The sequence below is a fragment of the Cervus elaphus genome, chromosome 24 (assembly GCF_910594005.1).
Source record: "Cervus elaphus chromosome 24, mCerEla1.1, whole genome shotgun sequence".
NCBI lineage: Eukaryota > Metazoa > Chordata > Mammalia > Artiodactyla > Cervidae > Cervus > Cervus elaphus.
This window is the reverse complement of record NC_057838.1, coordinates 19,666,284-19,738,128: the sequence shown is the minus strand read 5'-3', so window position 1 is coordinate 19,738,128 and position 71,845 is coordinate 19,666,284. Positions and strand designations below refer to the sequence as shown.

Here is a 71,845-nt window from a genome sequence, read left to right as displayed (position 1 = left end):
GTGGAGTGTGGGCAGAGCCGTATACCATCAATTGTGTGTGTGTGTGTGTGTGTGTGTGTGTGTGAGCTCTGCCTCCAGGCCTCTGGAAGCTTCTGACCTCCACCAGGAGAAGAACATGAACTGAGTAGCTACTTACCCTCAGCCTGTACCACAAAATGAGCCCTGTGGAGCAGACCCACAGTCGGGAACCAATTCCAGCTGACCTGCAGACCTACAAATGCATACTTGGTGTCGTTTGCGCTGAGTAACTGGGTGCCTTTTCATGCAGCATTATTGCAACCAAAGCTGATCTCTCTGGAGGGTACAGATGGCGAGAAACTTTTATTCCCCAAATGCCAGGACCAGGCATCTAGACATTGTTCTATGGGAAACTTCAAAAGAGAAACCATTTCTACCTGGTCCCACATCTTCTTTTAAAATTTTGGCCACATTGTGTGGCATGCGGGATCATATTCCTCAACCCTCAGCCCCCCGTCTTGGGAGCTAGAAATCTTAACCATTGGACCATCAGGGAGTCCTGAGTCCCTCTTCTTTAAAGCCTCCATTCACTCTCAATGTCCCTGCTCTCCGTTGCTCCCGATTGTTCGTTTTCAATCTGTGGGTAGATTTTCCCATCTTTTTATCTCCTCAAAAGGAGCTGCTCTTTGGGCTATTCCCCCAAAAAGCAGAGTTTTGCTTCCTCTCTAATGATGCTAGTAATCAAAGCTAATAATAAACAGTGCTTTCTTTTTTAGATAATTTTCATTTATTTATACATTTTGGCGGTTCTGAGTCTTCATTGCTGTGTGTGGGCTTTCTCTAGTTGCAGTGAGCAGAGGCTGCTCTCTCATTTCAGTGCGTGGGGTTTTCACTGCAGTGCCTTCTCTTGTTGTGGAGCACAGGCGCTAGGCTCATGGGCCTCAGTAGTTGTGGCCAGCGGGCTTAGCTGGTCTGCAGCATGTGGGATCTTCCTGGATCAGGGATAGAACCCATATCCCCTGCATTGCCGGGCGGATTCCTATCTGCTGTACCACCAGGAAAGTCCTAAATAGTGCTTTGTATGAGGTAGACAGTGTTTTAAGTGCTTGACGAAGTTGAACTCACTTAATTTTCATAGCCATCCTATGTGGTAAGCACTATTTATTCATTTCCATTTTATAGATAAGGAAACCGAGGCAACAAATCTAAGTGATGGCCCCAAACAGCACAGGATTAATCATTAAACAGTGAGGATTCAACCCTGGTAGTTTGACCCAACATTCCAAGCTTTTCCTATTGTCTTTTCCTTTTCACTGGTGGGTTAAATGAATCAACAAATCTACATTAACATTAGTCATGCAGAATTGGTTTATTACCTCCTCAGATACCGTAAGGCCATAACTCATTATGTGTGTAGATGGCCTTGAAGAAATGAATCTAAGGATGGAATTTTGCCCTGTAACAAGTCACTAAGGAGATAATGTAAAGGTGATATTTTTTTTCTCATGCCCCGTAGATCACACTTTAATTTTAAGGAGGTCAAAGAATTAGCAAAGTCAGACTTTAAAAGAAGAAATTTTGGCAAAAAAGGTAAGTGAATCTTATTTTTGGACCGTGTGTCGCTCTCATGGAGGACGTGCAAACCTGATGACCGTGAACTGCACACGCGAGTGTTGGATTGGGGGCTGTCCTGCCAGTGCCTCCCAGGACCATGGGCTCCACCCCTCCTGCTTATGTGGATGCTGGCAGCTTCGGTTCCGTGTCCCTGCATCGTATCCAGAGACAAAATTCCACCTTCTCGGTGGTTCCTGCAAAAATATCAGTGAGATGAAGGATGTGATTTTTTCTTTTTTCTTTTTTTTTTTTTTACTGAAGACGTGTTAAGACACAGAGGAGGGGATCACATCACTAAAAATGCAACCTCCACTATCTCGTGAGGTCCCCGAGCAGTGCCTCGGGTCACCCCCCTTTTCAAACCCATGACACCCTCTGTACATGAAGCCTTGGGTGGGCCGTCCTCAGCTCTGGCTGCTTCTTGCAAGAGGACCAGCCCACCAAGCCATCTGCTTCTCCAGCTTTCAGTCACCTCTCCCCTAAAATTCTGATAAATCCAATTTCTCTATCTTATTACAGTTGTTGTTTAGTTGCTCAGTCGTGTCCGACTCTATGACTTCATGAACTCTAGTCTATCAGGCTCCTCTGTCCATGGAATTCTCCAAGCAAGAATACTGGAGTGGGTTACCACTTTCTTCTCTAGGGGATCTTCCCGACCCAGGGATCGAACTTGCGTCTTCTGCATTGACAGGCGGATTCTTTACCATGTAGACACTAGGGAAGCCCATCTTGTTACAGTAAGAAGTACTAAAGAAAGTGGTGGGCTACGATACCATCCTCCCACAAGAAGATCTCAAAATGAATAAAATAGTCAGCGAAATTGGTGGATATGGGATTAATATACAAACAGCAATAGCATGCTGATTTACCTGCAACCAACAAGGACATAACCTTTATTATTATTCCATTAATAAATAATAAACAATAACAAATGAATCAATGACATCAAGCATGTTTACCACAACTATAGGGTGTAGTGTGCTAAGATGCTCAGTCATGTCCAGCTCTTTGCTACCTGTGGACTGTAGCCTGCCAGGCTCCTCTGTCCATGGGATACTCCAGGCAAGAATACTGGAATGGGTTGCCATGTCCTCCTCCAAGGGATAGGGTACCTCGTGATAAGTCTAATAAAAGATACCTAGCAGATCAATTTAGCTCTTCTTTTGAGGGAGAATGGATTAAATAAACTGGATTATTCGTACAGTTGAATTCTATGATATAGCAATTAAAATGAATGATCCAAGACCCTCCTATATATCTACATGACTCAATCTTGAAAGAATAATGTTGAGTAAAAAAAGCAATTTGTAAAATGTACACAGAGAATATAGCCTTCATGTAAAAATTTAAAACATACAGTTGAATATATAAATGTGTGTCTGCATGAGAATGAAATTCACTTGTTTTTAAGATGAGACTACTTCTAAAGAAAGAATTTGAAAAGAATGAGAGTGGACCTTCTTTAAAAAATTCTAAGGTTATAGACCTTAAATTTGCAGTCTTGTATGTCAAATATATTCAATAAAAAATTCTAAGCAGGAAGGATATCTATGGTGATATGTTACTTTTACATAATATGCATATTATTAATGCATATTAATATAACAATATATATATTGATTTTTGTATTTATATGTTTGAAATGTTTTATAATTAGAAATTGAAATAGAAATTTTATATGGGTTCAAAAAGAACCCATGGGTTTTCAGACAATGCTGAAAAACCTTTCATCTTCTTTAATGACATGTTTTTGCTCTAATCATATATATATTTCTTAATGTCCAAGACAAAAAATGTGTTATAAAATAAGAGATCAAACTCCTTGATAGAAATTTTATCATCATGGAAAGATCAGATCAGATATGCAGTGATTTGCCCTTATTTTGAGAGCTTTTGAGATAATCCTGAAACAGGGCAAGTTGACTTATCACTCCCGCACCTCAGGTTTCAGGTCTAGTGGCTGAACTAAGAGGTCTAACATTTACGAGCTCCTAGAACCCTAAGCTCTTTGTGTGAGCTTAGAACTCAGATCAGCTTGCGCAGTGGGGCGTGCTCCTGGCAAAGGTTAAAAGCAGTCTCTTTCTGTCAGATGGAGAGAATGAAGCAGGGACTGCTCAGAGTACAGAGGACAATGTGCAGAGGAAATCCACACCTAGACTTGGCAGAGCTATTCAAACTGGCCATGAGGAGAGGGATGCCGAGGATGTCAGCCCTGCAGGTAAGATGATGACTGCCCTGTCCTCTTTGGCAAGGGCAGCATTTAGGAAACAAGCATATTTCCTTTGTTCTTAAGTGTGGGGCTGTTTTGAATTCTACTTTAACATGCATATGAATCTCATGAACTATAGTAAAAATTGGATGGTGATTTACATATTCTATAAATTCAATGGGCTTCCCAGATGGTTCAGTGGTAAAGTATCTGCCTGCCAATGCAGGAGATGCAGGTTCGATCCCTGGGTCAGGAAGATCCCCTGGAGAAGATCCCACTTCAGTATACTTGCCTGGAGAATCCCATGGACAGAAGAGCCTGCTGGGCTACATACAGTCCATGTGGTCACAGAGAGTCAGACATGACTTAGTGACTGAGCATGCACATATGCATAAATTCAATAGTTGCAATTATGTTTGAAATGATTCTTTTTTTTTTTTTTAATTTTATTCATTTATTTGGCTGCACCAGGTCTTAGTTGCAGCATGTGGGATCTAGTTCCCTGACCAGGGATCGAACCTGGGCCCCCTGCATTGGGAGCTCAGAATCTTAACCACTGGGCCAGCAGGGAAGTCCCTGAAATGATTCTTATAATGGTATCATGGTCATGTCTTTAAAGGAAAAAACCCTTAGTTTTTAAAGATAGGTATTGACATATTTATGGGTGAAATAATATTATGTCTTGGATTTGATTTAACATGATTCAGAGACGGAAGAAGAGGGTGAGAGTCAAACTAAAATAAGACTGGCCACGTGTTGGTAACTAGTGAAGCTGGCCACCACTTGCCTGGGGCATTTTCCTGATGTGTTACCACAATATCTGGTCTGAACGGATCTGCTTGCCATGCAATGACAAACTTTTAAATCAGCATTGAAGTTGATTTTATAATCATCAAATTCTAAGATGTTTTCAAAGAAGATTGGAATTTTCAGCTTTGCCAGGAAGGAAGGCTACCATAGCCTTTCACATTGGATGAACCAGTAGAGCGTGTCTTACGGAAAAAAATGAACTCAGATTTGTTAAGTACCTATAAGGTGGCAGATATTGCTTGAGTTTCACTATTCTTAAAACATGCTTATCTGGTTGCAGTGTGTCTTTGTTGCAGCACACGGGATTTTCAGTCTTTGTTGCGGCATGCTGGACACATATATATTTTTTCAGTTGTATCATGCAGGGTCTTTTGCTGTGGCATGTGGGATCTTTTTAGTTGCAGCATGCAAACTCTTAGTTGTGGCATTTATGGGATCTAGCTCCCTGACCAGGGATCAGACCTGGGCCCCCTGCATTGGGAGTTCAGAGTCTTAGCCACTGGACCACCAGGGAAGTCCCTGAATTCACTGTTTTTTATTTTCAAAAAATTGATTTAAATAGAAATACATGTTATCATCTCCATGGTAGAAATGAGAAATCTTGACCTTGCCCAGGTCATATTGCTGACATGTTTGGAGTCAGGATTCTAGTCTGCAGATGAATAAATCCAAAGTATGTGTTCTTCTTGCCACATATCCTTGATTTGTGGTCCAATGGTAGAGATACCCATCTGGAAGCTTGTTAGGGATGTAGATGCTCAGGCCCCATCCCAGTCCTACTAAATCAGAATCTGCTTTTTAACAAGGTTCTCAAGGAATTCATGTGCACATTTAAACCATTTCAACATTGAGAAACCCTGCTGTACAAAATACCTGATAAATTTATTTGAAATAACAGTAAATATTTCTAATGTTTATTGAATCCTCATTGTATGTCAGATTTCGTTTACCACTCGTAACTCTATTAGAGGCTTTAGATTTGAAACAATTCCAAGGTCACACAATTAGTAAGTGGTGGAGTCTAGATCTGAAGTGAAATTGGTCTGACTCTGGAGCCTGAACTGTGTAACCCATGACCCCACCCACGTCACTCTGAACACTGAATCCAAACACTTTATTTCATCTAAATGATGCAGATTTGCTATCTAGATCACTCTATTTTTCATTAACATTGTTGAGTGGAATACTTAGGTTGGATCATGTGGACAATGATCTAAAATGTCAGGCTCATTATACTATTGTTGCTGTTTAAAGCAAAATTTTAAACCATGAGATCATATGGTCAATAGACCTCTTAGACTAAAGCCAGTATATTAAAAAATATATATGTGTGTACCAGAGTAAAAATTCTAGTAGGTTATCTGGCTATTCATCATTTACCAATGAAATGAAATATAAGTTTGATTCTTTGAAGCAATCCTGATATTTACAGAGGAAGAATCAGATAGGACACTCTGCTTCCTGATGTCACCTTTATAGTACTCAGGAACGCTAATTTTCGGTTTCCTTTATTTCTTTCCATTGTGCAGCATGCAGGATCTTAGTTCCCTGACCATGGATCAGAGCCGCACCCCCAGCAATGAGTCCTAACCTCTGGACCTCCAGGGAAGTCACTCTGTTTTCTAATAGTAAAAATTTCAAGATCATTAGAATCTCCTTAAGGGCTTCCCAGGTGGTGCTAGTGGTAAAGAACCCACCTGCCAATGCAGGAGATGTGAGTTTGATCCCTGAGTTGGGAAGATCCCCTGGAGGAGGGCATGGCAATCCACTCCAGTATTCTTGCCTGGAGAATCCCATGGACAGAGGAGCCTGATGGGCTACAGTCTATAGGGCTGCAAAGAGTAGGACATGACTGAATCGATTTAGCATGCACTGAATCGATTAAGAATCTCAAACACCTCCAAATAAACAACTTTTTAATTTTACATGGTGTAAAATAACTGATTCATTTTGCTTATTAGAAACTTCCCACTGGGCACCTCTTTCATCCTCTTTCCCATGTGGGGAAAAAAGAAATGAACATAATGTTTTTGTTGGTGCAGAATATAATAGGTTATACTCCTAGGCTTACTTTTAGTCAAAGCAATAAGAAACCATAATTAGCTCTAGACTAAAGTAGACTAAATTGTTATGAATATGAAATCACCTGCAGCCCCAAAAGACAACACATTTCTAAAAGCACCGTGGAATAAAAAGGCGAGGGGGGGGGGGAAATGCCATGGAATTTCCTATTTTTTTGCCTCAGGTAGAGCCCCCAGAGTAGAAAAATGGAATGACCTTGATGATCTAATGTTGGCAGATCTCAATCTATAAAGTCAGTTATTAAATATATTCTCCTTTAAGGAGTTAGGGTGGCAGAGTCTAATTCTGGAAATCTAAGAAGCCAGCCTCATTGAAATCACTATTCCTTTAAAAAGGTAATGGACTTGAACTTGAGAGCATCTGATTACAAGGAAATGAGATCCTCCCAAAACATATGTAATAAGTATCCAGCTAGCAATACATCAATCAGTGGACCTTTCTCTTTCTTCTTTTTGGTGGTAAAGAACAGATTAAAACAACAATGACAACTAAGCATTCTAAAAATCCTATTTATTCGGTATTAAAAATGTATAAGTAGATAATTAAAATGCTTAGATAAACATTCCTCTAGCCTAAAAGATAAGTCCCTTTGTTTTCCCTGTGTGTCACCGAGCATCTACTCCCTGTGAATATGGATTGATTTCCAGGTTTTTACGCTTTCATTCATCACCCATTTTTCCAGGAATGAACATGGGAATTGTTCTGAGGAGCTCACCCTGAAATGAAAAGACAATTCTAATTATTGCTTTATTCTGGAATTTTTAAAAATATTCAGAGCATAGTATTTTTCAATGATATATTTCAAAGCAAATGAAGCATTTTTTTCTTTGTAAACTGTGATCCTCAGGTATGCTTATATACAAACACACACATATGCATACACAAGCACTTTTTTTTTTTTTAAAGAAAGAAGGGCATGGATTTCAGTTTCGACCAGAAATAGAAGAGGTTCTCTTTCAGGTGTTTTCCATGAAGGGGGAAAAACACCTAAGAAAGTCTGTCCCTGTTTTCTCCTCTCAGGTGTCTCCCTCTCTCTTTCTTTGTCTAAGACATGAAGTTCTTTCAGGGCTCACCTGATAAAAATCCAAGTGAGTGTTAGGAGAGAGATTAGGTGTGTAATTTAGAGGGACTGGTGACTGAAATGTGAATTAAATACCCATCATTGCATTCATTCTAAGGAGGTACTTAGAGAAACACAACTCAAAGGAAAGCAAAAAAAGCAAGATTAGGCATATTTTCCCTCTAATTGGGTCCCTGATCTCCTGCTGGGAAAGTTTGTAAGCAGAGACTCTGCCAATTCTAGAATTACTGCTTTTCCTCAAACATCAGGGTATTACCAAAAAAAAAAAAAAAAAAAAAATCATATATTATGTAGGGGACTCTTGAACCTCTTTTATTGTTTGAATTGTTCATAGAGTCAGCCTCAAAGGGGTCACTTATGGCCTTGCTTATTTCCTTTTTCTTTTGGCTTTTCGGCTGGCATTTGTGTCCACCGTGATTGCCAGCATTTGGCGCAGTGGGTGAAACAAGTCTTATCTGAAAATCTGCCGGAGACAGCCGGTGGGAGCTGGTGCAAGGGGAAGCAGCACGAGGGGTGGCTGCTTTGTCCCAGTTCTCAAACACAGGGGGAGCCGTCCCTGGCAGAAAGAGGAAGTGGCCTGCACCAGCCCCACCCCCCACCTCAGCGCTCCATCCCTCAGCCCTCCAGAAGGTTCTCCTCCCTAACCAGTTTTCTGCAGAGCTCTTGTGCCTGACAAATGATCACTTTTCTTGAGAAAAATAAAACCTAACTATATGGCCTTGAGGAAGCTGATGAGTAAGCAGGAGATGATGGTTGACAGAGAGGAGACATAGCTCCTCAGTGATGGAAAGCCGGAGAGAGGAGCTGTCTCCTCTCTAACTAGTGTGTTCCATTTTCCACTTCCAGGCTCCGTGGCTCAGCTGAATTAGAAACCAAACTAAAAAGGATATCTGGGGTACACCCCGGGGTATCACAGCAGGATCTAAGACTTCTTCATACGACAGCAGGATACTATTATTGAGAAACCTAGAGAGGCCCAGAGCCTCTTAAGAAAAGGTAAATCAGTATTCAGGCAGCATCTTAAAGTAGCAAGAGAATGTGGAATACATTTTAGAAGGATTTGGGTTCAGTGGTAAAGAATCCGCCTGCCAATGCAGAAGACTCAAGAGCTGCAGGTTCCATCCATGGGTCAGGAATATCCCCTGGAGGAGGAAGTGGCAACCCACTCCAGTATTCTTGCCTGGAAAATCCCATGGACAGAGGAGCCTGGTGGACTACAGTCCATGAGGTCACAAAAAGTCAGACAACTGAACGCTCATGTGCACACACACACACACATCAAAAACCGGCTAGCATATTGTAAAAGAGAGCTCCTGCTTTCAAGTGTTGAAGAATTTTTTTGTATTCCTTTTTCCTCTTGAAATGCACAAACACCATCATCATCATCCCCATCATTATCCTGAAATTTTAGAAACCTGGTGACAGAGTAAATCTGTTCCTTAGTCATTCCTTCAACAAATCTTGTGCTACGTTCTAGGCACAAAGTGCTCTGGGGTACATTAGTGAAGCCCACACAGAGCTTAAGTTGTAATAAATAAGTAAATTCTATACAGTCCACCCTTGGTATCTGTGGGTTCCATATCCACATATTTAACCAACCTCGGATTAAAAGTATTTGGAAAGGGAATTCCCTAGTGGTCCAGTGGTTAGGACGCCACACTTCTACTATAGGACTGCCAAGGGTATGGCTCAGTTCAGTCGCTCAGTCCTGTCCAACTCTTTGCAATCCCATGGACTGCAGCACACCAGGCTTTCCTATCACCAACTCCCGGGGCTCGCTCAAACTCATGTCCATTGAGTTGGTGATACCATCCAACCATCTCATTCTCTGTCGTCCCCTTCTCCTCCTGCCTTCAGTCTTTCCCAGCATCAAGGTCTTTCCCAGTGAGTCAATTCTTCACATGAGGTGGCCAAAGTATTGGAGCTTCAGTCTCAGTATCAGTCCTTCCAATGAATATTCAGGACTGATTTACTTTAGAATTGGCTGGTTTGATCTCCTTGCTGTCCAAGGGACTCTCAAGAGTCTTCTCCAACACCACAGTTCAAAAGCATCAATCCTTTGGCGCTCAGCTTTCTTTATAGTCCAACTCTCACATCCATACATCACTCTGGAAAAACCGTAGCTCTGACTAGATGGACCTTTGTCGGCAAAGTAATATCTCTGCTTTTTAATATGCTGTCTAGGTTAGTCGCAACTTTTCTTCCAAGAATCAAGCATCTTTTAATTTCATGGCTACAGTCACCATCTGCAATGATTTTGGAGCCCAAGAAAATAAAGTTTGTCACTGTTGCCACTGTTTGCTCATCTATTTGTCATGAAGTGATGAGACCAGATGCCATGATCTTTGTTTTTTGAATGTTGAGTTTTAAATGAGCTTTTTCATTTTCCTCTTTCACTTTCATCAAGAGGCTTTTTAGTTCTTCGCTTTCTGCCATAAAGGGTGGTGTTATCTGCATATCTGAGGTTATTGATATTTCTTCCAGCAATCTTGATTCCAGCTTGTGCTTCATCCAGCCCAGCATTTTGCATGATGTACTCTGCATATAAGTTAAATAAGCAGGTTTACAATATACAGCCTTGGCGTACTCCTTTCCCTATTTGGAACCAGTCTGTTGTTCCATGTCCGGTTCCAACTGTTGCTTCTTGACCTGCATATAGGTTTCTCAGGAAGCAGGTCAGGTGGCCTGGTATTCCCATCTCTTTAAGATTTTTCCACAGTTTGTTGTGATCCACACAGTCAAAGGCTTTGTCATAGTCAATAAAGCAGAAATAGATGTTTTTCTAGAACTCTCTTGCTTTTTTGATGATCCAGTGGATGTTGGCAATTTGATCTCTGGTTCCTCTGCCTTTTCTAAATCGAGCTTGAAGATCTGGAAGTTCACAGTTCACACACTATTGAAGACTGGCGTGGAGAATTTTGAGCATTACTTTACTAGCATGTGAGATGAATGCAATTGTGCAGTAGTTTGAACATTCTTTGGCATTGCCTTTCTTTGGGATTGGAATGAAAACTGACCTTTCCCAGTCGTGTGTCCACTGCTGAGTTTTCCAAATTTGCTGACATATTGAGTGCAGCACCTTCACAGCATCATCTTTTAGGATTTGAAATAGCTCAACTGGAGTTCCATCACCCATACTAGCTTTGTTCGTAGTGACGCTTCCTAAGGCCCACTTGACTTCGCAGTCCAGGATGTCTGGCTCAAGGTGAGTGATCATACCATCGTGGTTATCTGGGTCGTGAAGATCTTTTTTGTATGGTTTTTCTGTGTATTCTTGCTACCTCTTCTTAACATCTTCTGTTTCTCTTAAGTCCATACTGTTTCTGTCCTTTATTGTGCCCATCTTTGTATGAAATGTTCCTTTGGTATCTCTAATTTTCTTGAAGAGACCTCTAGTCTTTCCCATTCTATTTCTTCCCTCTATTTCTTTGCTTTGGTTGCTGTGGAATGCTTTCTTCTCTCTCCTTGCTGTTCTTTGAATTCTGCATTCAGATGGGTATATCTTTCCTTTTCTTCTTTGCCTGTTTGATGCCTAGTCTGGGTACTAGGATCCCATATGCCAACTGGTGTGGCCAAGAGAAAAAACGTTTGGGAAAAATCTCCAGAAAGTTCCAAAAAGCAAAACCTGAATTTGCCTTGGTCAGGCAACTATTTACATAGCATTTACATTGTATTTACAACTAGTTACATAGTATTTACAATATATTAGGTATTATAAGAAATCGAGAGATGATTAAGGGCTTCCTTGGTGGCTCAGCAGTAAAGAATCTGCCTGCCAATGCAGGAGACAGATTTGATCCCTGGGTCAGGAAGATCTCCTGGATAATGAAATGGCAACCCATTCCAGGATTCTTGCCTCGGGAATCTTATGGATAGAGGAGTCTAGTGGGCTACAGTCCATGGGGTTGCAAAAGGGTCAGACCAACTTAGTGACTAAACAACAACAAAGAGATGATTAAAGTATATGTTGTGTGAAGGTTTAGTGCAAATACTACCCCATTTCATATACTTGAGGATCCATGGATTTTGGTATCTGTTGGGGGGTCCTGGAACCAATCCCCTGAAGATATTGAGGATGACAGTACTAGGTTAGGAAGTAATAATCTGTACATCTTATACTATGTCAGAAGGTAGTGTTATGGAAAACACAAATGCAGGCAAGGTAAGAAGAACCTGGAATTGCAGAGGTGAAGATTTAAATTTCAGCACTGAATGGGAAGCTGAGAACTGAGAAGCTGAGAACTGAGCAAAGACATTGGGGGTGGAGAGGGAGGTAGCCAGGTGGCTATTTGGAGGAAGATATTGGTTTGGCAGCTCCTTATCTCCTTCATGGGCTTCCCTGGTGGTTCAGAGGTAAAGAATCTGCCTGCAGTGTGGGAGACCAGAGTTTGAGCCCTGTGTTGGAAAAGATACCATGGATGAGGAAATGGCAACCCATTTCAGTATTCTTGCCTGGAAAATCCCATGGACAGAGGAGCCTGGTGGGCTACTGTCCATGGGGTCGCAAAGAGTTGGGAATGACTGAGCAACTGTGAAAATGACATTTTCACTTTCACTATCTCCTTCATGGCAGAAGGGAACAGCTAAATCAAAGGGATACACAATATGTTTAAAGAATAGCAGTGGCAGCAGTGTGGCTGAGTGGGGAAACTGAGGGACCAATTAGAGCAGAAACGTCCAGAGAGGCAATGGGGGCCAGATTCTGTAGACTTTGTGGGTCATTGTAAGGACTTTGGAGTTTACTCTGATTGAAATGAGAAACCACTATAGGATTTTGAGTAAAAGAGTAAAATGATATGCTTTTTTTTTTTTTTTTTTGCCAGCTTGTGAGGTCTTAGTTCCCTGACCAGGGATTGAACCCAGGCCACAGCAGTGAATGCCCTGAGCCCTAACCACTGGACTACCAGGGTACTCCTGGCTCATATTTTTAAAGGATCCCTCCAGCTGCTGTATTGAAGAGCCTTTTATAGCAATTCAGGCAAGAGATGATAGCTCACAGTCGTATCAGAGGGTGAGTGATAAGAAGTTGGACTGTGGGTATATTTTAGAGGTGAAGACTTTTGGATTCCTGATGTATTCAATTGTGCGGTGTGAAGGGAAGGGAGGAGTCAAGAATAACTTAGGCAATAAGGAACTGCTACCTAGTGGGTTAGGTCAGGGGTCCCCAACCCCCAGTCCTGGTCTGTAGCCTGTTAGGAACCAGGCCACACAGCAGGAGGTGAAGTGGAAGGCAAGCAAGTGAAGCTTCATCTGTATATACAACTGCTCCTCATCACTCAAATCCGCCCCCCCGCCACCCATGGAAAAATTGTCTTCTATGAAACTGGTCCCTGATGCCAAAAAGGTTGGGGATCACTAGGTTAGGTGATGGGTGAAATAGAATTTGGGGGGAGAGGTCAGATACTCAGTTTAAAGCATGCTGAATTTGTGACTGCTGTTAGATATCTAAGTGAAGATGTGGAAGAAACAGTTGGATGCATTAATCTGGAGTTCTAGATGGAGCTCTAGGCTGGAGAGAAAAATCTGGGAGATTTATCATACAGATAGAATTTAATGAGACTGTATGAGATCACCAAAGAATTGGGTATAGGTGGAGAAGAGGAACAAAGACTGAACCCTGAGCCATTAAGTGGTCAAGAAAATGAGGAAATGGTGGAGGAGACTGAGAAGGAACAGCTAGTGACACAGAAAAAAACTGCAAGAGAACATGGTGACCAGGAAGTCATGTAAAGAAGAATATCTAGAAAGGATGATCAAGTATAGTATATGTTGCTGAAAAGCTAAGAAAGACAAGGAAGTAGAAGTTACCATTGGATTTAGCAATAAGGAGATCATTGACTACAAGGATAAGAGCAGTTTCTGTGGAGTCATGGGGTTAAAAATCTTATTGAAGTAAGTTCTAAGGCCAAAGGGGAAGAGGAATTGAAGATAGCATGTAAAGACAACTAAGAGTTTTGCTATAAAAGGGAGAAAAAAAATGTAGTGGTAGCTGGTGACGGAGTAGGGAGGGCCAAGAAAAAAATGATCAAGTTGAAATCAATAAATGATTATCTAGGGAAAGGGTGGGGAGAATTGTTGGAGCAATGCCGTTGAGTGGTGGAAAGGAGATGGAATCCAGTGCAGAAGTGGAGCTGTTGGTTTAGTGTAAGAGTATGAATTATTTGCCTATGATAATTGGCAGGATAATTAGTATGACAGTGCAGAAACTGGAAGGGGTATGTGTGTTAGTGGAAATCTGTGGAAGTTCTAAAGGCCTCCAAGTAGAGAAAAGGAAAAAAGACCACATAACAAAGGAGCAGGAATCAGAATGGCTTTGGATTTCTCAATGACAGCACTAAAATCTAGCAGACAAGGGGTAAAGGCCTTAAAAAAACATAAGGGAAGATAATTTGCATCCTAAGAATTCTATACCCAGCCAAACTATCACTGAGTATAGACTACCTGCATTTTCAAACAGACAAGGTGAGCTGGCTATCTTCTGTTTGCTCCTCCTAACCCTTTCTGTGCTCAGATAGGTAAACCTGCATGGATTCCTTTGCTCGAGTTCTCTTGCCTTTTGGCTTCTGGTGGCTTTGGCAAATGTGAGACACTGGTGGGATACCTCAGGGCAGAAGAGAGGTCAGTGCTCTGTTCATTTACTCAAAGTCACAGATCTTGCTCATCAACACTTTTCTTATAGCTACAGTTCTCTGGATTCTAGTGAACATGCCTTCCTTTCTCCCTTCAGCCCTAAATCTTCCTGCTCTTGCTAACCCCATCTCTTAAGATCATTCACACCTTTATCAATTATTCCTTCATTAAGCTTTCACCTGGACCTTGATTGAATACAGGTCTCCCAAAACGTAGCCATACCCTATTTTTTTTCTCTCATAAAACCAACGGAGGAAGTTCTCCACTAAAATACGAAAGAAGACACAGGAATGAGGCAAACAGAATCCGCACAACAATGGGTGAAAAGAGATTGCAGGATGACAGCTTTGTCTTAGGTAAACAGAACAACCAATTCTAATTGCAGCAGGCGGGATAGCAGTGACAGTGCAGGAATTTCACACCCGCTACGAGGTTTGTGGACCTGACCGAAGGAGGGAGAGAGAGAGCGAGCGCGTGCGAGCGAGCACTGTCCCCCTGACACACCCCAAGGCGACCGGCTGCAGCCCAGGACTGCGGGAGGGGTGGGGGTGGCGGCAATCAACCCGCAGAGCTTAGGACTGGCGCTGCCGCAGGGCGGGCAGCCGGGTAATCTGCGCACGCGCATCCCCTCCGCGCCGGCCAGCCTGCAGCGCACGCGCAGTTCGCCCTCGCTAACTCCGTCAGTCTCTGCAGAGCCTGGGTCCCACCCCCGCAGGCCCCGCCCCGCTCCCGTGCGCCGAACGCCCCATATCCGGGTTCCCGCCGCCGCCGCTGCCGCGCTCATTCAGCTTTGCCGGGAGCGGTGTGATTCCCGACCAAGATGGCGGCCGTGGGGCGAGTCGGCTCCTTCGGTTCCTGTCCGCCAGGATTAACCTCGACTTACACAGGCGGCCCCTTGGCCAACGAGCTAGCGTCGGGCAACGGCGGCGCCGCGGCAGGCGACGACGAGGACGGACAGAACCTTTGGTAAGGACCGCACCCCTCCCTGGTTCCCGCTGGCAACCCCGGCCCGGGGATGGTCCAGGGTCGCGTGCCCGCCGGGGCTCGGCGCCCGGCCCAGGCCGCCGCGTTCTCGGCCGCCCCCGTCCGGGCGTGGAGGCCGGGGCAACCCCTCCGGCGCGGGGCCCCGGCCTGAGCGCGCGCCTTGTTCCCCGCCAGGTCCTGCATCCTCAGTGAGGTCTCCACCCGCTCCCGCTCCAAACTCCCCGCGGGGAAGAATGTGCTGCTGCTGGGTAAGTGCCCCACCTGCTCCGCCCTGCGCGGCGTCCTCCCGGGCCTGGGTCCGGGTCCGCCCGCCGCGCTCCGGCTGGCTTTGTGCGGACAGCCTGGCCGGGCCCCGCCCCGCCGCGCCGCCCGACCTGTCGCTGACAGCTGGGGGAGAAGAGAAACTGGGACCCCTGCCCCGGGACCTGCGGGGACCCGCCCTCCCCAGAACCCTTCTCCTCTCCTGGGTGTGTGTGGGGGTGGCCCTGACAGTCTCCCCTGGGAAGGACAATGCGATAGCCCATCTGAGAGATCTCGTGGCTTAGGATTTACCTCGAAAATAAGGACGGTTTTTCTTTCATAACAAAAATTGGTAGCAGGAGGCTCTCCACCAGAGTTCTGTTGCAAATAGCATGCCATCAATATTTAATAGCAGGCTCTTTGTGTAATTGACAGAGAAGCTAGAAAGGGGACCTGGTAGTTGTGATAAATGTTCTTATTTGATTCAGCTTTTATAGGTACAATGGGCTCGTGTTGCAGCTGCCTTTTTCACTAACACCTATAGGGCAGTAAACAGCTTTCTCTTTCAGCCCCTTTGGCCAGATGGGTGTAATAAGGAGAAATGGTCTAATGTGTCGAGTGTCCAGATTGTTCTGTATCCCCTCTGCTCTCCTGGAGTTAGGTATATGTTTCTTTACAGAGTCTGCGGGTGGACGTGGAGAACAATTCACAGGTTCACCTTTTTGCAGGCTTAGCTCCAAAGTCATTTAGAGGAGAGATTTCTTTCATACTCTTTCGATGTGAAAATTTGAAGTTTGGCTCATAAGATGACGGTTAAATTTTAAAACTTTGGTGTTGATGCCTCAGGACTTTTTATGTGCATTTAAAAACAGGAAAGGAAACAGAAGTCAAATCTATTTGTCAGGGTCTGCTTTTAATGGGAATGTTTATTTTATTATTTTTTTAATGGGAATGTTTAAATAAAAACAAATTATTTTTCATGAACTGCTGCCAGTCTGCAGTGTGATTCTTGACGTTATTTAAGGTTAATGGAGCTATTTGAAAAATTAGTGTTGCCTTTGTTTTTAATGTGATTGAAAGTACCTCCTGCAGATTCACCTGGGTTCCCTCATGACCATGTTACATACTAGTCCTGTGATCTTATGCAGGTTCTTTGACTTCTATGACCCTCAGTTTCTTTCTTAAAATTGACATTATAGAAATAATACCTACTTCTTAGGGTTATGGGGACAACTGAGTGAGATAATGTTTGTGAACTGATAACAGAACAATGACTTTTGTGAGTCTCTTTTAAATGGATTAGAAAATATTTTTATTTTAAAAATTGAGTTAGTACCTACATAGTGGTAATAGAGGCCAGAGACAGAATCCAAAAGCAAAAAAGAAAAAATCCAGAAAATGTTTTTGATCTACTAGCTTAAACAAATTTCTATTAAGTGCTTAAACTAAAATGTACCTAACACAGCTTGACCTCAGTGGGTTGTATTTTTAATTACTCTCAAGACTTCTTTTCAAATGCTGCTGCTGTAAAGAGAAGATCCTGATTTTTGTTCTCATTTTAGAAGTTCTTCCCAACTAATCCTTAGTGCATTAGATGTTACTTACATGGTTCTGTTTCTGGTGAAACAAAAGTGACAGTTTTGTTCATTTCTTGATGTTTCTAATTTGCACTGAGGTTGCACCATGGTTTTTTTTTTTTTTTGCCCCATCTTTTTTAGACCCTTTTTTAAACCTCTGTCTTTGGGTCAAAGACTGAATATACTTAGAGGCCCTAGACTTCCATCCCTCCAAACTTAGACTAGATTGTTCTATATCTTCTCTGCTGTAAAATAGATTCCTTTTATATGAGCATTACCAGCTCCACCTGATACCAAGTTATGCAAGTTTATAATTTAAAAAAATTTTTTTGGGGGTACTATTTCTACTGGGATTTCATCAAAATCCTTTTCAGCTTTGGGAAAAAGCTGACAACAGATTTTTATACTGATTACATAAACAGGTTTAATTTTCTAGAATACCTCTTAAAGATTTCTTAAAGACATTTTACCATCATGTATTATGGCTGCCTTCAGTTTATGCTGGTGGAAGAGAAAAATGTATAAATAGGGATTGTGGCTCTCTTTGTTTGGAGTTTGAATGTGGTAGACAAAGGATGTTTGACTCTAATATGTCTTTCATAATATGAATTATGGTGATCTCTGGAGTCCCATATTTAAAAAACCAAATCTGAGACTAAAAAGATTTTACATTTCCAGTTCAGTTCAGTTGCTCAGTCGTGTCCAACTCTTTGCGACCCCATGAACAGCAGCACGCCAGGCCTCCCTGTCCATCACCAACTCCCGGAGTCCAACCAAACCCATGTGCATTGAGTCGGTGATGCCATCCAACCATCTCATCCTCTGCCGTCCCCTTCTCCTCCTGCCCTCGATCTTTCCCAGCATCAGGGTCTTTTCAGATGAGTCAGCTCTTCGCATCAGGTGGCCAAAGTATTGGAGTTTCAGCTTCAACATCAGTCCTTCTGATGAACACCCAGGACTGATCCCCTTTAGTCCTTGCAGTCCAAGGGACTCTCAAGAGTCTTCTCCAACACCACAGTTCAAAAGCAGTAATTCTTTGGCACTCAGCTTTTTTTTTTTAATGTTTTATTTATTTACTTATTTATTTTGGCTGCATTGGGACTTCGTTGCGTGTGGGCTACTCTAGCTGCGGTGCATGGGGTTTCATTGTGGTGGCTTCTCTTGCTGTGGAGCACGGGCTCTAGGGCACGCGGGCTCAGTAGTTGCGTCTCCCAGGCTCTAGAGCACAGGCTCAGTAGTTGTGGCGCACAGGCTCAGTTGCCCTGTGGCGTATGGAATCTTCCCAGACCAGGGATCGAACCTATGACCCCTGCATTGACAGTCGGACTCTCAACCACTGGACCAACAGGGAAGTCCGCGCTCAGCTTTCTTTATAGTCCAACTCTCACATCCATACATGACCGCTGGAAAAACCATAGCCTTGACTAGACGGACCTTTGTTGGCAAAGTAATGTCTCTGCTTTTTAATATGCTGTCTAGGTTGGTCATAACTTTCCTTCCAAGGAGTAAGCGTCTTGTAATTTCATGGCTGCAGTCACCATCTGCAGTGATTTTGGAGCCCAGAAAAATAAAGTCAGCCACTGTTTCCACTGTCTCCCCGTCTATTTGCCATGAAGTGATGGGACCGGATGCCATGATCTTCGTTTTCTGAATGTTGAGCTTTAAGCCAACTTTTTCACTCTCCTCTTTCACTTTCATCACGAGGCTCAAACATTATTTATCATGAACACAAATTGCAGTTGAGCTTTACCTTGCTCTGCAGCCTCCCCTCCCACTGCCTGGGGTGGAAGGACTCAAAACTGGCGATGTATGCCTGTGTGTGAGCCATCCTCAACACCTTTTCTTTGTTATTTTAAAACCTTTTATCGGAGTACAGTTGCTTTACGTTGTTGTTAGTTTCTGTTGTGCAGCAAAGTGAACCAGCTGTACCTACACCTCCCTTTCGTTTAGCTCCCCTCCCCGTTTAGGTCACCACAGGCCCCTGAGTAGAGCGCCCTGGGCTGCACGTAGGTTCTCATTCATTACATAATTTGTATACAGTAGCATGTGTATATCAGTCCCACTCTGTGAGCTCATTGCAGCCTCCCCTCCCCCCCTTGGTATCCATTGGTTTGTTCTCTACATCTGTGTCTCTGTTTCTGCTTTGCAGATAAATTCATCTTCATCATTCCTAGATTCCACATATAAGCAGTATTACATGTTTTTTTCTCTTTCTGATTTCACTTTGTATGAGTCTCTAGGTTTATCTTTGTCTCTTCAGATGATGATATTTCACTCCTTTTAATGGCTGAGTAGTAGTTCATCAGGGGCTTTCCTGATGGCTCAGACGGTAAAGAGTCTGCCTGCAGTGTGGGAGACCTGGGTTCGATCCCTGGGTTGGGAAGATCTGGAGAAGGAAATGGCAACCGACTCCAGTATTCTTTCTTGGGAAATCCCATGGACAGAGGAGCCTGGCAGGCTGTAGTCCATGGAGTCACAAAGAGTCGGACACGACTGAGTGACTTCACTTGACTGGTATTTCATTGCATATATGTACCATTGCTTTGTTGATAGACATTTAGGTTGCTTCCATGTCCTGGCTATTGTACATAGTGCTGCAGTGAACACTGGAGTGCATGTATCATTTTGAATTATGTTTTTTTCTGATATATGCCCAGGAGTAGGATTGCTGGATCATATCTCAAAGCATTTACATACAAATCTTAGTTTGCCTCCTCTGCCCCCCTTCCTCCCAACTTCCCCAAATTTGGGATGTATATGTTAATGCCAATTTGTAGATGAGATACTGAATTTCAGAGACCTGTTCAGTGAGTTTTCCAAGGCCACACAGCTGTAAAGACCTTGCCCTCTGATTTTGGTGAGGCCTTTGGACTTTTGATAGAAATTCCTTTAAGGGAGAAAGTGCCACCTACTCTTCCTACTGCATAACTTTTTAGAAAGGCTATCTTTGAGTGAAAATACTAATAATTATTTTAAAGTAAAATCCAAATATTTGTTGGATTCTAGGATGTAGCTTAATGAGGGACACTTCTGCTGCCATGACATTTGTGCTGAAGCAGTCGTTTACTACGTCTGACCCCTGGTGAAACCCAGAAGCACTCTGGCATTAGCATTCAGTCATTCTTGCTTGAAAGATTTTGAGAATGAACTTGTTTGTTCTTGATATTAAAAGGCAGAACTTCTTGTGCGTGTGGTTTTAGTAGCATTTAACTTACAAGTGGTCCTTTTAAGAACTTTTTTTCTCTTTACGCTTACTATTTAATCAAACTTTACTACAGTGATTGGAGGTATATGAATTTTAATAGCTGCTGCTGAGGGCACTTTCTCCATACCTTGGGTCACTTGATCATGTTTTGATAAGACTACCTAAGGAAAATAACAACAGCAACAAATTTGTAGGCACTTACTTGTACCAGGCACATTAGGATTGTTTACATACTGAGATTATCTCCCTAAAGATCAGGAAAGAAACACAGCTGTTACGTAAATTACCCTGAGGTTACATAGCCAGAAAGGGGCAATGTCAGGATCCTGAATTGTGCAGTCTGGCTCCAGAGCCAGTATCCTTAATCTATATACCGGGCAGTCTCTCTTCAAGAAAAGAGAGCTCTCTTTGTAGGGAAAGTAAAAGATGTCTAGCAGTTATTAAGGAATTTTCTTTAGTTCTCCTGATGCAATCTGCCTCGTTGCAAAAAATCTCATTGATATAGATTAATTGAATTCATTGTCTGAAGATACATACGTAGCGTTGGACGACAGCACAGTGCCTGGCTGATAGATGAGACATTAGTATTACTTCCTGTTTTGAGGCCATCATGAATTAATGAAAGCTAGTTGGTTGGCCCATTGGTAAATCATGTAAGCCTCATCTTTCTCATCTGTAAATTAAGAGACTTGGACTTAGTGATTTCTGAAGTCTTACCTCCTCTGACATTCTATAATTATTTCTAATTGTAAAGCTTGTGAGTTGTATGTTTTTGAAGAAATGTTTTGAAAACATGCTGTAATTGGGTTTAAACTGATGAAGTATTTCTTTGTATATGTGGACGGTTTGATTCTGCTCAGGGAAGAAATCTGGAGTCTGCAGTTTTTACCCCTGAAGGCATTACTAGCTCAGGATAGTGCGCAGCCGAAAAAAGTCTCACAAAATACTGAGCATCATCATGAATAAAATTCATTTGTTTTATGTTTGAATTATTTTAAGTAGGAGACCTCAAGATACACATGGACTGGAGATCTTTTCAGGGAAGTGAGTGGTTTTCTGTATAAGGGCTGACTCTGAAAAGAATGAAATTGTTCAGTCAGAAACTGTTTGAGAGAAACTGGGATTAAAGGTCCCCAAAGTTGTGACTTGTGAGAAACAGATTTTTATCAGGTAGCAACTGTTTTCTGGCATGATCGGTTATAGGAATGGGATATAAGGAATAGTGCTATCACAGCTATGCTGTTGGACTGGTAATTTTCAAAGGTTTAACAAAACTGTTGCCTATTACATGTTACTGTCGCTATAAAATATACCAAATATAAAGTGTTTTGAGAGTCCAGTGGCACATTGGTATTTTATGATGGTCAGCAACCTATCAAGGCCACATAGGAAATAATTTAGGCTCTGTGAGCCATATGGTCTCTATTGTAACTGTTCAGCTCTGCCCTTGTAGGCCCCAGACAGCCATAGATAATACATGAGTGAATGAGGGTGGCAGTGTTTAGAAAACTTTATCTGCAGAAAGAGGCCGGCAGACAAGATGTGGCCTATGGGCAGAAGTTTGCAGCCCCTGCTTTTAGAATGTTAGGGGCATCAGTTTATCAGTCAGTGCCTGGTGCCAGTTAATAGAGGTTTCTGGTTAACCGAATATGGTGTTTGGCCCCTAATAGGTGCTCAGTAAATAAATGTTGGATGAATGTTGACCATCTTTTACTTGAAGGTTCATTGTTACACCAGCTAGAGGTATAGTCTGAACACAGGTTTAAAAATTGTCAAGAGAAGCTCATATATTTCCTTCTAGAGCTATTGTCAAAAACAGAAAACAGGGGAAGAAGTACAGATGTCAGGTGATAAGAGTGGTAATTCAGTTGGTGTGACGTCCACATGAAGGAAGATCAGCAAAAACCCTTTGAAAATGCAGAACAGGAGCCTTGAGTTAGGAAAAAGGAAAGACCCAAGTTCAGCATGGGACTGTGTTACCATAAAGTGAGTGACCAAGGAACCTCCTTGTCGTCCAGAGGTTGAGACTGCTCCCAGTGCAGGGGGCATGGGTTCAATCCCTAGTTGGGGAGCTATATCCAACATGCTTTGTGGTGAGGCCAAAAAGGAAAAAAAAGTGACCATGGACTAACCTTTTGGGGTCCTTATTTTGTTTGTAAAGTAAGGGCAGTGGCCGTTGGAGAAACCTCACAGGTAGGCTCTTTATTCATTAGTTCATCAAGCATGTATTAGGGCGTGCTGTGCATAAAATGCTCTGCTGGGTCATCTGGAGAAGACAAGGCTCGCTACGACGTGGTCCCTGCCCTCCAGGAGCTTGTAACCTCCAGTGGGGAGAGACTCGCAGCGTCTGGGTGAGAGGTCAGATGTATCAGTCTGAAGTAATTGCTAAAGAGATTACATAAGATTTTATGGGGAAGGTGGTGTCTGAGTAAAATTTTGCTAGTAGGGTGGGGGGGGGGGGACACTGCAGGGCTGGGGGGACGTGTGGCCGCAGCTGAAACCCTGGTGAGAGGGTCCCGAGCTGCTCACGTGTCGGGGAGCCCTTAACCAGAGGCCCCCGTGTCGGAGTCAGCCCTCCCAGCATGCGAAGCTGTGGGCTTGTGGGCAGCTTGCAGCCTCCTGACCTTTCAGCGAAGAGTCTTTCACATTTCCTGGGATTCAGAGAACTCAAATGATGGGTAGCACACCTTCTGCTTAAGATTAGCATGCACTCTTTTAAATGATAAAAGTAATACATGTTTCTTGCCAGAGAGAAGAAGTATTTTTGAGTAAGAAAAATCAAAATAACAAGTGGTCTCACCACCTGGAGGTAATCAGTTTTCATTTTCTCTATGTATATATTTGTTTTTTAAACAAAATAGGCTCATACCTCGTATTTTGAAATCAGATTTTTTTTCTCTTTATGTATCAAAGTTTTTTGTTTTTTAAACAAAATAGGCTCATACCTCGTATTTTGAAATCAGATTTTTTTTCTCTTTATGTATCAAAGTTTTTTTTTTTTTTTGGTATGGTAACAGATATGGATTTCCCTTTTAGTGACTGAATAATACATATGGCTCTGTCATAAAATTTTACTTGATGGGTAAACAGATTATTCTTGTTACACCCCATTTTCCACTTAAGATACCAGGTATTATCTTTGGGATAAACTTCCACAGGTTGAGTTGCTGGGTCGAAAGTATGTATCTTTAAAGTCTTCTTAAATCTTATTAAACAGTAGTCTTAGAAAGTTGTACTGTTCTGCATGTCCCACTGTCAGCGTGTGAAAGTACTTGTTTGTCTAACACCATTGGTGACACCAGGGACGGTTCGTGTTAATCTTTGCCTATCTGGTAGGTAGGTTAAAAACTGGCATATTAATTTAAAGGCAGTTTAATTGTAGAATACATACATACTATGCTTGTTCATTAAGAACTGTTGCATGAGGGTGACTTTGACCCTCTGGCGCCTAGGAACTGTTAATAACCATGGGGATCAGCACTTATTGGCCTTGGTGAATGTTCATTGAATTACACTCAGTGTTTTTCAGTTCAGGTCTAGTGAGAGAAATGGTAGAGGGTAAGTTTTGTTTTTTACTGTCATGTAGAAGGCTGAATGACACTCAGAGGTAGGGCTGAGGCCAGTTGCTGGAGTGTGTGTTACGCTTGTTACTCGAGTCTTCTGCTAGGTGCCCTGCTCTGTAGCATGTTGACTGTCTTGTAGAAGAGGGCTTTGAGCCCCAGGGTACACAGCTGAGCTAGGATTCAGGGTTGGCTTTCCACCACACGCACTCCTTGACATGCTGGAGGGAGGTAGTCTTGAATCAGTGGCTGCAGATCCTGTAGCTGGTTGGTAGTTTCTCCCTGCTTTTGCCGGCTGGCAAGGGAGAGGTGCTCTTTGCAGTAGGAAGAGTGGACCAGCCCCCCCAGCCCCCCCACCCTTCCCGGGTCATCCAGGCAACCTGCGGAAAGCCATGCGGAAGGCCCACGCCCAAAGGTAGCTCCAGTGGTGACTGCTCGTGGCTCTTGGCACCAGAGCTTTCAGATGAAGCAGGATGATTTATTTTCTAATTTATTTTAATAAACATTTATTTTTGGTTCTGCTGTCTGTTGGTGCGCGTGGGCTTTCTCTGGTTGGGGTGCGCGGGCTTCTCCTCGTGTCTGCCCTTGTGCAGCGCCAGCTCTAGGCTCAGCAGTTGTGGCCCCTGGGCTCAGCTGCCTCGAAGCGTGTGGAGTCCTCCCGGACCAGGGATTGAACCCGTGTTCCCTGCATTGGCAGACGGATTTTTAACCACTCGACCACCAGGGAAGCCCAGTAATTTATTTTACATCATGCAAAGCCAAATCAGAGGTGTTCATTTTACAGTGTTGGTATCTTACTTGGATAAAGAAGGACTATTGCAGGCTTGAATTCTCTGTTATGATTGATATCATGATGCTGTGGACCATAAAGTTTCCAACAGAGGTATGTGGAAGTGTGAATCAAAGCTCTGCCCAGAAAGCAGGCGTCAGAGACACAAACCTGTGTCCAGCAGGGAGTGTGCTGTGCTTCAGGCTTCCATGACAGCAGGAAAGAAAGCTGGGAGGAGAGGGAGGCCGAGTACCGCGTAGATTTCCCTTTTGTCATCCCTGTCTTTCTTGAGCTGGGGGGAGGAGACTAGAACCTGCTCCCTAACAATGACAGAGATAATAGAGTGGAGGAGCATTGCTGGATTTAAATCCTGACCCTTCTTCAGCAAGTGGCTTAATCTTTCAGATTATACTGTTTACCTTTGAAGATTATTGTAAGGATTGTATGAGATACTGTTTGTAAAACGCTTCAAAAATTGGCATACAGAGGTAGTGGTCAGGACAGCTGTTACTAACCTAGTACAGTATGTACTTAGTGTTTTAACTGCTCATTTTCACAATTCATGTTTTTGTTTTCTTTTTAAAACACCAGTGTCTAAGAAAAACCCTAGTGTATCATATCACTGATCAAGAAGGTATGGATTGTAATAGTCCTAGAACTTTAAATCCATCACTTTAAAGATTGGCGATTGTCTGGTTTTACACCCCACCCCACCTCCATTTAGAAGACAAGGGAGCAAATGGAAATAGGTGATTTGTCCTGGTTCAGACAACTAATGGTGACAAGGTTATAGTTACTAGAAGTCCCATCTTCTAGATCTTTATGTTTTTATTCATTCATCAAATTACTATAAAGATTATGAGCATTACATCCTGTTGTTAAACTAGAGATCTGTGAAGACAAAACAACGTCATGAGCACACGTTTACCTTGATGCTGTTTTGGTTATTTTATGTGGAGTTTTTTTTCCTAATTAATTTGGTGTTCACATGTGAGCTTCGAAGTGAGAATTGATGACTGGTGATGGTTTATGGTAAAACTGAAGTTCTTGGATCCTGTACTTGGCTCACAGAGAGTGATTTACTTGAATAGGTTCAGATGAATAATTTGAAATACAGGCTTATTTGTGGTGGAGAATTTCACTATAATTGGATTAACAAATTTCTCCTTTTCGTCCATCCACTAGGACAGGATTTGGTCTATAGACTGTTGTTCTGTGGCTAGCAAGCTAAGAACGGTGTTTGTTTTTCACATTTTTGAAGAGTTGGGGAGGTGGAACCCAAAGATAAATACGTGACAGAGACCTTATGTGACCTGCAAAACCTAAAGTATTGCTATCTAGTCCCTTACAGGGAAAGTTGCCCAGTGCCTGGATGAGGACATGAAAATAATTTTATTATGATAAAGTTTGATCTAAACAAATGATCAGTTCAGTTCAGTTGCTTAGTCGTGTCCGACTCTGCGACCCCATGGACTGCAGCACGCCAGGCCTCCCTGTCCATCACCAACTCTTGGAGTTTACTCAAACTCATGTCCATCGAGTCGGTGATGCCATCCAACCATCTCATCCTTTGTCATCCCCTTCTCCTCCTGCCTTCAGTCTGGCCCAGCATCAGGGTCTTTTCCAGTGAGTCAGTTCTTCGCATGAGGTGGCCAAAGTATGTTAGGGGTTTTTTAAATGTTTACTTTATATTTGGGTATAGTTGATTAACAAGGTTGTGTTAGTTTCAGGTGTATAGCAGAATAAATCAGTTATGCATATACATGTGTGTATTGTTTTTCAAATTCTTTTACCATTTAGGTTATTATAGAATATTGAACAGAGGCCCCTGTGCTATACACTAGGTCCCTTGGTTATCTATTTTATTTACTTGTTTCTACTTTAAAATTTTTAGTGGGTATAATTGCTTTATAATGTGTTAATTTTTCAGTTTCAGTTCAGTCGCTCAGTCATGTCCAGCTCTTTGCGACCCTATGGACTGCAGCACACCAGGCTTCCCTGTCCATCACCAACTCCTGGAGCTTACTCAAACTCATGTCCATTGGGTCGGTGATGCCATCCAACCATCTCATCCTCTGTCGTCCCCTTCTCCCACCTTGAGTCTTTTCCAACATCAGGGTCTTTTCCAGTTCTTCACATCAGGTGGCCAAAGTATTGGAGTTGCAGCTTCAGCATCAGTCCTTCCAATGAATATTCAGGACTGATTTCTTTCAGGCGGACTGGCTGGATCTCCTTGCAGTCCAAGGCACTCTCAAGAGTCTTCTCCAACACAACAGTTCAAAAGCTTCAATTCTTTGGCGCGCAGCTTTCTTTATGGTCCAACTCTCACATTGATCCATGACTACTGGAAAAACCATAGCCTTGACTAGATGGACCTTTGTTAGCAAAGTAATGTCTCTGCTTTTTAATATGCTGTCTAGGTTGGTCATTGGAGAAGGCAATGGCACCCCACTCCAGTACTCTTGCCTGGAAAATCCCTTGGACAGAGGAGCCTGGTAGGCTGCAGTCCATGGGGTCTCGAAGAGTCGGACATGACTGAGCGACTTCACTTTCACTTTTCACTTTTATGCAATGGAGAAGGAAATGGCAACCCACTCCAACGTTCTTGCCTGGAGAATCCCAGGGATGGGGTCGCACAGAGTCGGACACGACTGAAGTGACTTAGCAGTAGGTTGGTCATAGCTTTTCTTCCAAGGAGCAAGTGTCTTTTAATTTCATGGTTGCAGTCACCATCTGCAGTGATTTTGGAGCCCCAAAAAATAAAGTCTGCCACTGTTTGCCCATCTATTTGCCATGAAGTGATGGGACCAGATGCCATGATCTTAGTTTTCTGAATGTTGAGCTTTAAGCCAACTTTTTCACTCTTCTGTTTCACTTTCATCAAAAGGCTCTTTAGTTCTTTGCTTTCTGCCATAAGGGTGGTGTCATCTGCATATTTGAAGTTGTTGATATTTCTCCCGGCATTATTGATTGCTGCTTGAGCTTCATCCAGCCCAGCGTTTCTCATGATGTACTCTGCATGGAAGTTAAACAAGCAGGGTGACAATACACAGGCTTGGCGTGCTCCTTTCCCGACCTGGAACCAGTCTGTTGTTCCATGTCCAGGTCTAACTGGCGCTTCCCGACCTGCACACGGGTTTCTCAGGAGGCAGGTCAGGTGGTAATCTCTGCTGTGCAGCAGAGTGAATCAGCTGTTCCTACACAGCTGTCCATGTATATTTTTGGCTTCCTTCTCACTTGGGTCCCCACCCAGCATTGAGTAGGGTTCCCTGTGCTGTCCGGTAGCTTTCTCATTAGTTACCTGTTTAATGCATAGTAGTTACGTGTGTCGGTCCCAGTTTCCCAGCTCACCGCCCCTTGCTTTCCCCCTTGGTGTCCACGTGTGTCTTCTGTGTCTGTCTCGATGTCTGTTTTGCAGATAGATTCATCTGTACCATTTTTCTGGATTCCACATATGTGTTAATGTGATATTTATTTTTCTGACTTACTTCACTCTGAGAATCTCTAGGTCCATCCATGTCTCTGCAAATGGCACAATTTCGTTTGTTTTTATAGCTGAGTAATATTCCATTGTATGTATGTACTACATCTTCCTCATCCATTTTCCGTTGATGAATATTAGGTTGCTTCCATATCCTGGCTATTGTAAATAGAGCTGTAGTGAGCATTGGAGAGCGTTTTGAGTTACAGTTTTCTCCAGGTACATGCTCAGGAATGAGATTATTGGATCAGGGAGTAGTTAATGTTTTTAGTGTTTTAAGGAATGTCACTGTTCTTCCCAGTGGCTGCATCAGTACGCGTTCCTCCCAGCAGTGGAAGAGAGTTCCTTTACTCCACACTGCATTTATTTAGTTTTTAATTTTTAAAAGCATTAATTTATTTATCTTGACTGTTCTGGATCTTCACTGCTGCACACCGGCTTTCTCTGATTGTGGCGAGTGGGGGGCGCCTCTCTAGTTGCATTGTACCGGCGCCCCACTGTGGTGGCTCCTCTTGTTGCGGTGGGCTGTATGGTGTGTGGGCTCAGTGGCTGTGGCGTGCGGGCTCTGGGTGCACAGGCTCAGTGGCTGTCGCGTGCGGGCTTCGGGGCGTGGGCTCACTAACTGTGGCGTGCGGGCTCTGGGTGCACAGGCTCAGTGCCCTGCAGCACGTGGGATCTTAGTTCCCTGACCACAGATCAATCTGTCTCCTGCATTGGCGGGCAGCTTCTTAACCACTGGACTGCCAGGGAATTCCCTCCATCATTTATTGTTTGTAGGTTTTTCTTGATGATGGCCCTTCTGCCTGGTGTGAGGTGTCGCCTCATTGTAGTTTTGATTTGAATTTCTCTAATAATTAGCAATGTTGAGCATCTTTTCATGTGTTTGGCCATCTGTGTATCTTCTTTGGAAGAATGTCTGTTTAGATATTCTGCCCAGTTTTTGGTTGAGGTTTTTTTTTTTTGGATCTGGATTATGTCATGTGTGTATGTATATATAAAAATAAATATACATGTATATGTGTATATATTTATTTCTTTGGCTGCACTGGATCTTAGTGGGATCTTTGATCTTCATTGGGGCATGTGGGATCTTTAGTTATGACATGTGGAGTCTAGTTCCCTGACCAGGAATTGAACCTGGGTCCGCTGCATTGGTAATGTGGAGTCTTAGCCACTGGGCCACCAGGGAAGTTCTGAGCTGTTTGTGTATCTGGAGATTATAATCTTTTGCCAGTTACTTGGTTTGTAAATATTTTCTGCCATTCTGAGAGTTATCTTTTCATCTTGTTTGTGGTTTCCTTTGCTGTGCAAAATCTTTTAAGTTTAATTAGGTCCTATTTGTTTATTTTTGGTTTTATTTTCTTTATTTTAGGAGGTGGGTTGAAAAAGATCTTGTTGGAGTTTGTCAAAGAGTGTTCTGCCCGTATTTTCTTTTTAGAGTTTTATAGTGTCTGACCTTATATTTAGGTCTTTAATCCGCTTTGAGTTTATTTCTGTGTATGGTGTTAGGGAGTGTTCTAGTTTCATTCTTTTACGTGAAGCTGTCCAGTATTCCCAGCACCACTTACTGAAGAGACTGTCTTTTCACCACTGTGTATTCTTGCCTCCTTTGTCATGGATTAGTTGACCGCGGGTGTATGGGCTTATTTCTGGGTCCATTGATCTATATTTCTGGTTTTGTGTCAGACCATACTGTTTTGCTTACTGTAGCTTTGTAGTTTAGTCTGAAGTCAGGGAGTCTGATTCTTCCAGCTTTGTTTTTCTTTATTTTTTTATTTTTTCTCTTTTATTTTCACTTTACACAATTTAATTCACTGATTTTAATTGGAGTATAATTACAAAAATATTGTGATGGATTTTGTCATACATCAATATGAATCAGCCACAAGTATACTTGATAAGTGAAAGTAAAGTCGCTCAGTCTTGTCCGACTCCCTGCGACCCCATGGACTGTAGCCTAAGACGTTCCTCCATCCACAGAATTTTCCAAGCAAGAATACTGGAGTGGGTTGCCATTTCCTTCTCCAGATTCTTCCAGCTTTGTTTTTCTTTCTCAGGATTGCTTTGGCTGATTGGGGTCTTTTGTATTTTTATACAAATTTAAAATCTTTTTGTTCTAATTCTGTGAAGAATGCCATTGGTAATATCATAGGGATTGCATTGAGTTTGTAGGTTGCTTTGGGCTTTCCTGGTGGCTCATTGGTAAAGAATCTGCCTGCAGCACGGGAGACCTGAATTCGATCCCTGGGTTGGGAAGATCCCCTGGAGAAGGGAATGGCTACTCACTTCAGTATTCTTGCCTGGAGAATTCCATGGACAGAGGAGCCTGGCTGACTATAGTGCATGGGGTTGCAGAGTCAGACACGACTGAGTGACTAACACTTTCACTTTTGGGGTAGTATAGACATATTCACCATATTGATTCTTTCAGTCCAAGAACAGGATATATTGCTCCATCTGTTTGTGTTGTCTTTGATTTTTTTCATCACTACCTTACGGTTTTCTGAGTACAGCTCTTTTGCCTCCCTAGGTAGGTTTATTCCTAGTAATTTTGTTCTTTATTGTTGCAGTGGTAAATGGGACAGTTTCCTTAATTTCTCTTTCTGATCTTTCATTGTTAGTGTATAGGAATGCAAGAGATTTCTGTGCATTAATTTTGTATCCTGCAACTTTGCTAAATTCCTCGACCAGCACCAGTAGTTCTCTGGCATATCTTTAGGATTTTCTGTGTATAGTCTAATCTGTGAACAGTGACAGTTTCAGTCCTTCTTTCCCAATTCGGATTCCTTTCATTTGTTCTGATTGCCATGGCGGGGACTTCCAAAACTATGTTGAATAGAATTGGAGAGAGTCGATGTCGTTGTCTTATTCCTGATCTTAAAGGAAGTGCTTTCAGCTTTTCACCATTGAGTATGATGTTAGCTATAGGTTTGTTATAGATGGCTTTTATTATGCTGAGGTATATTCCCTCTGTGCCTACTTTCTGGAGTTTTTTTTTTTTTTTTAAATCATAAGTACGTGTTGAATTTTGTCAGAAGCTTTTTTGCATCTATTGAGGTGATCATATGGTTTTTATTCAGTTTAATGATGTGGTATGGCATATCACCCTGATTTACAGATACTGAAAAATCCTTGCATCCCTGGGTTATATCCCACTTGACTACGGTGTATGATTTTTTTGTGTGTGTGGATATATCCCACTTGATTGTGGTATATGATTTTTTTTAAATGTGCTGTTTGATTTAATCTGCTAGTATTTTGTCAAGGAATTTCGCGTCTGTGTTCATCAGTGATACTGGCCAGTAATTTTCTTTTCTTTGTGGTATCTTTGTTGGGTTTTGGTATCAGTTCCTGATACCAAATGATGGTGGCCTCTTAGAATGAGTTTGGGAGTGTTCCTTCCTTTGCAGTTTTTTGAGTCTCAGGAGTGCGTGAATGAAGTCGCTCAGTTGTGTCCGACTCTTTGCGACCCCATGGACTGTAGCCTACCAGGCTTCTCCATCCATGGGATTTTCCAGGCAAGAATACTGGTGTGGGTTGCCACTTAAATGCTCGATAGAATTTACCCATGAAACTATCTGACCCTGGACTTTTCTTTGTTGGGCCTTTTTTAATCTCAAGTTTCACTTTCAGTACTTGTGATTTGTTTGTTCATATTTTCAGTTTCTTCCTGGCTCAATCTTGGGAAATTGTACCTTTCTAAGAATTTGTCCATTTCTTCTAGGTTGTCCCTTTTAATTAGCATGTAGTTGCTTGTACATGTTGCTTTCATGATCCTTTGTATTATATTTTCTTTTTTAAAAAATATGTTCTGCGTCGGGCCTTGGTTGTGTCACTTGAGATCTTCCCTGCAGCACATGAACGCTCTAGTTGTGACCTGCAGGCTTGGTTTCTCTGTGGCGTGTGGGAGCTTAGTTATCCAACCACGGGTTGAACCCGTGTCCCTGCATTACAAGGTAGATTGTTTACCACTGGACCACCAGGGAAGCCCCAACCCTTTGTACTTCTGTGGTGTCTGTTGTAACTTCTCCTTTCCGATTTTATTGATTTGTGCCCTCTTCCTTTTTTTCTTGGTGAGTCTGGATAAACGTTGATCAATTTTGCTTATCTTTTCAGAGAACCAGCATTTAGTCTCATTGGTCTTGATCTCTATTTCATTTATATCTGTTCTAATCTTTATGATTTCCTTCTTTGCACTAAGTTTGGGTTTTATTTGTTCTTCTTTCTCTAGTTGCTTTGGGTATAAAGGTTAGGTTGTTTGAGATTTTTATTATTTCTTTAAAAAATTTTTTTAAACTTAATATATTTACTTTATTGATAAAGAGTTGACTTGCAGTGTTTCAGGTGCACAGCAGGTGATTCAGCTATACATATATGCATATATTTTTTGAAATTGTTTTCCATTATAGGTTATTGCAAGATATTGGCTATAGTTCTCTGTGCTATACAGTAAACCTTTGTTGCTTGTTGCATATGTGTTTTTTTAATTAGAAATCTAGCATTCTAGTCATACTAAGTCAAACAAGTGAAATCAAAATCTCACAAATGTTTTAGACAAAAATTCATGTTTTCTCAAATGTATAATACATATTATTTATGTATATATGTATGTAAAAGCTTTTGAGATTTTTTTCGTATTTCTTGAGGCAAGACTATATTGCTGCAAACTTCCCTCTTAGAACTGGTTTTGCACATCCCTTAGGTTTTTGGATATTTATGCTTTCGTTTTCATTTGACTCTGGGTATTTATTTCCTTTTTGATTCCTTCAGTGATCCATTGGTTGTTGAGTAGCATATTATTTAGCCTTTCCATGTTTGTGTTTTTTACAGTCTTTTTTCTTGTAGTTGATTTCTAATCTCATAGCATTGTGATCAGAAAAGATGCTTGATATGATTTCAGTTTTCTTAAATTTACTGAGGCTTGCTTTGTGGCTCAGCATGTGGTTAGTTCTGGAGAATATTCCTGGTGCACTCAGAAGAATGGGTATTCTGCTGGTTTTGGATGGAACGCTCTGTAAATATTAAGTCCATCTGGTCTGATGTGTTATTTAAGGTCTGTGTTTCCTTATTGATTTTCTGTCTGGACGATCCCATTGATGAAAATGGGATGTTAAAGTCCCCTACTATTACTGTGGTACTGTCAATTTCTCCTTTAATGGCTGTTAGTATTTGCCTTATATTGATGTGCTCCTATTGAATGCATATATATTTACAGTTGTTGTATCTTCTTGGATTGATCCCTTGATCATTATGTAGTGTCCTTCTTTGTCTTTTGTAGCAGTCTTTATTTTAAAGGCTGTTTGTCTGATATGAGTATTGCTTCTCTAGCTTTCTGTTGATTTCTGTTTGCATGGAATACCTTTTCCATCCCCTCACTTTCAGTTTGTATGTGTCCCTGAATCTGAAGTGGGTCTCTTGTAGCAGCATATAGACACGTCTTGTTTTTGTATTCATTTAGTCAGTCTGTCTTTTCATTGGTTTTAATCCGTTTCCAGTTAAGGTAATTATTGATACGTCTGTTTCTATTACCATTTTCTTAATTCTTGTGAATTTTTTTGTAGGTCTTTTCTTTCCTTCCTCTTTTGTTCTCTCGTGATTTGATGACTAACTTTGGTATTGTGTTTGGATTTGTTTCTCTTGTGTGTGAGTGTATCTGTTGCAGATTTTTGGTTTGTGGTTACCTTGAAGTTGTCTCTTAAAGCATATTTATTTCTGGCTGTGCTGGGCCTTGGTTGCTGCATGGCCTTTTCCCTCGTTGCTGTGAGTGGGAGCTGCTCTCTAGCGTGGCTGCGGGCTCCTCATTACGGTGGCTCTCATGTTGCAGGGCGCGGGCTCTCGGGTGCATAGGCTGCAGTGGCTGAGGGCTCAGCAGTTGCAGCGCCCGGGCTCTCGAGCGCAGGCTCAGTAGCTGTGCCTCACGGGCTTACTTGCCGCAGGGCGTGTGGGGTCTTCCCCGACCGGGGATCGGACCATGTCTCCTGCATTGGCGGGCAGGTGCTTTTCCACTGAGCCACCAGGAGAGCCCGACCTTGAGATTTTGATAGAGCAGTCTGTATATAAACAAGATTGTTCAAAGTTGCTGGTCTTTTAATTATAAATGCATTTCCAATATCCTGCGTGTGTACTCTCCTCTTCTCACAATTGCTAGTTGTATAAATTTTAATTTTTTGACTGGGCCATGAGGCATGTGGTATCTTTAGTTTCCTGACCAGGGATGGATCCCATGCCCCCTGCTTTGGAAGTGCAATATCTTAATGACTGGACTGCCAGGGAAGTCCCACGATGGTAGTTTTGATATCATATTTGCATGTTGTAGGTGGGTTATTTCCTACCTTTACTGTATGTTTGACTTTACCACTTGTTATTTTGCACTTGTAATTTTCTTGTTTCTAGTTGTGGCCTTTTCTTTTCTGCCTAGAGAAGTTCTTTTAACATTTGTTGCAAAGCTGATCTGGTGATGCTGAATTCTCTTAGCTTTTGCTTGTCTGTAAAGATTTTGATTTTTCCTTCGAATCTAAATGAAAACCTTGCTGGGTAGAGTATTCTTGGTTGTAGATTGTTCCCTTTCATCGCATTAAATATAACTTGCCACTCCCTGCTGGCTTGCCGAGTTTCTGCTGAGAAATTGGGTGATAACCTTATGGGAGTTTCCTTGTTTGTTAATTACTGCTTTTTTCTTGTTGCTTTTAATATTTCTGCTTTGTGGTTAATTTTTGTCAGTTTGATCACTGTGTGTCTTGCCATGTTCCTCCCTGGGTTTATCCTGCCTGGGACTGACTGTGCTTCCTTAATTCAGGTGACTGTTTCCTTTCCCAGGCTAGGAAAATTTCAGTTATTGTCTCTTCAGATATTTCCTCAGGTCCTTTCTCTCTCTCCTTCTCCTTCTGGGACCTTTATAATGTGAATGTTGCTGCATTTAATGTTGTCCCAGAGGCCTCTTGGACTCTGTTCGTTTTTTCTTTCTCTTTATTCTGTTCTGAGGCAGTGTGTTCCACCATTCAGCTGTCTTCTCCATTCTTGTGCCTCCCCTTATGCTGCAGTTGGCTCCTTCTAGTGTATTTTTTATATCAGTTGTTGTTTGTCTGTCTGTTCTTTAGTTTTTCTAGGTCTTTGTTAAATATTTCTTGTATCTTGATCTGTGCCTTCGTTCTCTTTTGAAAGAAAAGTAGCTTATTTTTGGCTGCACTGGGTCTTCGTTGCTCTGCAGGAGCGTTCTCTAGCGCCGTGACTGGGGGCTGCTCTCGCTGTGTGGGGGGGCTTCTCACTGCAGTGGCTTCTCTTGTGGAGCGCGGGCTCTAGGTGCCTGGGCTTCAGTAGTTGCAGCATGTGAACTCGGTAGTTGCTTGGGAGCTCAGTAGTGGTGGCACACAGGCTCAGCTGCTCTCTGGCATATGAAAGCTTCCCAGACCAGGGATCGAACTTGTGTCCCTTGTATTGACAGGCGGATTCCTATCCACTGCGCCACCAGGGATGTCCTGTTTCCATTCTTTTTCTGAGATTTAGGATCATCATTACTACCGTTACTCTGAATTATTTTTCAGATAGATTGCCTGTCTCTGTTTCCCTTAGTTGTTTTTCTGGGGTTTTATGTTGTTTCTTCATCTGGGAAATGTTCTGCTGCTGTCTCATTTTATCTGACTTCCTCTGATTGCAGTTTCTGTCCTGCAGGCTGCGGAGAGGTAGTTCTTGCTTGTGCCGTCTGCGCCGTGGTGGGTGAGACTAAGAGACTTGTGCAGGTTTCCCCGTGGGAGGGACTCGTTCCTACCCACTGGTGGGTGGAGCTGGGTCTTGTCCTTTGGTGGGCAGGGCTGTGTCAGGGGATATGTTTAGTGGGCAGCCTTCAAGAAGACTTTAAGTTGTTCTTTGCTAATAGGTTGGACTATGTTCCCACGCTGTTGGTCTTCAGCATTGGAGGTTACAAGCTTTTGAGAGGGGCCAGGTCCTGGTGAAAAAATAGCGGCTTCTAGGAGGGGTCCTGCCACTAAGTACTCCCCAGAACTGCCTCCACCGGCGTCTGTCCCTGTCATGAGCCACAACCAGCCCCTGCCTCTGCAGGAGACCCTCCAATACCAGCAGATAAGTCTGGCCCAGGCTTTTATGAGGCCAGTGCTTTTTACCTGTGCCCTGGGTACGCCCTAGACTTTGTGTGTGCCTTCTAAGAGTAGAGTTTCTGTTTCCTTCAGTCCTATGAAATTGCAGCGGTCAACATCTGCTGGCCTTCAAAGCCAGATCCTCTGGGGCTCCTCCTCCCGTGTTCAGATCCCCAGGCTGGTGACCCAGACATGGGGCTCAGAACTTCCACCCCTGTGGGAGAACCTCGGGTTATAATTATTTTCTCTTCTGTGGGCTGCCCACCTGGCGGGTATATGATTTCATTTTATTATGATGGTGTCCTTTCCTCCTGTCTCATTGTGGCTGCTGCTCTGTGTTTGGATGTAGAATGTCTTTTTTGGTAGGTTCCGGGTTTTTCTTTCTTCGTCAATGGTATTTCAGCTGTTAGTTGTGATTTGATGTTCTCATAAGAAAAGATGAACTCATGTCCTTCTTTGCCATCTTATCTCGGAAGCTTCAGTGTTTTGTCTTTTTTGGTTTTTTTTTTTTTTTTTTTTGCCCTGTGGCTTGTGGGATTTTAGTTCTCTGACCAGGGATTGAGCCTGGCAGTGAAAGCGCGGAGTCCTGACCACTGGCCTGCCAGGGAATTTCCTGGTTTGTTTTCAGAACTCCTTCAAAATATGGCCTCTAAGAAAATCTGATACGTAAATGCAAGTTTAGAGAAACTGTTTAGAGAATAATTTTAACGTCATCACTAAGGAGTGCTTTATAGAAGGACTTTGATCTTAGTCTGTTTAAATAGGAACTCTCTTCTTGTACAAGTGTGTGTTTACAGATCATAAGCTCTTTGGCTGGCACACGTAATGCTGGTGTGTCTGTTTCGCCGCCAGTTGAAGGCCAAGGAAGTGAAGATAAGGCTTTCTTAAAGTCCGTAGAGGACGGGTGGATGCATTCTTTCAGCATTGTTTGAAGCCACACAGGCCCCATTGCCCTACTTGCCACTTTAAAGATACTAATTGTATAAAATGACGTATGTGTGTAGTTTTTAGTTTATTTTGCTCACTTTTAGGCTCTGTGTTTTGTTTTCCAAAAATAACTTGGAATTTACTGACTTGTTTCTTGAATAGTTTGGCCATTAAATATGATTTTAAAATGTCTTATCAATTCCAATAGGCATCCTGAATTTTAACCCTTTGATCCTTTTAATTGCATGATAGAATAAAGAGAGAAAGTTCACGATGGACTTAATATCTTCAAACTTATTTCAGCTTGGCTGTGGCCAGGCAGTTGAATACTGATGACTGTATAGTGACTGAAAAGTTTTCCTAAGTTTAGCGAAGGAGGTATTTTTTATGATCTGTTACTGATGAGAGTTTTATAGGTAATAGTAAATCATCGTAGTAGATTGCGGTGAAGGCCGAAGATAAGCGATGACAGATGAGGTATAGTTATGAAAATAGAGACTCCACGTGGTTGTGAGAAAGATAAGAACTGTTGTTGCGAGCTCCGGAGCCTGCATGCTGCCAGCCCGTGCGCCTAGAGCCGGTGCTCCTCAGCAGAAGCATCCCTGCGGCGAGCAGCCCGTCTCCCGCCACTGGGGGGCTGTCCCCCCCCCGCTCCGCACAGCTGGAGAGAGCCCGCGCGTGGCTGGGAAGGTGGGGCACAACCAAAAAAGGATGATGCTGGTAAAGGATCTTCTGTGAATAGGACCGATGCTGTGGAGTGAATGCGTCCCCCCAAATTCTCGTTGAGATTCTAACCCCAGTGTGATGGCATTAGGAGACGGGGGAGCCCTGGTGAATGAGATTGGCATCCTTACAAAAGGAATGCTGGAGAGCTGTCTGTCGCCCTTCCTGCTATGAGGGGCACAGCGAGAAGACTTCCTGACCCAGGAAGCCAGCCTTTACTAGACAGACATGCCAATATCTTTGATCCTGGACTTCCCAGCCTCCAGAACTGTTAAAAAGAAATGTCTTGTTGAAAAGTCTCCCAGCCTATGGCTTTTTTGTTATAGCGGCCTGAAGAGACTGAGACATGGTTCCTGGTGTTTTTTATGCATTTATTTCTGGCTGTGCCGGACCTTCACTGCTCTGTGTAGGCTTTCTCTAGTTGCAGTGAGTGGGGTCTGCGCTTGGTTGTGGTACACAGGCTTCTCATTGCAGTGGCTTCTCTGGTTGTGGAGCGCAGTCTCTAGGCACATTGGGTTCAGTAGTTGCGACACACAGGCTCAACTACCAGCTTGCAGGCTCTAGAGCGTGGGCTCAGGGGTTGTGGAGCATGGACTTAGTTACTCTGCAGCATCTGGATGGAGTCTTCTGGACCAGGGATTGAACTTGTATCACCTACAGTGGCAGGCGAATTTTTATCTACTGTGCTACCAGGGAAGTCCTGGTTTCCGGTTTTGATGAGCCAGCTAGGACAGTGCCTGGTAAGAATGGGATAATTTCTTTCCTGTAAGCATGTTAAAAGCAAGGAGTTTATGTCCTGCTGCTGTTAAGAGAACTTGCTCAGAGAATGTTGAAAGAAGGGGACAGATGTGACTGAAGGAAACACAGATAAGCCGACGCACTACGACGAAGTGTGCGTGTGTTGTTGGAAGTACAAAGGAGGCTGTTAAACCAGACTTTTGGCGGCAGGAGTCTAGAGGATACTAAGCTGAGGCCAGAAAGATAAGGTAGGGTTCTCCCAGGTGTGGTGAAGGGAAGTTCCAGAAAGAAGTGACTGTGCGTGTGAAGATTTAGATTTGAGAGAGCGAGGCCTCTCTGCTGCCCTGGAAGAAGTTGTGAGTGGCTGGGGCCTCGCGTGCAGGTGGTAGGACGTGATGAGAGGCACCAAAGGGCAGGGGGCTTTGTAAGGGACCTTTACTGTTGGCTCTTTACTGTGAGAACAGCAGGAAGACCCTTAAGGATTTTTTTCTGACATCTTAATGAGAATTCCAAACATAACAGAAAAGTTGAAGGAATTTTACAGTTAGTACTCATATACCCAAACCAGATTCGGCTATTAATATTGAACTGTTTTTGCCTTATCATATAACCGTGCAACCATGAAGAAAAACTTCATTTCAAAGTAAATTGCACTAATTGGAGTATTTCCCTCTAAATACTATTAACTAGAATCCCTTTCAGGGTCTTAAGAGGGTGAGTGGCATGATTGTTTTGAGAAGATTACTCAGCTGTAGGATGTGGAATGGATTAGAGTGTGGTATGAACTTGGTGAATGTTCACTTTTGAGTGGTAGGTTTATATAGTGAGAGAAGAGAGCTGGGAGGTGGCTGTGGGTTAAGACAGAGAAAAAGCAGTCTAACATGGGATGTGATTGGAAAATGTCTATAACTCTAGAACAAGACTCTATCTTTGCTAATGCCTCAGTTGAGCTTTCTGGAAATACTAGGTAACAAATGAGCTTCTGTTTACAATGTGTCTTGATTGGTCTTTTTAGTTAGTTCAGTCGCTCAGTCCTGTCTGACTCTTTGCGACCCCATGAACCGCAGGATGCCAGGCCTCCCTGTCCATCACCAACTCCCAGAGTTTACCCAAACTCATGTCCATTGAGTTGATGATACCATCCAACTATCTCATCCTCTGTCGTCCTCTTCTCCTCCTGCCCTCAATCTTTCAGGGTCTTTTCAAATGAGTCAGCTCTTCACATGAGGTGGCCAAAGTATTGGAGTTTCAGCTTCAGCATCAGTCCTTCTAGTGAACACCCAGGACTGATCTCCTTTAGGATGGACTGGTTGGATCTCCTTGCAGTCCAAGGGACTCTCAAGAGTCTTCTCCAACACCACAGTTCAAAAGCATCAATTCTTCGGTGCTCAGCTTTCTTCACAGTCCAGCTCTCACATCCATACATGACCACTGGAAAAACCATAGCCTTGAGCAGACGGACCTTTGTTGGCAAAGGAATGTCTCTGCTTTTTAATATGCTATCTAGGTTGGTCATAACTTTCCTTCCAAGGAGTAAGCGTCTTTTAATTTCATGGCTGCAATCACCATCTGTGGTGATTTTGGAGCCCCCCAAAAATAAAGTCTGACACAGTTTCCCCTGTCTCCCCATCTAATTCCCATGAAGTGATGGGACCAGATGCCATGATCTTAGTTTTCTGAATGTTGAGCTTTAAGCCAACTTTTTCACTCTCCTCTTTCACTTTCATCAAGAGGCTCTTTAGTTCCTCTTGATTTTCTGCCAGAAGGGTGGTGTCATCTGCATACCTGAGGTTATTGCTATTTTTCCTGGCATTTTTAGGAAATCTATTTTCAGTTGTCCACATTTGTCATCAAGACAAATCATATCAGAGTTCATTTAGGTGTTTTTTTTTTTTTTTTAAGGGACAACAGCAGAAAATGGTCATTATAATTGAGGCTTAAGATATATTTTAAAATGTATAAAATATGAATATTTACTTTTTCAGCCAGCTGTAACTTGCAAATGTCATTAATGTTGAAGAGGGGAGAAATTTTGTTCCCGCGAAGATTTTATTTCAGCAAGGAAAGTGCATCTTCAGTCATCTTGAGACTCTTCTCTCTCAGATTTAGAATATTCTTTGTTTGAAAGCTGTTTTTGTTGCTCTGGGCCTCCGTTGCTGTGAGAGGGCTCTCGTGACAGTGAGGGGGAGCTGTTCTCCAGTGGGGGTGCTCGTGGCGTTGGTGTTTCTCGTGGAGCCTGGGCTCTCGGAGCTCGGGCTTTAGCGTTTGTGGCACGTGGGCTCAGTTCTTGTGACCCTGCAGTGGCAGGTGGGTTCTTAACCACGTACCACCGGGGAAGTCCCAGGAGCCGCACTTGGGAGAAGGGTGACTTGCCCTCTCTGGGGCAGCGTTCCCGACTGTCAGTGTGCCCCCAGTGTTGTGACTGTGGCCTGGCCTGTTTCCTCAGCTGTAGGTAGAGAGGACGTCATCAGAGTTCCTTACAGCCTGTGTGTGTTTCTGTAATGTTCTTTATTCTCATTGGGAACACTGGTAATTTGTTACCAAAAATGAGAAATTTCAGAATCACAGGGTGGGGTGGGGGTGGGGAAATCTCTACCATATTTACCATATTACGTTTATTTGACTGTATACTCTTCTTCAAATTTAATATTGGAAAATTTTTCTTAAAATGGATCCCCAAGGTTTAAAATTCCAGGAGAGAAGAAATTACCAGTATAGTAAAACAAACGTCATTCCTGATCCTTAGATGTAGAATCAGGAGAGTGGGAACATAACCACCGGTCACTCAAAGGCAGTTGAGAGAGAGGAATGTATTAAATTGCTTTTCTTCTGAAAATAAATGACCCCTGAAAGCAGGAATACCTTATTATTTTGTCATAAGACAGAAATTATAAGCAGTATGTTTAATTGTCCTCTGAAGATTTAGTTTGTGTGTGTGTGTGTGTAGAATAGGGAAAGTGGACACTTAAAAAAAAAAACCCAGTTATTTGTTTGACTGCACCGGGTCTTAGTTGTGACACTTGGAATCTTCAGTTATGGCATGTGAACTCTTAGTTGTAGCATGTGGGATTTAGTTCACAACCAAGGATCGAGCCCAGGTCCCCTGTATTGGGAGTGCAGAGTCTTAGCCACTAGACCACCAGGGAAGTCCCAAGAAAAGAGGGTGTTTTGGAGTTCAATTTTTTATCACTTCAGATCCTGACCTTGTTATTTCCTAACTGTTTGAGACTTTGGATAAGACATTTTAATAGTTCTGAACCCTAGTGTCCTCAAATGGGAGGTAATCATCATGCCCCCAGAAATGTGGTTGTGTTGGAATTAGACTGTTGGTTAAATGCATGTGATGGATGTGAGAGATGGACCGTAAAGTGAGTGGAGCGCTAAAGAATTGAAGCTTCTGAACTGTGGTGTTGGAGAAGACTCTTGAGAGTCCCCTGGACGGCAAGGAGATCCAACCAGTCCATCCTAAAGGAGATCAGTCCTGAATATTCATTGGAAGGACTGATGCTGAAGCTGAAACTCCAATATTTTGACCACTTGATGCAAAGAACTGACTCATTGGAAAAGACCCTGATGCTGGGAGAGATTGAAAGCAGGAGGAGAAAGGGACAACAGAGGATGAGATGGTTGGATGGCATCACCGACTCAATGGACATGAGTTTGAGCAAGCTCCAGGAGTTGGTGATGGACAGGGAGGCCTGGCGTGCTGCAGCCCACTGGGTCACAAACAGTTGGACACGACTGAGCGACTGAACTGACTGAAATGCATATGTTAGGCCATCTGTGTTTGCGGCCACTGCTGCTTCCAAAGAGATGGAAGCAGAAGTTACTGATGGTTCTGACTGCTCAGAATGTGGGTGAACGAAGGTAAATGACAGTCCTTTAATTTTTCTTATATAGAAACATGTTGATGAACTTGAAATTTCATCCCTTTTCTATCCTAACTTCTGAGGCTTTTGCATTTCAAAGCCATAAATACACAATAAATAGTAATACATGGACTTCCCTGATAGCTCAGCTGGTAAAGAATCTGCCTGCAGTGTGGGAGACTGAGGTTTGATCCCTGGGTTGGCAAGATCCCCTGAAGAAGGGAAGAGCTACCCACTCCAGTATTCTGGTCTGGAGAATTCCATGGATTGTATAGTCCATGGGGTCGCAAAAGACTCAGACCACTGAGCGACTTTACTTTCACTACATAATAAAGTTTAAAAATCCTCCCTACCTGGTTAAGGGGACAACACTGTATCTTTCATTCAGGGGTTTGTGAAAGTTGTATTAATATTTGCCACATTTTTTCTTGTTTGTGACAATTTATCAGTGGCTGCTTTGTAGGCGGCTTAGAAGCGTTCCATTGTAAAGAGTTAACAAGCACTGGGGATGAGGCAGTCATCAACACACAAACTCCTGGTCCTCTGGAGTTTGGGGTGATAGAGAGTGATTAAGCAAAAGAAAACAAACCTGTGTTATGTTCGTAAGTTCAGTGGAGAAAAATAAAACACACAGTAGGAGTGTTGGGAGGTTGTGATTTTTTTGTTTTGTTTTCCTAAGGTTGTGAGTTTAAATACAGTGGTTAGGAACAGCTTAGCTGGGGACATGATATTTGAGGGAGGTTGGGAGGAAGCTTAGGTAACAGACTTACATAAATTTCTGAAGAGAGTGTGTTCTAAATGGGAGGGAACAGTGGATCAAAGCCTTGAGGTTGGAATGTTACATTAATACTTAGGTGGCAAGATAACAATACTGCTTTTATGCATATTGCCCCGTGAGTTATTCACGGGACCTCTAAATGGGAGTGAACAATAAGTAGTTGAGCAGCTGAGACTGGAAGGAAATCTGAGCATCACTGGATTATAGGTGGTACTGAAGTCTTGTGTGGAGATTCTCTTGGAATTGTATGTAGAGTGAGGAGAATAGGGGTCTGAAGAAGGAACCCTGGGAAACACAGACGTTGGACGGGGTTGGAAACCTTCCAGGAAGACTTAGGGCCGACCACTGGAGGCAAGTGGGAGGACAGCAGAGGGTGGGGCGGGGAACAGTCTTCTCTGCCCTGTGTGCCTCCTTTCTGTCTCTGCCAGGTCCCAGCTGGAGCAGCCTTTGAGTCCAGCTGCCCCCATCCCCGCCCGTAACACCTAGTTCAGGCCTGCCTCTCGCTCGCATTCCACTAATAGTCTAGCAGGTCCACTACGTATGAACAAATTCTGTTCTGAGAGCTCGTTCATAAGTTCAATTTGTTCCTAAGTCCAACAGACTTAGGCTAGGTACCCAACTAACAAAATTGTCTATAGAGTACTGTGCTGTAACAGGTTTATAATACTTCTCACACAAATTATATGTACGGAAAAAATAAACACAAAAAGTAAAACGTTTAATCTTTCAAGACAGTACCTTGCCTGCAGTGCAGGAGACCCAGGTTCGATCCCTGGGTGGGAAGATGCCCTGGAGAGGGAAACGGCAGCCCTCTCCAGTATTCTTGCCTGGAAAAGCCCCATGGACAGAGGAGCCTGGCGGGTGCAGTCCACGGGGTCTCAGAGTCGGGCACGACTGAGCGACTGGTACTCGTCACCGTGTGCGGTGGTGCAGTGCCGCGGCTGGCATGCGGGGTCTCTCGTTGCGTGAAGAGGCCGTAAGAGCTCCTGACTGGAGGAGGGAAGGGCCGGGAGACGGTAGAGCTGAGGGTGTCAGCGCTAGGAGACAGGGAGAGCAAGCTGCAGTTTCACGCATGCCTGATGTTGATGGAATGCACACTCACATTTTTGAAAGTTTGCAACTTGGAGGTTTGTATGTAGGGGGCTTACTGTATCCAATCTCCTTACTCTCGAACTTAACCTTTTCAGTCACCCTTCCACACTTTTGCGATAGCAGTCTTTCTAAAATGCCTAAATACCACCAGTGACTCTTCAGGATAACATCTAGCTATCTGAGACTGGTGTAGGATGCCCTTCATAATCCGGCATTCCCTCTTTGTCCTCACTTACTGGCCCCTTTCTTCCTCACATCCTACATTTCTTGCATTCAAATTATCTGTCTTTTCTAGAAGGACACTTCTTTGCCTCCAGGCTCTGCATGTGTTTTCCTACTTCTTGGAATGAGTAACTCAGTATGGTTCATGAACACTACAAGTTTTGACTGAAGTATTACCTTCTCTTCAAAACCCTTTTTGACTTAGAGGCAAAACCAGAGTCTTCCTTTGGGCTGGCTTCCTGGTTGTTGCCCATCTCTGGTGTAGTCCTAATGACAGTATCTTGACATCATCTTCTGTTTGTTTATCCCTCTCCAGTTTATGAGCTCGTAGGACAGCAGCTTTGAGCTGTGGGTCTTTGTATTCCTAGTGCTTGGCTCATTGTAGTAAATGTCTGTGCAGTGGTTCTCAAAGTGTGGTCCTTGGACCAGTGGCATCAGCAATACTGGGAGCTTGTTAGAAATGCAGATGTGGGGGCTCCGCCCCAGGCTTACTGAACCAGGAAGCCAGGAGGCAAGGCCCAGCAGTGTGTTTTAATAAGCCCCCCAGGTGAGTCTGATGCATTTTTGAGAACCATTAATTCAGTGAAGTGAATGATGGTAAAGCCCCGAGCCTGCCCTGTGTAAAATGGGCTAGCCAGAAGGGCTGTTTGTTTCACCTGACGTTCTCACTCTGGTCCTCGGATTTTCTTTCATTCCTTTTCTTGGGCTTTTCCTTTTTTTGTCTTTTAGCCATCACCATTTTGAACTCCATTTTCCTATTCTAACTGCCTAGCAATATCATGAATTTGGAGTTCTCACCTGATACTATTTACAAGTTTGAATTAGATCAACTAAAAGGAAGACAAAAACTTATAACTTAAGGAATCACTCATCATCTCACCACAGATGACCAGATTATCAGTGATTATTTCTAACTGATGTTATTGTGGTTTTATTCTTTTGTTTATGCTTAAGATCATCTACAAGTATATTTTTTATTCAGAAATGTTTATATATAAAATATATATTTGAAATGTTTAAAAAAAAGTTGAAGCTAAAGTTTTTTTAACCCTTCTAAACCTACCCTTTCACTTTCTAACATCTGAAATGGAAATTAAAGAGATAAGATAAATCCTGGGTCATATTAAGTGAAGTTTTACCTGACTAATTACTGCCTGTTTTTATGTACTTTGAAAATATAGTGCCTGATGACTTGTATCTACCATTATACTACCAAACAGAATAGTCTCACTGCCTTAAAAATCCTCTGATCATGCCAAGGACCGTCTTTAAAAGCTAGTTTTCCTAGATCTCACTATGATTTAGACTGTTCTATGTCTGTTGCTCATGCCCACTTAGTTGACTAGATATAAATTCTTAAATTTTGTTTTATAGTTCTTGAACTACAAAAGCAAATTATATAGAGACTTCCCTGGCAGTCCAGTTGTTAAGACTCTACACTTTCAGTGCAGAGGGTGTTGGTTTGATCCCTGATTGCGTAAAGTCCCACGAGCTGCATGATGCAACCAAAAAAAAAAAAAAATTATAAAGTAAATGCGATAAAAACTGTAAAACTGATAACATTCAAATTAGTAATCAGTATAACAAATGATGTTTTGCTGAAATTAAGTAAGCTTAATAGTAAACTGAAGTCTGTGTTTTCATTTTCACTGGTTGAATTTATGAGTTCTATTTTAAGTGTGATCACCATGGAATGCATGTCATTAGCATAGTTATTACTGTTTTCAGCCCAGTTTGTTATTTTGATGGACTCTGTATTTTGTTTTGTCCGCACCACGTGGCTTGTGGGATCTTAGTTCCCTGACCAGGGATTGAACCCAACTTCAGGAGGGGAAGCACTGAGTCCTGAACACTGGACCACCAGGAAATGCCCTTGGTGGATCATTTTAATAGTTTACTGCAAAAATAGTACTGAAAAATTAGTACTCTTTTTAATGGTAAGTTCTTTATTGCTTAGTTAAGGCCACACTTACTGCTCTCCTGGAAATAGTTTTCTTCCAGGCATCTACTTAAATACAGACTTTTTTCCCAGTTCAGTCCAGTTCAGTTGCTCAGTCGTGTCCGACTCTTTGCAACCCCATGAACTGTAGCACGCCAGGCCTCCCTGTCCATCACCAACTCCCAGAGTTTACTCAAACTCATGTCCGTCCAGTCGGTGATGCCATCCAGCCATCTCATCCTCTGTCGTCCCCTTCTCCTCCTGCCCTCAATCTTTCCCAGCATCAGGGTCTTTTCCAGTGAGTCAACTCTTCGAATCCGGTGGCCAAAGTACTGGAGTTTCAGCTTCAGCAGCAGTTCTTCCATTGAACACCCAGGACTGATCTCCTTTAGGATGGACTGGTTGGATCTCCTTGCAGTCCAAGGGACTCTCAAGAGTCTTCTCCAACACCACAGTTCAAAAGCATCAATTTTTCGGCGCTCAGCTTTCTTCATAGTCCAACTCTAACATCCATACATGACCACTGGAAAACCACAGCCTTGACCAGATGGACCTTTGTTGGCAAAGTAATGTCTCTGCTTTTTAATATGCTGTCTAAGTTGGTCATATCTTTCCTTCCAAGGAGTAAGCGTCTTTTAATTTCATGGCTGCAGTCACCATCTGCAGTGATTTTGGAGCCCCCAAAAATAAAGCCTGACACTGCTTCCACTGTTTTCCCATCTATTTCCCATGAAGTGATGGGACCGGATGCTATGATCTTAGTTTTCTGAATGTTGAGCTTTAAGCCAACTTTTTCACTCTTCTTTTTCACTTTGATCAAGAGGCTTTTTAGTTCCTCTTCACTCTCTGCCATAAGGGTGGTGTCATCTGCATATCTGAGGTTACTGATATTTCTCCCAGCAATCTTGATTCCAGCTTGTGCTTCTTCCAGCCCAGTTTCTCTCATGATGTACTCTGCATATAAGTTAAATAAGCAGGGTGACAATATACAGCCTTGACGTACTCCTCTTCCTATTTTGAACCAGTCTGTTGTTCCATGTCCAGTTCTAATTGTTGCTTCCTGACCTGCATATAGCTTTCTCAAGAGGCAGGTCAGGTGGTCTGGTATTCCCATCTCTTTCAGAATTTTCCACAGTGTATTATGATCCACACAGTTGAAGGCTTTGGCATAGTCAGTAAAGCAGAAATAGATATTTTCCTGGAGCTCTCTTGCTTTTTCGATGATGCAGCGGATATTGGCAGTTTGATCTCTGGTTCCTCTGCCTTTTCTAAAATCAGCTTGAACATGTGGAAGTTTGCGGTTCACGTGTTGCTGAAGCCTGGCTTGGAGAATTTTGAGCATTACTTTACTAGTGTGTGAGATGAATGCAATTGTGCAGTAGTTTGAGCATTCTTTGGGATGGCCTTTCTTTGGGATTGGAATGAAAACTGACCTTTTCCAGTCCTGTGGCCATTGCTGAGTTTTCCAAATTTGCTGGCATATTGAGTGTAGCACTTTAACAGCATCATCTTTCAGGATTTGAAATAGCACAACTGGAATTCCATCACATCCACTAGCTTTGTTTGTAGTGATGCTTTCTAAGGCCCACCCGACTTCACATTCCATGATGTCTGGCTCTAGGTGAGTGATCACACCATTGTGATTATCTGGGTCGTGAAGATCTTTTTTGTACAGTTCTTCTGTGTATTCTTGCCACCTCTTCTTAATATCTTCTGCTTCTGTTAGGTCCATACCATTTCTGTCCTTTATTGAACTCATCTTTGTATGAAATATTCCCTTGGTATCTCTGATTTTTCTTGAAGAGATCTCTAGTCTTTCCCATTCTGTTGTCTTCCTCTATTTCTTTGCATTGATCGCTGAGGAAGGCTTTCTTATCACTCCTTGCTATTTTTTGGAACTCTGCATTCAAATGGGAATATCTTTCCTTTTCTCCTTTGCTTTTCACTTCTCTTCTTTTCACAGCTATTTGTAAGGCCTCCTCAGACAGCCATTTTGCTTTTTTGCATTTCTTTTTCTTGGGGATGGTCTTGATCCCTGTCTCCTGTACCATGTCACGAACCTCCATCCATAGTTGATCAGGCTCTCTATCAGATCTAGTCCCATTTCTCACTTCCACTGTATAGTCATAAGGGATTTGATTTAGGTCATACCTGAATGGTCTAGTGGTTTTCCCTGCTTTATTCAGTTTGAGTCTGAATTTGGCAATAAGGAGTTCATGATCTGAGCCACAGTCAGCTCCCGGCCTTGTTTTTGCTGACTGTATAGAGCTTCTCCATCTTTGGCTGCAAAGAATGTAATCAATCTGATTTCAGTATTGACCATCTGGTGAAGTCCATGTGTAGAGTCTTCTCTTGTGTTGTCGGAAGAGGGTGTTTGCTATGACCAGTGCGTTCTCTTGGCAAAACTCTATTTTCCTTTGCCCTGCTTCATTCCGCACTCCAAGGCCAAGTTTGCCTGTTACTCCAGGTGATTCTTGACTTCCTACTCTTGCATTCCAGCCCCTATAATGAACAGGACGTCTGTTTTGCGTGTTAGTTCTAGAAGGTCCTGTAGGTCTTCATAGAACCATTCAGCTTCGGCTTCTTCAGCATCCGTTTTTCCCAAGCATCTTTTAAATACTGGCTTCCCTGGTGGCTCAGCAGTAAAGAGTCCACCTGCAATGCAGGAGACACAGGTTTGGTTCCTGTGTTGGGAAGATGCCCTGGAGTAGGAAATGGCAACCCACTCCAGTATTCTTGCCTGGAAAATCTTATGGACAGAGGAGCCTGGCGGGCTACAGTCCATGCGGTCCCAACGATTTGGACACTACTGAAGCGACTGAACAACAATAGCAAAGGCTACACTTATGCCATGAAGTGTTGGGAAGTGGTTTAAAACCAGTAGGACCAGGGCAGTTGAAAACAGCTTTGACTTCCCTGGGACACTTCTTGTGAGTTTGGCTTGCCGCTGCTCTATTCTGTCTGCATCACTTGGCCTTAGCTTGGCACCAGGAGGATAATAAACACCAGTGCACAGGTTGGTACTGCAGATTCTTGACAGCTTTGACATCTAAAGATAGTTAGAAGATCCAGGATATATATAATTTCTTAAATGCTAACATGAAAATTGAAAATAACTTTGAAATTCTCAGAGAACTCATGAATCTGTAGAAATAAGTCCTTAGATCCAAGAAATACACTTTTATTAAGTACTAGTGACATATTGCCAATAACAGATTAAGTCCATGAAATAGTAACATGTAGTATTTAAAATCACAATATTAAACCTTTTTAAAAAACCTCCTACCAAACCATCAAATAGCTGGCCTAGGTTTAAGCTTCTGAAATTTGTGCCAGGTTTAAGTCACATGATTTCTTGCTATTAATATTTTTTAAGCCTACAGTTTTTGTCTATCCTACATTCTCTCTACCCTTGTTCTTGCTTAACTCACTACCCCCGAGTTACTCACCCCTCTCCTTTGCTACTTACTTCTCGTGGCTTCGTGATCTGGGTGAGGCCAGTCACAGGCCCCTGCGCTGGTCCGTTTTTACCTCCTACCCTTCCTTCATGAGTGGCCCTTGGGTGTGTGCACGTGATGCCACCTGGACCAACTAGAAGTCTTTACCTGAGCGTCTTCAGACTGAAAGCTGACAGAGAGTCTTGTATTCCTTGTAGATTGAATGAGGATGGTGTAAGAGTTGAGCTTCTTAAAAGATAGGCACAGAGGAGATCATTCTTAATAGAAGAAAGAGAGGCTGAACAAGAGGAGTGGAGAAAGTGGAGAGAGAATCATGGAGGTGAAGTCTGCATCTTAATCTGTATAGTTACCTAGTCATCTTCTGGCAAATTACCCTTTTGGTTGAAGCTAGTTCCAATTGGGTTTTTCACTTAGCACACTAGAGAGCATCCTTAAATAGTCCACATTATAATTTTAAAGATTTGTCCTTTTTACAGGTGAAGACGGAGCTGGAAAAACAAGCTTAATAAGAAAAATTCAGGGAATAGAGGAGTACAAGAAAGGAAGAGGACTGGAATATTTGTACTTAAATGTTCATGATGAAGACAGGGATGGTGAGTGTCATTTACTTGTAATTAATTTTTCTGATGTCTGTCTTCAGGTTGTGCTGCTGTCCATATGAATGTTAGTCTTTGACTTTTCTTAGTGTCATTTTTTTTTACCAGGATTCGTACTATCTCATGCCAGTCAGTAAATAGTTTAGGGCATACTTTTATTGGTTTGGGATTGGGATTTATATGGTGGTATTTTTAAACATCTTAAGGTATTGGTGTGTGAACCTCAGCTTTCTCGCTGACCTTGAAGAATCTGTTTTTCAGTTCCTTTTCTCCCCTGTTTAGTGAAATAAGAGTATTCTGTGAATATTTTGCCCTCCTTTTATCGTCTTCTCATTTTTTGAAAAGAAAATGTCATCTACTTCCCAGCTTTTTTCATCTGATCAGCCATTTTTATCTTCTGTAGACCACTTGCTTTCTCATTTTTGTATATAGTATCTTGAATATGCATGGCTCTATCTTCTGATGGTAAGAATAGAAACACGATTCAGTCTGTGGTTGGGATTGAGAAATACAAAGTGGAGGATGCTCATTTTCTGTGTTGGCAGTTAAATCATTTTCTTGAGTATTTGTTAGAAATTAACTGAATTGGTAGATGTCACCTAAGTAGTTGAACCTTGCCAGAGGAAACCTTTCCTGTGGAGCTGCCCTAAAATACCAGGTAGTATTGCGAGTTGGATGATGAAATGACTATCTTGTTGCCTTGGTAACCTTTTTTGTCTTTTGCAGATCAAACAAGATGTAATGTATGGATCTTGGATGGAGACCCATATCACAAAGGCCTCCTTAAATTTTCACTGGATGCCATTTCTCTGAAGGACACTCTAGTTATGCTGGTTGTTGATATGTCAAAGCCTTGGACTGCTTTGGATTCTTTACAGAAATGGGCAAGTGTTGTTAGAGAACATATTGACAAATTGAAAATTCCTCCTGAAGAAATGAAAGAGATGGAACAAAAGTGTGAGTAGTCTAGACAATACAGATTTTGAAGACAAAATTTCCTAGTTGACTTTCATAATTGTTAGGAATTTTTGAGTTTGAAAAATGTTTAATGAAGGAAACATAATGTGAGTACTGCCTTTGAAATTCAATTTGGATGACGTGCTAGATTTTAATATAGCTTTACACTGGAAACATAAACATAATGGCAGACTCTTCTGAAGAGATGCCCTTTCTTCTTTGCCAAAAGGCCGTATGTGTTCATTTGCAGAGCAGTATTTCAGGATGAAAAATTCTGAATCTTTCTACAGCTGCTCATTTTCAGTAGTTTAGTTTCTTGTTAAGTGGAACAATCTTATTAACCTTGTCAAAATGAAGTATGTCCATAAGGATGTTAACACTATAATAAAAAGATGTTAAGCTGGTTTTATGGTTTATGAAGTACATAATATATTTTGTATGTGCCCATGTAAGTTGGAAATTTTCATGGAAATTATGAAAATAATATGGGGCATTTCTGACAAGTTGTAAATCAGTCGTCACAATTCTTTATTTCACTGAGAGCTCTTCATATGTCAGTCTTGCATTTCGTTTAAGGAAATATGCAGATGGTATGCTGCTGTTCTTTGCTGTCATTAGCTGATAACTTTTAGGGGAAATTTGACAGCTTACTGGAATTTATATGCATGGAAACAGTAAAAACTTAAGAGAACGTATACCCTAAACCATTGAAAAAGATATCTCACTGCTTTTAATCTATATCTTTCTTTTCTTGTTGGCCATTGCCTATGGGGCGTTTTCCTGCCTCTCTAAGTTTCTGCCGTAAGGTGGTTCTCAGTCTGTGGTCCCACGGCCAGTAACGGTACAGCTGGGAGTTTGTTAGAAATACATATTCTCAGGCCCTGCCGTAGACTGCTGTGTGAGAAGCTTCTGGTGCGTGCTCAAACTTGAGAACCACGGTGAGGTTTCAGCCTCCGATTTGAAGGGCAGTAAAGGTGTGCACGGGCTTCCTGGTTAGCTTGGTGGTAAAGAATTAACCTGTGATGCAGAAGATACAGGAGACGCCCCGGGTTGGATCCCTGGGTCGCGAGGATCCCCTGGAGGAGGGCATGGTGGCCCACTCCAGTGTTCCTGCCTTGGAGAACCCCCACGGGTGGGGGAACCCGTGAGGCTGCAGCCCATGGGTCTGAGTGAAGCGACTGTGCACGCGTGCAGAGGTGCCCGCGCCCCTGCGTCCTGAGGAGGGCCACACACGGCCACTGCTCCCGAGGCCCTCTCCCTGACCTCGTGTCAGCGCGGGGGCGTTTTCCTCCTCTGTGATCCGTGTGATAGTCCCTCGCGCACTTCTCATCCTGTGCCTTTAAACATGAAAATCAGTCATGTGGAAATCCCTGTGTGTATCTGTCGTTGGTTCCTTAAGAATTCCTTGAAGAGGAATTACTGTATCAAAGTATACTTTGTTAAGGCCCTTGGTATATTCACAGTAGCTTTTTTTTAAGTGAAGGTTTTGATAGTTTTGCAGATGAGTTCTAAAAATTTATCAGTTTCGGTAATACCTTATTAGTTCTTATGGGAGTGATAGAATAAATATGGCTCAAGATTGCACCTCGATAAAAAGACCTGAATAAAACGTTTAGAGAGAAGAAGTTAATATTAGAAAGTCATCTGGAACCATCTTTTAAATTGTGGGCCCCCTGCCAGCACACATTTATCTTTTCTTTTATCCTTTCAAGTGCCCTTTGTGAGTTAGAGAGGAAGAGGGACAAAGCTCAGTTGTGACTTGCTCATAGTAATTTGCACAGATGAACCAGGCCTGCATTGAGCCCCACTCTTTGGAGCCACTCAATGTTTATTCTGCCTCCTGATAATTAATGTGGGTCCAGTGTCCAGTATTTGTATACTGTCTTTGAAACAGATTTCTCAAGCCCTTTTTGTTTCTTAGAAGACCAAGTACGAACTCTAGTAAAAAATGTGTCTAGATTATGGCGGTAAAGCTACCTACTGAAATGAAAAGCTGTTTCTAAACTGTGTATTAAATTACCTTACTTTGATTTTCAGTGGTTAGAGATTTTCAAGAATATGTAGAACCAGGAGAAGATTTCCCAGCTTCCCCTCAGAGAAGAAATACCGCGTCCCAGGAAGAGAAAGATGACAGCGTGCTGCTGCCTCTGGGTGCGGACACGCTGACCCAGAACCTGGGCGTCCCAGTGCTGGCAGTTTGCACAAAGGTTAGTCTGCGTCCTGTAGGTTCTGCTGCTGATGTTGGCCCGGGGCGGACAGCTGTTCATTTTCTAGGCTCCTTGTGGAGGTGACGCATTAGTTTTTCTAGGTAACTTCCAAACTAGAAATAATAGTTTAAAATATTGAATGCTGTTCACATGTTCCCTTTGTGATCTAAATCGTAGTGTTTTTTTTTTTTTGAAAGAAAGTGTTACTTCAGATGTTCTGTTGTGATCGAATTTCATTTTCCTAATTCTGATTAGACTTCAAATTGTACAGTCAGTTAAGTAGAAAGAATTACATGTAAGATGATGATTATCAAGTTTGTAAAATATTTTCCTGCATTGAGTTATATATGCTGATATCTTGATATATTAGGAGATTATGTAAAATGGACTTGATTTTAAAGGCCTATCAGTGCTCATTATGTAAAGTTGATATGCATCTATCAAAAGCCTTTTATTAAAGAGATTCTGGTAGGGTTGCTATTATAAAAATTCTGTTCATTCTGTCACGGTATGTATACGCTTTATAATAAAATCAGATTTCCTTTAAAAAATAATTTATACTTCATCTTCTCCCTATTTGATCCTAAGTAGTGTGTCTTTACTTTAGTAAGCCACGGACTAGTTAAGAAAATGACAGAACATGTAAATGCTTTTGCTATCTAAAATTATTATCAAAAAGTAATGTGAAATTTGTGCATATAATTGAAAGAGGGTATGGAATTCATCTTTGGAATAAAAATGATAAATTTTAAAATATAGTTTAAGTTTTACTTTAAACACAGCAGAAATTATCAATAACAAAGGAGTGGGAGTACGATTTAAAATAATTAAGTCAAAATTTGTTGCCTGCTTTTCAAATGGTGATTCTGGTGTAGTTAGAAGTGTTACTTGTACCTTTTCTATAAATCTGTGCTTAAGCTCTCCCAATAGAATCCTTTCGTGTGTGGTTTGTTTTGATTTTGTTTGGCAAACAGCTGTTTATTGGCAGATATTTTCCTGCTTTTACACTGCAGATTGCCTCATAAAAGCTCTTATTTTCTAATGAAAGAAATGTTAAGTTTAAAAGGGACCTGAATCAGTATCAGATGAGTCATAAATTCAGAAAATTTTCAAGCCAGAAGAGATCATTTATAGTATTTCATAGAATCTAAGGCACCATCAGTTCTACTTGAGTTTAAGAGCTTTTAAAATGTGTGGGTGTGGGAGAATGTGTGTCTCAGATGAGATGGGTTACACAACTCATTTTAGAGACCCTGGAAATTGAGATTCAGACTACTACTTGCCACATCCTCATAGTTCAGTTAAAAATATCTTTAGTAAACTATCATGCTTTGCCAACTGTCATTATAGTAATTATATGTATCTTTAATAATTTGAAATGCTCTCAGTTCTATAGAATGGACAAATATGCCACATCTTATATGCTGTTTATAAAGGAAAAAGTTCTATGGTATATATATGCATGACAAAAAAATGACAGATTGGACCCCAATCTGGATTGGACCTTGTTTGTTTTTAAGATTTCATAAGCTTCCAATTCAGAAGTTTTGGTGACGTTACTTGGATGTCATGATGTTTGGAACGTGCTTTAATTTTTTTCCTAACATTTCTTTGTTGCAAGTAGAAATCAGAGTTGTTTCGTTGATTGTACTGGTCACATTTCAGAAATACCCTGTAATTCCCCTTTTGTGCTGTTGGTAAAATTGCAGTGAGAGTAAATAAAAGCACCAGAAAAGTAATGAAGGTCAATTTAGAGTTGTCAGATAATCAGAGGAACAAAGGGGAAATGGTATGCGGTACAGACTCCCTGGATACACAGAGTGCTTTAGAGAACTTGTTCTAGGATGTAAGTCATTGAGTTAACAAGTGTAACCGCCTTTTATAAGCTTGTCCTGTTGTTCTTCCGTTATGTACCAAAACTTTCTCTTTGGTGTTCTCATCACCGAAGAGATCAGTGTATCATAGAAGTCAGTACTTCTTTAAGTAATAAAAGCATTCATTAGTCTCAAGACTCTGACTGAACGTCTCTAGACAGATAGGAGGAATTGATACTCTAGGTCCTGCCGGTCAGTCACCATATCTGAGTTGTAGTTTTGTGATGTTCTCCCACCGAAAATTGAATTTAAATCATTATATTATTATTTAAAGTTAATATTGTTCTTTTTAAAATTATTTTAACTCATCAGTGTGATGCCATTAGTGTGTTGGAGAAAGAACATGACTACAGAGATGAGCATTTTGATTTTATTCAGTCACATATCCGGAAGTTTTGTTTACAGTGTATCCTTTTAATACATTGATTGGTGCAATATTTCTAAGCTGTTTGTTTATTTAAGTAGAGGAGTAAATTGATGAACTTAGAAATTCCATAAAATTTTTTATCTTCCTACCTCTGGTCAGAAATTTCAATTCCCAAGTCATTTATATCTTGGTATTTTGAGATACAAAAGCAGGTACTGAAATATGTAACTTTGATTTGATGTGTTTAAACTACTGTGATTAAGAAAAATAATTCTTAGACTTATGCAGAAAATTCTAACAAGTTAGCATTGTAAATGTTCTCATTTAAAACTGGTGTTCATTACTTGGGGGTGGGTGGTAGGGCAAGATCAGTGTTTGGGTTTGTGTGTTCTTATTTTTAATCTGTTTCGTATGTTAATCATCTCCAGAGTATGCATTCATCTTCATTGCATAGTCTGATGCAATGGTTTTAAATGGTTTTTAAATCTGGCTGTGCCCATCTAAGACTTAACTGAATTGAAACATTCAAAAGGAAGGCTGGAGAACTCTATGTTAAATTCTGAAAAAGCTTTCTGGATAATTTTGATGATCACAAGGTTAGAAAACCAATCATAGGAATCTTTTGTAGTCTAGGTTGCAAGGATTAGATGAGCCAGTGAATAACATTTATAGCTAAGCAAAGGATAAAATGAATCAGTGAGTGAATGCTTTTAGAATTTCCTGTTGAAAACTTCAGATGGCTTGAGAGCACTGAAGGAGAAGTGTGCTTACTCGCCCTCCTGGATCAGATGTTTTGCAGTTGCATTCCTAAACCAAAGCTTGTGGGTCTGAAAAGTGACTGAGCGATAGGTGTTAGGAGTAGATAGGAAGAGTAAGTGACGGACACGTGTTTAGAGCGTCCGAAGGCTTTCATCTCCATCAGTGAATGTTGACTTCAAAGACCGCGTGGAGAAAGCCTGCCTGAATAACGAATAAGATCACTTGATACTGGGAGTCTCCCTTTCCCCTTTTCCTTCAGCACTTTGTCCTCTGCTGTGCTTTCTCATGTCACGTAATGGTTAGTTGGGTTGAATTAAAGGGCATTCGTTTGCCAAAGAAAACAAAAAGTGGGAGTAATTGCAGTTAGGTGTTTATGGCCTTTTTTTTGTTATCTTTGCAGATTAGAGAATTTGAGAACAAGCAGTCTCTTTAAGTGGTTATTTAAAACTACACTTGAAAATGTATATAGAGAGATGTAATCAGGAAGAAGACTGTCCACTAAAATAATTACAGACCTGTAGTAAAGCCGGTTGATTTTAAAAGAATATAAAACAAATCACTTCAGGAGAGAGAGATGTGTGTGTGGGGGGGTGTGTCAGTGAGTGAAGTGAAGTGAACAGTAAGTTGCTTAGTCGTGTCTGACTCTGTGCGACCCCAAGGACTGTAACCTGCCAGGCTCCTCGGTCCATGGGGTTTTCCAGGCAGTACTACTGGAGTGGGTTGCCATTTGCCTCTCCAGGGATCTCCCCGACCCAGGGATTGAACCTGGGTCTCCTGCACTGCAGGCAGAGGCTTTACTGTCTGAGCTACCAGGGAGCGAGGGCCACCATTCCAAATCATGTTTCCTTTAAAATTAAAAAGGTTTTCATTGTAATGCAAATTTTCCAGCTGTATAAATCTCCCAAATTATCATAAATTGGTTCTCTCTGTGAGAAAGATTGTTGACAAGTTCACACAGTTAAGCTTTTACTTAAGATTAAGAAGTTTGTTTCTGCCAAATTAAGTATTATGACAAGTTAAGTATATTTAGCAATACTGCTTCAAGGTTCTCAAGCTTTGGTTCCTGTCCTAGAAAATATGAATATCCCAGTTCAGAGGTTAGACCAGTCTCATCATTTCCTCTTGGCCTGAGTTACTGTTTCTCTGGGGACCTAGCGTCAAGCGCTGGCAGATCACCCTGAGCAGTGGTCAGAATTTCTGTAGCCACTCCTACCACATCATCTGTCAGTAGTCACTTGGCCCCTTTTTCTACATGCCTCTTTTGATCTTTTGATCCACCAAGTCATTTGGATAAAGGTCAGAGTTAGAATCTGCGTTAATTACTGCGTCTTCATGTAGGCTTGTGTTATATCACATTTCGGTCACAGTTGCCGTGGATTGTTCCTGAAAGCTCCTTGATGGTTCATCTTCTCTGTTCAGTGGCTTTCCTGAGCTTTCTCCCCAAAGTCCTGATTCCTGAGACTAGTAAAAACTATAAGAGATGCTAGTGCCAGTTACCTTTGTTGAAGAGGCAAGACAGTTGTTTTGATAAATAATATCCCTCCTTCATGAAGTTTAGGAAGGTGAAAAGCAAAAACAAATCTCATCTTCATGTGCTATAAATACAGAGGTAGTAGTGGACCCAGTTAATTACCTTTACTTTCTTGGCTAACGAGGTTTTTGCCCTCCTGAGTTAAATCAGTTATGTAGAGATTGTTTTATTTGAATTTAACCTTTGTGAAATACTTTATGGGTTTGATATTCTTGATTACCATGTAATTATATCTGTGGAAATTATTTTTGGAACTAATATGTGTAAATGTTAAGCTGAGAACACAGAATTTTACAGTACCTTTTCATGGAGTTTGTCCAAAAATTTCTTTAACGGTATTATTCAGATGGTGCAGCACTTATTTACACTTCAGTAAAAGAAAATAAAAATATAGATTTAGTATATAAATACATCGTCCAGAAACTCTATGGATTTCCTTATAAGATTCCTGCTGTTGTTGTGGAAAAAGATGCAGTATTTATGTAAGTATGCTTTTTTTTTTTTTTTTTTAATTTTTTTGGCCGTGCCATGCAGCACATGGGATCTTAGTTCCCTGACCAACGGTCGAACCCTTGCCCCCTGCATTGGAAGTGCACAGTCTTAACCACTGGACCACCAGGAAAATCCTACACTGTACTCCTGAGTATATTGTTCTATCATGTACTGTTGCTGCAGTTTGATGCTATATTATCATTTTTGGTTTTGAAGTGAGACCAGTAAACTTTTCCATGATGAATTGATGAGAATCTGTTCCTCGATTATTTTATTTATAACATGCTTTGATCTGTTATTGTTGCCTTTTAGATTTGCTGCTGGCCTGAGCCTTTTTGAAAGGCAGCTATTAGAGCTAACCTATCTATTGGGCGCATGTTTCAGTCAATGTGTTTATTCTTTAATTGGTTATGGTTCATAAAGGGCCCAGTGTATAACCTAGATATGCTTTGGAAAGCTATCTGAATAACTTGGGAGGTAAAACTAATGATTACTTCCTCTCAAATAAAAAACTTGTAATGTCAGTTCTAAAATCAAGAAAATTGATGTTTAAGTAGAAATTAGTAAACTTTAACTTGAGTATTGTAATAGATTAATTTCCCATAATTGGTCAGATTTAACTTCATAAAAAATGTTTACCTTAATCTGATCATTGATTGAATGAGAGAATGACTGTATAAATGGTTGAGAATTTATCATTTGCATTTCTTTCTAGTCCAGCAGGGTGGGATAATGATAAGAAAATAGGAATATTACATGAAAACTTTCAAACGTTAAAAGCAGAAGATAATTTTGAAGACATCATAACTAAACCACCTGTCCGAAAGGTAAATTTAACTGTATGGTCTTAATAGTCTTTTAAACTGAGGGGGCAGTCCATAATTTTGAGATTGTAGGTAGAAAGGTAAGGGGTTTCATTTCTATCAGGTCGTGAACTTTACAACCTGGGGCTCAATCAAAAGCCAAGAACACCTTGGTAGAATAACTACGTTAGCTTTTGTCTCTTGAGATAGATCTTGCATCTTCTTCATGGTTATTAGTTGTTCCTACTAGCCCACAGCAGATCCAGGGGCTGCCAGGTTCCATTTTATTCTGTGTTGTGGCATGTCATTCTTAAAATTTTTAAATCTGATTCCAGATGATACTCTTCTTTCATATGTCTTGATTTCACTAAGGATGGTGTTTTATGGTTAGATAGTATAGATGCTTCTGAAAAGCTGTGTAAAGATGAGTGTTCGCATTTAGTAAGTTTCTCACTGACTTTTAATTTGAACGCGCCTCAGGAAAAAGTAATGTTGATTCAGCATATAATAAGGTTCTTAATTAAAAATCCACCGTTTACAGAGCAGTTAGAAATAAGAAACGTAGCATCAAATGAAGACTCATTTGCTGCCTTATTCGGTTTGGGTGTCTATTGAAAGAAGTGCACACTTTAAAAACAACTTTTTCCCCATTCTCTCTTTTACCAGTGAAATTGTGCTTCAAATTGTTTTTCATTCATTCCACAAATACTTACTGAGCTGCCGTTTAGGACCATGATGAGGTAGTGAATCAGTGTAAATGCCATCACCTACGTGGTGATCTGTGCTTTAGAAAGGAAGCCAAGTGAGGGGATGGTGAGCAGGTGGGGTGGGAGGTTATAGTCCTGGGGATGGTGAAGGCAGGTCTCTGATGAGAGGGGAGAATATGAAGGCACAGGGAAGAGAGGGTGCACATGCCCTGAGGCAGGAGTGTGGAAAGCAGCTGGAGAGGCTGGAACAGAGCCCCCCGGAGGGCCAGAGCAATAGGAAAGAAAGGCAGAGTCAGGATCGTGCGGGGCCTCATCATTAGGCTGCAGGCAGGACTCTGGATTTCATGCTCAGTGGGATGGAAAGTGATGGGCAGGCAAGTTGGAGTGGAGGTGTGATACAGTCTGCCTTAACCTTTCCAAAGGATCGCCCTGGCTCCTGGGCGGAAAATAAGATGATGGCCTGCCTTGTACAGAAATAGGAGGAGCAGGAGACATTGGCAGCTCCTTTTTTTTTAAATTCTAATTATTCAGCAGATAGAAGAGACATGATATTTTTATTTTAGGAAACCAGGAACAAGTTGTTCTCCTAACTGGGATATTATTGGCCCTTTTAAAACACCTAACTGTTGTTTTTGTTCAGTTGTCAAGTTTTGTCTGACTCTTTTGCAACCCCATGGACTGTAGCTCACCAGACTCCTCTGTCCATGAGACTCTCCAGGCAAGACTACCGGAGTGGGTTGCCATTCCATTGTCCAGGGGATCTTCCTGACCCAGGAATTGAACCCGCGTCTCCTGCATTATAGGAGGATTCTTTACCATTGAGTTACACAGATTTTATAAGCATGACTGATATGCGTGTGGCTCTTGGATTGTGCCGTCCAGTGCAGTAGCAACTAGTTACATATGGCTCTTGAGTATAAAGCAAGTACAAAACTAAAGGGAAAATTCAGTTCCTCAGTCGCATTAGCCATTATTGCAGCTCCTCAGTAGCCACAGGCTAACATGTTGGACAGCACAGATATAGGACATTTATGTTAGCTCAGATCGATATTGGACAGCTCTGCTGAAGGGCCCTGGGGAGGGCAGTCCACCCATGTATATGTGATACAGGTAATATTCATATTCTTGGTGTTTTTAAAAAAGTAATCTAGAGAGTGAGTTATGAATGACTGTAGCATAATGACCTGTTCATTTATGCATTGCTCATTTCAGTTTGTGCATGAGAAGGAAATTGTGGCAGAAGATGACCAAGTGTTTCTCATGAAGCTACAGGTATGAAATTACATCAGAAGCAGACTTAGTATGGTTAATGGTTATGGTTAATGGTAAATGGTTAATGGTTCTTGTACACATTTTCTTTAAAAACAGCAATACATGACTGAATGTCTAACTTAGAATTTTTGTGTGTTTTTCAGTCCCTTTTAGCAAAGCAACCACCAACTGCAGCTGGAAGGCCTGTGGTCAGTATTACAGATCTTGACTAAATGATTAAAATGCAGTGCATATTGTTTTAGTTCTTTTATTTCATTAATTGTATATCTGTCTCTTACGGGTGTACTTGGATATAAAGTTGAATTAAGAACTCCGCTGGAATTTTTGAGATTTTAAAAGATAAACTTTCATTCCCTTTTAGAATATTGAAATCATAAAGATCTATTTTGTACCATTTGTCCTGTATCCATTAGTAGGCTGAACCATTTTTGTATGTTATTTTATAAATCCTCAAAACAGCCGGATGAGGCAAGTCCTAGCCTCATCCCCATTTTGCAGGTGGGGAAATGGAGGCTTTTTAGGACATCATGGCTTGCCTGAGATTATACGTTGGTGGGATAGGATGCAAGTCCAGATTGGAGTCTGGATCTGACTCCCACGCTTCTCTTCATGACCACACTTCATTATTTTTTTGTGTTCCCCTTTTTCCATTGAAGGGAAAATTAGTATGCTAAAATATGAGGGGTCCCTGGTGTTCTGATAACGAGGACACAATTGCTAAACACTTTTGTCCAGGGCTTGCAGCATAAAGGGACCAATGGAAGAGATGGGGGCAGTTGAAAAGGAGTGTTTATATGGTAACTTCTGTGAAGTTGAGCTTTCAGGGTTTTATAAATACGGCTTTCACCTTTTTACTTAGGACGCCTCCCCAAGAGTCCCAGGAGGCTCCCCTCGGACACCAAACAGATCTGTGTCGTCCAATGTTGCCAGCGTGTCACCCATCCCTGCTGGGTCAAAAAAAATCGATCCGAACATGAAAGGTACACGTCTGTCTTTTTAAGAGTAAACAGCACAATGTATTTGACAACAGAAATCTGCCTAGTGTCATCCCACCTCTTGCCTTAGCTGTTTTCTTTTTTATCCAGTAGCGTCTTATCTTTGTGAATCTATGGAGGTAGGAACTCAGTGAATCAGACTGAACCGTTTTACAGTGTAGTCTTAACATACACTTTGTAGTGTGCACTTTATAAAAGCTTTGTGTTATGTTTAATCACACTCCTGTAGGTGTAGGTCATTGGAGAAATTCATGTTTTACCTGAAATGGGGTATTTGCAGTTAATAAGCAGAAAAAACTCTGTGCATTATGGTTATTTCTGTGGGAACAGTTGCCCTATGTGGGGTTAGTAGTGAGGCTTCTTATCTTTTTATGCCCTCTCCTGATGTTTCTCAGTTGTTCGGGTTACCTCTCATCCACATGCAGCCTTGCAATTTGCCTAAACCTAATCAGCATTCTCTAAATATTAACTAATACGAGCTCCCACCGCCCCTAGTATTTCCTTCCTGTTTGTATTTTTCTTCTGTGAATTGTTTATTGCCCTCCTTTGTCCATTAATCTCTTAGGGCTTCTACTGGTTTTCATATCAGATTGGAGAGCTTTGTGTAATACTTGAAGCAACTATTTCTATTTTTGAAGAACCCCTTTCAAAAGGGATATATATTCCCAAGCAGCATCTGTTTTAAATGCTTTTGGCCTTTTAAAAATAACACTGTATCCTTGTTCAGCAATGAACCCAGCACAGCAAAAGAGAAATAAAATGTAAAGAAAAAATAACACTCTAAGTTTTTAATAATTACCTTACATTCTTAACACTTACTCATATTTTGTTTTACATATGAGTAGATTAGAGAAGTTACCCAGCCTCAAAAGATTAAACTTGGCTTGAATTTGGAACATTTTCTGTGTGTGATTCATTTTCTGTGTATCATTACTGTAATAATTTACAGAGAAGTGGAATGCTTTGAGAATGTTTTTTATCCTTTTATTTTTTCTTTAATAGCTGGAGCTACAAGTGAAGGAGTCCTGGCAAATTTCTTTAACAGTTTGCTGAGTAAAAAGACTGGTTCCCCAGGAGGCCCTGGTGTTGGTGCTGGTAGCCCTGGCGGTGGGGCTGCAGGCGGAGGCGGCGGCTTACCTCCATCTGCCAAGAAGTCAGGTACTTACTGGAGCTTTCCTTTCTTAATAGCTGTATTGTGCATTGAAAGTGTGCATTTCAGTGTTTTAGTGTATTTACAGACTTACACAAACCATTTTGTTGTTGTTATTTAGTTGCTCAGTCATGCCTGATTCTTTGATACCCACGGACTGTAGCCCACCAGGCTTCTATCCATGGGATTCTCCAGGCAAGAATACTAGAGTGGGTTGCCATTCCCTTCTCCAGGGGATCTTCCCAACCCAGGGATTGAACCCATTCCTCCTGCATTGGCAGGCGGATGATTCTTCACTGCTGAGCCACCAGGGAAACCATGCAAAACATTACCATAATCTAATTTTAGAACATTTTCATCTCCTTAAAGACATCCCCATCAAAAAGAAGGAATTTGAGACAGTTCTAGTGAGATGGTTGAACCTAGAGCCTAATAATACAGAGTGAAGTACGTCAGAGAAAACCAATACACTGTATTAGCGCATATATATGGAATCTAGACTAAGCTGACACTGAGGAAGCTACATGCAGGGAAGGAACAGGTGCAGACGTAGAGCGTGGGCTTGTGTGCACAGCTCGGGGGAGAGCGGGGCGGGTGGAGGAAGTATACGCTCTCAGGCAGGATGGCTAGCTGGGGAGAAGTTGCTGTGGAGCCCAGGGAGCCCAGTCTGGTGCTCTGGGATGGCCTGCAAGGATGGGGTGGGGGAGAAGAGAGAGTGGATGATTTGAGTTGTTGTATCTCAGAAACCAGCACAGCATTGTAAAAATCTTTTTAAAAAACTAAAAAAAAACCCCTAGCTATTAGCAGTTACCCTTCCCTCCCCTACACTCCTCCTAGGCAGTGATTTGCTTTCTTTCTCTGTGTATTTGCCTATCTGAAGATTTCATATAAATGGGAATCATACAGTATATGCCTATTTAAAGTAATGTTTTTGAGTTTCATCCATGTTGTAGCATATATATCAGTATTTTTTTACTGTTGAAAAAAATCCCATTGTGTGGTTCTGCATACATCTTTTATTTATCCATTCACCAGTTGACATGCACATGTTTTCATTTCCCTTGGGTATGTGTCTAGGAGTGGGACTGGGGGGTCATGTAGTACCCCTGTGTTTCAAGTTTCCAAAATGCCGCACCACTTTACATTCCCACCAGCAGTTTATGAGGACCTCAGTTTCTCTACATGCTTTCCAACAGGTGTTATTATTCATCTTTGTGGGTTTTTGTTGTTTTTTCTTTTGGTTTTGCTTAACCAAGTCCAGAATGTCTCTTTGTTAGAGTATTTTTGCATGTGTGTCTGTGTTTTAGAGTGAAATACAATTGATGAACAATAGTGTATTTCAAGTATACAGCCTAGTGATTTGATTTTTTTTGTTTTGGCCACACCGCACAGCATGTGGGATCTCAGTTCCCCAACAAGGGATGGAACCCGTGCCCTATGCAGTGGAAGCTCAGAGTCCTAACCACTGGACTGCAGGGTGGTCCCTGGTTTGATATTTTTATACATTACAAAATGGTCACCACTTGTCCATCTTTTTGGTTAGAGACATCATTTCGGCTGTGAAGTTGTATCTCACTGTGGTTTTGATTTGAATTTCCCTGATAGCTAATGATTTTGAAAATCTTTTTATGTGTTTAATAGCCATTTTTATCTAATCTTTGGTGAAATGTCTATTCAAAGTCTTTGCCCATTTAAAATGGGGTTGTTTTTATTATTGAGTTCTAAGTGTTTTTTATATTTTCTGTTTGCTGGACGTTTTTCAAATGTAGAATTTGCAAGTATTGTCTCCCCTATATAACAGACATAGAATTTACAAGTATTCTTGTATTGGTTGTCCCTTAACTTTGGTAAGAGTGTCCTGTGAAACACAGAATTTTTTAATTTTGATCAAGTGTTTTTTCCTTTTGTTGTTTGTATAAGTACTCTTCAGACTTTCACCTATTCTCCTTTTTTAATCACACCTTCTTGCCACCCTTTTCTCAAGTACCTGCTGCTACCATTTTTAATCTTACAGATTTCTGAGTATAAATTGATTTACTTTCTGGCTTCTGTCACCCTCAGTGTAGAAAAGATAACCTGTCTCAGGACTGCTAATTTAATTACCACTCACTCATCTTTCCAGATTACAAAATTTTATTGGCTATTTTCTGGCTATTTTCTACGTTTGTTCTGTGCCTTCTTATTTAAAACAAACAAACAAAAAAAACCTTTATGAGATGAAATGGTAGGTGCTAGTTTTACTTCTATTTAGTAACAGACCCTACAATTTAACATGAAGGGACTGTAAGGACTTTCCTGGCAGTCCAGTGGTTTAGACTCTGTGCTTCCACTGCAGGGGGAGTGAGTTTGATCCCTGGTCAGGGAACTAAGATCCCACATGCCATGCGACCCCCCTAAAATAAAAAATTTAAAAAAAAAAGAAAATGAGGAAATTTGTTTTTAAATTAGGATGTTTATATATATATATGTGTGTGTGTGTGTGTGCGCTCGCGCGCTTTAGGTAAAGTTTTAGGTGTTTTAGATAAAGATATGTTTATACATATGTTTTTTATATGTGTGTTAGATAAAGTTAATGAAACCATTGGCAGTTGTTAAATGAAGATGCATTGGTGTAAAAGATATTTTGCCTTATGTCTAAATCTTAGTTTCTTTTCCTTCAATGTAGGCCAGAAGCCTGTCCTGTCAGATGTTCATGCGGAACTGGACAGAATTGCACGAAAACCAGTTACAGTTTCCGCTACAACACCTGCATCTCCTACAGAAGGAGAAGCTTCTTGAAGATACCAAATAAAGCCATTTATTCAGTTATCTGGGATAATGTAAACTTGCCTCTGCCTTCTCCTTCTAAAGTGGAATTAGGGAGCTGGAGTGCTTTTTCAGATGGACTAAATTTATGTCCTTTTTTGGTGTGTGTGGTTGCCCATTTTTTAATAAAAGGGAACTATACAGAAAAAATTATTCTACACTATGTAGGATTGCTATTTGCATCGCCACTTTGCATAAGAAAGTAATTTTGGATTTTGAAAAACTCAGATTTATAGATCTGAAATACAGCCATGGGATCATATTCTAAAGGCTACTTAAAATGTCTAGGAGGGTTTGGGAAGGGCAGAAAAATAATATGCTTTGGGCATTAGACTGACTTGGAAGTCCAAGCTTATTTTAGTTAAGACTGTTAAGAAATCTTTTAAAAAGTTATGTGTTAGTTTTGCTGGAAGAGAGGAGATGATCAGTTGTCAGATTTTCCACACCACCGTAACTATACCACCACACATGAAATATGCTGAGAAAACTATCAGGTAGCACTGGATACACTAGTCACTGTCTTAATCCATGGTCCTATAAGTTATCAAAATATGATTTAGAAACATTGGTCAAGATTTGTTTCTTTAACTGAGAAGAAAAAGAAAGCACACTGCCTAAATGTGTACAAGAAAAATGCAGAGGTTGTTAAAATGTAAAGAGGTAACAGTCTTTGGATTTGTCTATATATATATATATTTACCTATATATATATATATGACTCTGCCTTAATATACCCCTTTTTTGTTTGTGACTTTCAACTGTAATCAGTTAATAAAGTATTTATTCTCTGCATTCAGGTTCAGATAACTTGTTGCATTCTCTTATATGTAAATCTATATTTATCATATAATGAATAAGATTTGTCAGTATTTTAAAGTATTTAACTTCATAGGCTTATTAAGCTTTCTACTCTTCTAAGAGACAAGTAAGTACATGAGATTACTACCTTGTAAGTCTCCTTAAATTAGGAATTTACCTTGATCATTACATCTTTCCTATCAGCATGTCTTGAATTATCGAATCTAATGTCAGCATTCCTAGTAGGAAAAAATAAAGCCCTTTTTATCGTTATTTATTGGGCAGAAGCTGTTTTAAAAGTTCGGTAAATTTGCATAGCTACTTTTACAGGTCCTTACAGGTCAGATCACCTGGTAGTTGTTTCACCGTTTTGATACTCAGTTTTCAGTGCTTGTTTTGAAACATTTGTAAGAACAGTTAGATTTTCGTACTGACGTTCACCTAAAGAACATACATACATACATTTGACCTATTGCTTAATTTCAGATAATTGAGGGAAAACGGTTACTACTATTTACATTGGTCTTTGTTATAACTTTATAATATATATTCCAAAGATTTTTTTTTCCACAAAATATTTGAGGACGACACCTCTACTTTCAAATGTAATTCTTTTATTATAACTTTAAAATCTGTTTAGTTTTATAGTAGTATTTGGCTCCTAATGGTTGAATGTAAATACTAAAATATACGAAAGGGTTATAATTTGTTTCAGTGTGGGAAAAACCTAGGATGTTTGTGGGCATGAAAAAATTAATTTTAAAAAACATTTTGTTTGATAAAATATGAGGGGGAAAACGCCACTGATAAACTCTTAACGATTCTGCAATTCTGGTGGTGTAAAGACCAGTTTTTCTAAACTAGTTGTACTTGAAGTAAGAAACCAGTGAAGAGAATTGTAGACTGTGCTTCAGGGTATACTGTGGGATGTCTGCTGCTTTTGCATGTCTAGACCAAGTCATGTGTTTTGTTTTGTTTTTTTTTCTGTGTACTAGAAAACCCTCAGAATTACTTTGTTACCTGAATTAATTATAACTGTTCACTTTATATGAGGTTTAGTTTTAACTAATTGAAGATCTTTTGTTTAGTGTGGTTAGAGTTTAAACCTTTTTTGGTCCCAATTTTTGCAAGGAAATCTGTTTTTAAATTAATTTTGTTTTAGCCCTTTTAAATTGACGTATACAGTACAGAAAAGTAGACAACTTAACAGGTGTGTGGTTTGAAATACCACAAAGTTACCACATATAACCAGCACCAGCATGGAGAAGGACAGCGTTGCTGGTATTTTCCTGTGTGCCCCCTCATCAGCCCTCCCACCCAGCAAGTAACTCCTGCCCTTTCCTCCAAAGCCACAGATGAGTTCTACTTATATTTAAGCTGTATATAAATGGAATCTTAGCGTTCATATTTCTTTGCGTCAGGCTTCTTTCCGTTTTCCGGGCTGCCTCCATTTTGTTGCCTGTAGCAATAGTTACTGATTCTCATTGCATCACACTATTCCTTGTGCAAAAGCGCTGTGATTTCTCTAGCGTGCTGTTGACAGGGGTATCTTGGTTTCCTCCTGCTGCGTAACACGCGGACAGAATTTGCTGGTTTAATTCAAATGTGTTATCATGCCATTCTGGAGGTCAGAAGCCCCAAATCAGCTGTGCTACGTTCAAGTGTCAGCAGGTCTGGTTTCTTGTGGAGGCTCCAGGGAGCGACTGTTTCCTTCCTTTCCAGCTTCTAGAGGCTGCCTGAATTCCTTGGTTCCTGGTCCTCTGTCCGTCTTCAAAGGCAACAGCGTTGCATCTTCTAGTCTCTGCTTCCAGCACACTGCTGCTCACTCTGACCCTGCTGCTTCTGCATATCAGGATCCACGGGATTAAAGGTGGCCCACGTGAGTAATCCGCTGTGAGCTCCCCCAGCGCTTCTCTCTCCTTGCCTTCGTGGTTGCTGAAGAGGGATTGAATGTTACTGCCTTGAGTCCTCCATAGGTGGTGTTTTCCCTTTGACTTCTTCTAAGATTTTAAAAATCTTTGATTTTATGCAGCTTTGAATATGCTATGCCTAGGGGTGGGGGTGGAGGAGTGGTTGTTATCTTTAGTACTTTCTGAACTTCCTGGGTCTGTGGTTTAGTATCTGACATTAATTGGGGGGAAATTCTCAATAATATTAACTTGGGGGAAATTCTCAGTCACTATTGCTTCAAGTATTTTTTCCATCCTTTTCTCTCGTATCTCAGCGTTCTCATGCATATATTACATTGTTTGTAGTTGTCCCATAGTTTTGGGGTATTCTGTTTCCTCTTTTTTTCCCGCCCCACCCCCAGGCTTTTTTTATCTCTGCTTTTTAGTTTTCGAAGTTTCTGTTAACCTATCGTTCAGCTCAGAGATTCTTCCTCAGCCAAGTCCAGTCGACTGATGAGCCCGTGGAAAGCATTCATCGTTTCTGTACAGTTTTATGTCTGTTTTTTAAAAAGGTTATTTCTTAGAATTTCCATCTCTCTACTTATATTACCCATTTGTTTTGGTGTATTGTCTACTTTTACTGTTAAAGCCCTTAACGTATTAATCACAGCTGTTTTAAGTTCGTGGTCTAATAGTTCTGTCATTTCTGCCAAGTCTGAATGTGGTTCTGATGCTTGCTGTGTCTCTTCAGGCTGTGATGCGGGTTTTTTGGGGGTGGGGGAGCTTTTACTCTGCCTTGTAATTTTCTGTTGACAGCTGAGCATGGTGTGCTGGGTAACAGGAGCTCCAGGGAATAGACCTTTTAGTGCTGTGATTGATGGTGAGGGCTTGGGGAGGTGTGATCAGTTCTCAGTAAGCCCGTGTCCCTGGGCTCTGAACTTCACGAGTGCTTCTCTAGGGGGAGCTGGAGTTGAGGATTTCCCTACCAGTATGTTCAGTCTCTGATAAAATAATTTCTGCTGAGGGCAGGCCTTGTTAAGAACAGAAGACTCTGACATTTCAAAATGGTTACTTTCTTCCTTCCCCTGCCAGAAGCACCAGGGGATTTTTCTCTGAATTTCCCTCTGAGACTCTAGTAGAGCTCCTGGAGGTAAAACCCACAAAACTGTGGGGACCCCCTCATGATCCCCATAGTGTTTAACTCAAGACTCGTCCATGCTGAGCTCTAGCAATGTGTTAGTTACAGTTCAGGCCCCCTCACCCCAGTGTTGCCTCCCATAGAGGTTTCTGCCTGGAAGTTTCTGCTTCAGTAGGTTGTGATTCTCCGTGTCCACCCACCTGTCTCTCCAGTGTGGGGGCTGCAGTTGGCCCTGTCACCTCGCTTCTCTGACAGATCCAAGAAGACTTGTTTGTTTTTCCCGGTGTGTTCAGCTTTTTTACTTGTTGGGATGGAGGGATGACTTCCAAGAATATGGGAGTCTGATTTCCCCCTCTGAGAATCCTGATTGCACCTGTGGAGTTCCTAGTGAAGTAATGCACAGAGGTGCCAGAGACGAGAACAGTGGCATCCTTGGGGGACCGGTATTCAGCTTCCTGCCGGATATCTGGGTGGTTTCTCAGTTTTCCTCTTGCTGTTATGACTGGTGCTCTCATGAACAGTCTGCAGTGTGTCTGGTGGAAAATGTGTTCTTTCTGTTGGGTGTATAATGTCGACCTGGATTGCTGGATTCATAAACTGTGTGTATTTTCAGCATTAGCAGATCTTAAATGTTTAGCCAAACAGTTTTTCCAGAGTTATAAGAGGTCACATTTCTGGGAGAAAATGTTTGCAAGTTATATATCTGATAAGGGTTTAGTATTCAGAATTTAGGAAAACTCTTTAAAACTTCATAGGAAATCAACCTAGTGTTAAAATGGACAAAATACTTGAGTAGATCCTTCTTCAGAGAAGATACACAAATGACAAGCACATATAAAGATGCTTGATGTCATTAGTGTTGATAACTGGGGAGATGCAAAACAAAGCCACATTGAGATCCCAACCTCACAGCCAAAAATAAAAAGTAACAATTGGCAAATACGTGAAGAAATTAGAACACCTGTATGTTGCTGTTGGGAATGTAAAGTGGCACAGCCGCTTTGGACAGCAGTGTGGTGGTTCCTCAGGAGGTTAAGCATATACTTACCGTAAGACCTAGCACTTCCACTCCTGGATATATCCCCAACAGAAATGAGAATGTGTGTCCTCCTAGAAACATTTGTATACAGATGTTTATAGCAGCATTATATATAACAGTACAGCTATTACCAGCTAGTGATAATAGCTAAAAGGTGAAAATAACCCAGACATCCATCATTGGACAAATGGATAAACAAAGTGTGGCCTGTCCGTATGATGGAATATTTTTCAACTATAAAAAGGAATGAGGAATTGGTGGTCCAGTGGTTAGGACTCTATGCTTTTGCTGCCGAGGGCCCAGGCTCAATCTCTGGTCCAGACCTAGGATCCTACAAGTCAGGTGGTATGCCCAAACAAACAAACAAGAAGAATGAAGTATTGATATCTACTACAACATGGATGAACTTTGGAAACATGTTAAGTGAAAG

The 71,845-nt window shown here is 41.6% G+C and overlaps 1 protein-coding gene across 1 annotated transcript; it reads left to right on the top strand.

Moving 5' to 3' along the window:
• Positions 1-15,095: 15,095 nt before the first annotated feature.
• Positions 15,096-67,343, top strand: DYNC1LI1 (dynein cytoplasmic 1 light intermediate chain 1). The gene is made up of 13 exons (XM_043886156.1): positions 15,096-15,350; positions 15,543-15,616; positions 50,513-50,629; positions 51,359-51,589; positions 53,627-53,796; positions 55,983-56,076; positions 58,674-58,809; positions 59,535-59,646; positions 61,542-61,601; positions 61,745-61,789; positions 62,461-62,581; positions 63,599-63,754; positions 66,412-67,343. Exons 1-13 carry the CDS (start codon positions 15,205-15,207, stop codon positions 66,522-66,524), a joined length of 1,575 nt encoding a protein of 524 aa, XP_043742091.1. The 5' UTR covers positions 15,096-15,204; the 3' UTR covers positions 66,525-67,343.
• Positions 67,344-71,845: the final 4,502 nt, after the last annotated feature.

Bases quoted from the DNA above. Each gene is read 5' to 3' on its own strand.
- DYNC1LI1 (XM_043886156.1), top strand. From the start codon at position 15,205: ATGGCGGCCGTGGGGCGAGTCGGCTCCTTCGGTTCCTGTCCGCCAGGA. The intron at 61,602-61,744 runs GTATGAAATTAC...TGTGTTTTTCAG, and splicing joins TGTTTCTCATGAAGCTACAG to TCCCTTTTAGCAAAGCAACC. The intron at 61,790-62,460 runs GTCAGTATTACA...CTTTTTACTTAG, and splicing joins CTGCAGCTGGAAGGCCTGTG to GACGCCTCCCCAAGAGTCCC.